The sequence below is a fragment of the Alosa alosa genome, chromosome 16, assembly GCF_017589495.1.
Source record: "Alosa alosa isolate M-15738 ecotype Scorff River chromosome 16, AALO_Geno_1.1, whole genome shotgun sequence".
In the NCBI taxonomy this organism is placed as follows: Eukaryota; Metazoa; Chordata; class Actinopteri; order Clupeiformes; family Clupeidae; genus Alosa; species Alosa alosa.
In genome coordinates, this window is record NC_063204.1 from 17,886,172 (window position 1) to 17,958,260 (window position 72,089).

Sequence of the window (72,089 nt, forward strand, 5' to 3'; positions counted from 1 at the left end):
AAATGATAATGTTAAAAAACAGCAGAGAATTGTATGAAAGCAACTGATACATGTCCAAAAGTATTTGCAATTTGTTCAGAGGAAGGAGAAATTTCTACTATGATGTGCACAAATGACTAAATGTTGTGGAGGTTGAACTAGTTATGAGAATTTTCATTCTGATCTGAAAAAAGCACCAAAGCGACTGAGAAAAACTGTAAGTTTCGATTTCTGGAGCTCACAAGCCAACGGAGAGTTGCTAGACTAGCGCTAGGGGCGCGTCTAGATTTCTAGGCTACAGTTCTACAGCATTGTGACAGAATTTGATAACTAGTTCACCAATTTTGTATGTAATGACTCAAGCAATGAAATGAAGACTATCAGTTTTATTGGGAACGACTATTCAGCATCTATCTAAGTATAGTTCATTTTGACTGACATGACAAAGCAACTGAAACATGTCCAAAAGCATTGCTACTATGATGTGCACAAATAACTAAATGTTGTGGAGGTTGAACTAATGGTTATGAGAATTTTCATTCTGATCTGAGAAAAGCACCAAAGTGACTAAGAAAAACTGTTATTGTTTGAAAATAAACAGAAGTGACGTTACCCAACATCGCTTAGAGCACCTTTAATTCATAAGGTAGGGAGTTCCAGAGTGTAGGGGCATAGTGACTAAAAGCACCATGAGCGGAACTAGTATTTATTCTTGGGATTGAGAGGAGACCTTTGCTTGAGGACCGTAGGTATCTGGCTGGAATATATGCAGTGATCATATCAGAGATATAAGATGGGGCCATTCAATGATTTAAAAACAATAAAAAGTATTTTAAAATCAATTCTTTGTTTTACTGGGAGTGTAGTGATTTTAATATTGGAGATATGTCAAGTCAAGTCAAGTCAAATAATTTTTTATTTCTATAGCGCATTTCCCGGTGGCTGAGCCGCACCAAAGTGCTTCACAATAAAGTGCTAAAATAAAGCACAATAAACAAAGGAATGACCTAAGGCAAAAAGAAAAAAGAAAAGGGCTACAAGACAATGACTGTAGGACAGGGGTGGGCAACTAATTTCCCCAAGGGGCCACATGACAAACTGGGACTGTTGAGGAGGGCCGGACCCAAAATACCGAACTCAAGTCTGAACTCAATTCTGTTCAATTCTATTCTGTTCTTGTATAACATTAAGTAAATCATATGGTTTTGATTGCTACTCGTAAGAACAGATGGAAAATGTAAGGGAGACGAAGGAAAAACGGCAATATTTAATATATGTCCAGTATTTAATAGGCCTGTGCCACCATTTCATCAACAATATTTCATCATTAAATCATTACCACCATTAAATTAACAGAATTAGGCTATGAAAATGTGGAGCAGACAATAGTAGGCTGTCATTAGTTAATCAACATGCACAAAGAAAACTATTTTCATCATACTAGTCGCTAACATAAGCTTTGCAAATAAACTCGGACATATTTTGGTTACCATGACGGGGTTATCCGATTGTAAACTGTCAGTAACATTTTGAAATGAACACTTCGTATCGCCAACAAGCAGCAGTAGGAGTACGACATTCTAACAACCGTTGCGGTGGTGAGCGACGCAGACACAGGAGACACAAAACTTTGAAAGGTTTACGCCAACATAAAGGCAACTGTTCTGTTACGCAGAAGCATAAATTCTATTCACCAGCACATCAGCGAGGGTGTTTACGTCGTATGCATCCACGCACAAATGTATGGGCGTACAAATAGCAGTCGCTTTCAAAACTAGATGTACCGCAGAGCGGTACAAAATATGACCGCCGCCCAGTCCAGCACATTTTTCCCACAAAAATAAATCACGCTGAAAGGCCTATATGATTCTAACTGTCTCACTAAATTGCATTATCCACACTCAATTCTCACTGGTTTCTGCTAGACAACAAGTACCAAAACATGATTAGTTCATAGATTTCACATGTAAAATTAATTTTATACAACCCCACCCCCATCTTGCCTGTTCATAATTCTGAGAAATTCTTGAATTGTGTGCATGTGTGCGCGTACACGCTTTATGTTTATGTGTGTGGGTGTGTGTGTGTGTGTGCGTGCTTGTGTGTTTGCCTGCGTATGTGTGTTTGTGCATGTGCATGCATGCGTACATATGTCTACTGTGTGAGTATGTGTCATACGTATGATTACTGTGAATGTATGTGTGTGTGTGTGTGTGTATCTGTTTATGCACATGTGTGCACATGGAATGGGTTAACATGACCCCTGGAGGCAAACATATGGAAAAAATTGGTCATCCTAGGCCCTACGGATCTCAAGATATTCACAGAGAACTGTGTCTGCCCTACCCTCCTTTCGGGGGGTCCAGTACAGCGGGGGGGGGGCTACAGATCAAAACGAAAACTGATGGTTCCATGCTATCCATGTGGGGTTACATGCCCACCAAGTTTCGTGTACCCTGGTCTTTCAGTGTCCCGGGAATCCTTGTTGGTGTACGGTCACTAAATGTACACATAAATTATTTTATTGTAAGGCCCCCCATGAACGAAAGTTCACAAAACTTGGCATGCATTTGGAGGGTATCATAATGATCCTACACTTTCAATTTCGTGCAGTTTTGACCATGTCAGCCAGAGATATTGTGGTGAAAACACCTAATGTTTTGCTTTTTAATTTTTAACTAGGTGGCGCTATACATGAAATAAGTGGTAATGGGATGGGTTGACATGCCCCCTTAAGACCAACATACAAAAAAAAAAAAGGTGGACCTCCTAGGCCCTACGGTTCTCAAGATATTCACAGAAAACTGTCTCCGCCACCTACAGGCCAGTTGGTGTATAGTAACATAAATTAATTTATTGTGTGGCCCCCATGAACGGAATTCAATTTAAACTTGCGTGCATTCAGAGGGTGTCATAATGATCCTACACTTCCAATTTTGTGCAGTTTTGACTATGTTAGGTCACAGATACCTGCGATTACAACACCTCATTTTTACTTTTTTGTGTTTAACTAGGTGGCGCTATACATGAAATGAGTGGTTATGGAATGGGATGACATGGCCCCTTGAGATCAACATACAAAAAAAAATGGTCCTCCTAAACCTTACGGTTCTCGAGATATCCACAGAACACTGTGTCTGCCCTACTCTCCTTTCGGGGGGTGCAGTCCAGCGGGGGGCCTACAGATCAAAACGAAAAACGATGGTTCCATGCTATCCATATGGGGTTACATACTCACCAAGTTTCGTCTACCCCGGTCTTTCAGTGTCCCGGGAATCCTTGACGGAAATTTAGACATTCGAAAAAGAAAAAATAAATAAAATAAAATAAAATAAAATCTGACTAAACCTATATGACCGCCGCTTCGCCGTGCGGCGATCATAATAAAAGCAACGATATTGATTTGCGTGCATTATCTCTATGATAGGCTCTTGACTACTGTTTTTTCACGGACCTTACGCAGGCCGGTCAGGGAAAGCCCACAGGCCGGATGTGGCCCGCGGGCCGGATGTTGCCCATGTGTGCTGTAGGAGTTAAAATAATGTAAAAAACAGAACATTTAAAAGGTAACCAGGGAACACTATGCACTGGCACTTAAGAAAGGAGACACTATAAGGCAAGTGAAAAGAGGTGGGTCTTTATAAAAAATATAAAAATATTCGGAGACCGGACTGCACAGATGTGGAGGGGGAGGCAGTTCCAGAGTCTGGGGGCTGCTACTGCAAAGGCTCTGTCCCCATTGGTTTTTTGCCTGGACCTGGGCACTTCCAACAGCAGTTAGTCAGCTGACCGTAGTGCTCTGGAGGGGATGTGGGGTTGGAGAAGATCAGACAAGTACTGTATGTGGGGGCCAGACCATGGAGGGATTTGTAAACAGTCAGTAGAAGTTTAAAATGAATGCAGTAGCTGATGGGGAGCCAGTGGAGCGATGCGAGGACCGGGGTGATATGTTCATGCTTTTTTGTACAGGTGAGGAGTCGGGCGACTGAGTTCTGAATCAACTGCTGGCGGCGGAGCTGTGATTGATCAGTGCCAGTGTATAGAGTGTTGCAGTAGTCCAGTTGAGATGTTATTTCATTTTAAAACAGATGATGTCTACAGATGATGCCCCTTTTCACCCATAAAACAAGCAAATTGTGTCTATTTGCTCCTACCCACATTTCCTGACCCTGGACCAGTACAGGTCCTGGATGGAGGGAAGGTTATATGATCCTCTCTGCAGCCCTAATTGTCCGTTGCAGTCTGGCCCTGTCCCGTTTGGTGGCAGACCCAAGACAGTGATGGAGGTGCAGATGACAGACTGAATGCTGGCTGAGTAGAAAGTGGTCAGCAGCTCCTTATGACCATGCAGGATCATCCAGACCAAACGTGATGATTTTGCTACATACCATTCCTATTTATGTAACAGCATGCAAAACTTGAGCCTATATGGTTTAGTTCTTGTGCTATGGGCTTGTTAACTTTGCCAAAAAAAAAAAGAGGCCGAACCAAATCAACCACCCCCTCCCCCCGTAAAACTGGCTGTATCTCGATCATCAGTACTCATTCTGCTTGACTTATCGGCTGCCTTTGACACGGTTAATCACCGTATCCTTCTCTCTATACTCGCTGACATGGGAATCTCCGGAGCTGCTCTCTCCTGGTTTGAATCCTACCTCACAGGACGCTCGTTTAACGTATCATGGCTTGGTCAGATATCTGCACCTCACCATCTCACCACAGGGGTCCCCAGGGCTCAGTGCTGGGCCCCCCTCCTCTTTGCTATCTACACCACCTTGGGACAGATTATCCGTTCAAGACGGCTTCTCATACCACTGCTATGCAGACGACACACAGCTCTATCTGTCCTTTCCACCTGGCGACCCCCCGGTTTCAGCACGGATCTCAGATTGCCTTTCAGACATAGCTACATGGATGAAGGCACACCACCTCCAGCTGAACCTCTCAAAGACTGAACTGCTGGTCATCCCAGCTAAACCTACCATACACCACTACATCAACATCAAATTTGACTCCCTGTCTGTTTCACCGACCAGGACTGCAAGAAATCTAGGAGTTGTTCTCGACAACCAACTAAACTTCTCAGATCATGTTGCCTCAGTCGCCCGGTCATGCCGTTTCGCACTCTACAACATACGGAAAATCAGGACTTACTTGACTCAAGATGCTACCCAACTTCTGGTTCAGGCAATAGTCATCTCACGACTTCGACTACTGCAATGCCCTCCTGACAGGTCTCCCAGCCTGCGCAGTGAAACCACTTCAGATGATCCAGAACGCGGGCGGGCGCTGGTCTACAACCAACCCAAAAGGGCACATGTTACCCCGCTGCTCATCCAGCTACACTGGCTACCTATGGCGGCCCGCATCAAATTCAAGTCTCTAACGCTTGCCTACAAAGTAGTCTCCGGTTCTGCTCCCACCTACTTGAATGCCCTCATACAGACTTACACTACCTCCAGACCGCTCGCTCCTCTGATTTAACGGCGTCTAGCTCTACCACCGGGTACGCTCAAGCCAATCCAAACTTTTCTCATCTGTTGTTCCTCGTTGGTGGAACACACTGCCAGTTCCTACAAGGGCAGGGACATCCTTTTCCACTTTCAAAAAACTCCTGAAGACCCAGCTCTTTAGAGAACATCTACTCTCATAGCAACACTTACAACAAGTCTTACTGATCCTAGCACTCACCAGCCGTTAAACTGACAATGGTACTGTACAACTGGTAATGTAATGTAATCTTGAAAAGTATTGATTTTACATAAAAGCAAATTACAGTGTGTCTCCTGTGTAACATATGTACACCTGGTCATTTTTTCAGAATTTATGAGACCTAAGTGCATGGGCCCTGGTTGAATTGACGTGGAATGACCCTACAGTAGATTGCTTTCAGGAGCTTCTGGGAAATGCAAGGAGTTGCCTTAATTTATTCATAAACTTGTGAAACAGAGAAGTATCGTCATGTAATCCATTCATTTCAACTATGTAACTGTATTCTAATGTAAATACCAACTATTTAAATTGTAACTGTAACAGAATACAGTTACTCATTATTTGTATTCTGAATATGTAACGCCGGTACATGTATTCCGTTACTCCCCAACACTGCACACACACACACACACACACTGATATAAGCATGCAGCCACAAACATGTCATACTCACATGAAATATAGTGCTTACATTTTAGGTATCATTGCAACCAGCTAAGTGGATGTACTGTACCTATTCACACAGTCATGCACTAACACACAACTACTCAAACAAACACAAACAGACACACACACATGCAAACAGACACACATGAACACACATATAAAGTGAGACCTCATTCACCACCCACAAAACCCACAGCAAGGTGATTTCCTGTAGTGTAGGGGGTCTTTGTGAAAAAGAGGTGGGCTCTCTTTGAACCGAATGAGCAATAGAAAAATGAAAGCTTTCGCTACCCCACCAAGCCTTCAACTGTCACCTCTCTAATAGTATTTAGAACTATTTAGAATAATTTTCTTCTTTGCTGTTAAAGCTTTTAAGTCCACTTCCAAATAGGAAGGGTACAAAATTAAGACCAAATGATCCTTGTTTACACTAATTTGTCCCACTGATCAAAACGTCTGAAAAAAAGTCTTTATGTTTAGCCAAGACAAGACTTTTGTAACGGTGTGCATTGGTGCAGGTTGTAGAACATGATTGGAATGGAATGACATTCTCCCAATTGAAAACATCTCTGTAGGCCATGTCATAATAATTCCTACTTTATTTTAAGTGTGTCTTGTCATTGTGTTTTCTGGTCTTTGGCTATGTAAGCTCATTCAACCTAACTTTAAAAGTCATACACTGGGTAAACACTCACAGATGTTTTTAAAGGAGAAGTCAATATTTTGTTGACAATTTACATCATGAAGTAGATGAAACAAAAGGGGGTAATAACCCATTTCTCAGGCCATCACTTATCTCAATAGGTCATAGCAAAGTGGTTGATTTACTGGTTTGCAAAGGATGCCTCCACTGAAGTGATGACAAAAATGGTTGTCTGAAAGGACAACTGCATGCTGTGATTTTAAGTGACCTTGATTGTGCTATGCACTGAACTCAAAGCTACACTCTACCCAAATAGTTAAAGGTAAATTGGCTGCTGTACTGAAGAGACACGAGTAGATTATCTTAGAAATGTATAGGGAAATATATGTATTAATGGTATATAAACAAATACATGACCAGTAACTGAAACCACATACACGTTTCCAAGAAGATTAGCATTTACTTGATATATTCACATACACACATATATCTTATTTTTATTATATATATTTTATTTTTTATGTAGATATATAAACAGAGACATGTTAAAAATATAAAATGAACAAGGTACAAGCAGCCCACATCTTCACACACTACTGTGTCTGACAAAAAGTTATTGTAAGAGAAAAACTGGTGTCATGCAGGAACTCAATTGCTGCATCAGTTCAACTGTAGGAGATTTCCAGAAACCACAAAATTGACACAGAAATCCACAAACACCTGATTAATATGATAAGCACATAATACATTTAGCTTTTCAGAGTAATTTTGTATATGAAGAATGTCCATATATGTTGAAGGTCTGAAGGCAAGACAGAGAGACAGAGTATGTGTCCATTTGTGTGGTCAGTTGGGCTATTGGGCCTGCTGCTTCCGTGCCTGCTGACCCCCCTGCTTTTTCCCCTTTCCCTGTCTCCGTGTCTTCCTCTCATCCACTTTCCTCACGGTGTCCTTCACCCATTGCCTGTGAGGGTCAGCACAAATACGCTTGTTCCTCACTGTCACAAATCTGCATGGAGAAGAAAGACTGGTCAGACTTCTGCAAGGCAACGTTTAGGTTAACAAGATTGCAGTCATTACTACATATTGTCATACATAAATGTAAAACGATCTTCAGCTCAGAAAAATCTAGACCCGTTCTCTTCTATGAAGACATAAACGCATGAAAGAAAAAATAGCAAAAAAACACCAAGAAAGCAGACTCAATCTCCTTGTCAGGGCCCTCACACTATTTGATCTTTTTCATCTACATACAGTATGTAATTTCATTGTGGTTAAATAGCATATGCATTGTGTCTTCTGTTGCTCTGTTGCTCTGTTGCAATCAGTACCATGACTGTCAAAAACGTTTTGTCTGTCAACCTGTAAATGTTGTCTGTAATGAAAGATTATACTCACACCACTACATGTATGGGGCAGATACCTCCCTGTTGCTGAATGTGATACGTTTTCACTTTATTGGCTTTCAGTTTCTGCCTCGAGGACTGTTTGAGGCAACAGTCTGTGGTTGTGCTGCTCACTGTAAAATGAAAAACATTTAATTAAAAGCACTGTTAAAAAACAGATATTTCATTTACAACATATATATATTACAAACTAAACATAATATTATTACACTTTATATGCATTATATAAATACACTAGTATTTTTTATGTTTATATATTTCATAACTACATTTATATTATATCATGATTTATAATGCATTTTCTTTGTTGTATCCAGCCAGATGGAGCTTAATTCTTACCCGCTGGTAAGATGAGACATATTGTGATGAGGCAGCAAACGCAGAAAGCAGAGATGTTCATTTTGTCTGTCAGCCCCTCGTGTGAGCTTAGAGCACTGACTCACCTCTGAAAGACTGTGGTGGTTTTTGTATGCAACAGGACTTTCCATTAGCCCACAAGCATTCGCACCCCCTACCTCACAGAAAGACCGAGATGTGTAGGGGTGGGGTTGAGATGAGGGGTAACAATGTGGAATTTTTTCGACAAGCCGCTCTTGTCGTTCTGTGGTCATGTGGTCACCCTGGGTCCTTTCCTGCAATGACCATTTTATACAGCCCCATTCTTAGAGATTTCAGTAGTTCACATTCCGGAATTTGCATAAAGATATAAAAGCATAACAGAAGAGCATGTTTGACGAAGTCGCTGGCCAGGATCCTGAAGCGCTTTGCGGAATCGTGCCGGAGTCGACTGCACAGGCTCAGGCAGGATTCCACCATACACCCCTTTATTCTTCAACTATATGGAAGACAGGAGGTGTAAGGGGAGGTGGTGGGTTGCGAGTGGAGTAACGCCGATGCTGCAATTTCGGCAGCTAGACTGCGAACAAGTAATCTGATTGATTGAAGAAGGAGGCGTGGAAATTTTTGTTATGCTCATGTAGCAACTCATGTAGAGTTGCCTTTGAAACCCATGAGGGTTACAGAAAATGCGCATTTTGCAGATAAGAATCAAATTTATGCTATAAGGGGAAACTTTACACATGGTCTGAATTTCTAGAAAACACTGAGCTACTTAGCATTATGGTAGCCGATCTAGAGAATAAATATGAACCTGCAGCAAACACTTTAATAGTGGCAGTTTTGCATTCAAGAGCATAAGAAGAAATTTAGAGAATGAGAGCAAGCGTCTAAGCTGGAGTAGGTTAGGCAGTGACATGAAGATCAGCACAAGTGGAGAGCATGAAGAGCCATCTTGAAGCTAAAACTGATTAACGGATGTTAAGAAAGACCATGCTTGGCAGAGTCTATGGCTCAGCCAAAATGCTCTGCGGGGATCTTGCAGAAGTCACTGTGCAGGCAGGAGTCAGCAGGATCCATGTATGCAGTCCAAGGATGAGGGCAACTAAGGCACTTTAAAGATGAAGCAAGAGGGTTTTGTAACTGTGCGTACACACCGCTGCCGAGTTGAGCTGCAAAAGATACAGGAAGTCATTCATTTTCAATGGAAGCCGGCTTCTCTAAGCTGCAAGAAGCGGCAAATTCGTCGACGTCGCATTTTTGGCGTCTTGAGCGACCAGAGCGTCAAGCAGAAATTTGAAAGTTAGTCAACTTTATGCTAATGAGCTATGACGCGGTTCAGCGGCAAACTACCAGCAACGTAGAATGCTACCATGTCAGAGCGACCAAAGTGCCAAAAGCTTCCCCGTACTTTCTGACAAGCGTCCTTGACAGGAACAGCTTCTTTTTGGTGTCGGCGGTGGTGTGTACATACAGTAAAGAGCAGAACATGAAGAGCAGAAAGAGAAACTAAAGATTCAATAATGTCCATAGATTGACCTGGATGTAATCTGGAAAAAACATTGTTAGAATGATGCGGTGACCTCATGAGTGGTGGCACTAATCCAGGGAAAGAGGGGCGAGGGAGAACCAGGGACACGGTCCCTGGCAGGGGAAGAGACACTGGCACGAACGCGGTTCGCGCTGGCGGGAGATGATGGGGTAACGGTACCGATCCACTTGCACGACACTTCATTTTGTCGTGTCGCATTCGACTCTAGTCCTATGGGTGACGTCAAGCGACTTTAACGCGCCCGCAAAGCATTCCGGGAAGGCAGCGCTGCATTTGAAAATATGTTGCGTGCCAAAAAGCTGGGCGAAGCCAATGAACACCACTAACCACTCGGTGAGTTGCACAGTTTTGAAAACAAACGTTAAAGCAACACCAAAGAGTTTTTTGTACCTTAAAATAATGTTTCCAAAATCGTTTCAGTGGTTCATCAACTCGTAACAGGGTGAACGGCAATTATGCATTAAACTTCAAGCCCTCTATCGGCTATAACCGCACTATGTAAGTTTGCCAGGTCGGGTAGTGGATCTGTAGTTCAATAGAATGAGACATAAGAAACTACAAATTTGACTTGCATCTGATGTCACAATACATCGTACTTTTATAAGTCATGCAAAATATTCTACCTTGTCTGTGGACATCGTTATTTGCAAAGCCGGTGCTGGATAAACAAATAGCGTGCGTGCGACAGAGGGAAGGTTCTTTGGTGTTGCTTAAAGGGTTGTTTTAGGACATGTTTGAGCATGTCTGTTGACAGCCACTCTGAGTAGTCAAAGGCAATTCAAAACGAGTCAGAAAATTCGAGACAGGACCAATCGTCAAAATTTCGGCGTCCACCACTCTAGTTCATCCATAACAAACCAGAAAAGGGACTCAAATACCGGAATTTTCCTTTAAACATGATGCCTGGAATGCGTCAATAGAATGTGTGTCGGGTGGTGGGGGTACGCGAGCCGAGTCAGGATGTAAAAGAGTTTGGGAACCGCTGCCTGCTATAGAGTAAAAAAGAAGTATGGGCAGGCTCTTCTATTGGTAAAGAAGGCAATGAAAACATGAGGCTAATTAGAAAAAAAGACCCCCCCCAAAAAAAACCCATAACCGCATGTATTTAAAGACACAAAGCTGAAGGGCAACAAAGAAAGTCATTTCCTTGTTTACAAAGTGTAAACAACATTTTTTATATTTATTTTAACCTTTTAAAAGCAGCCCACTTTTGCTATGATGACAGACTGTTGGCATTCTCTCAACTACTTGAGTTAGCAATTGGAATGGCTTTCCAACAGTGCTGTAGGAGTTCCCATGCATGTTGAGCACTTGTTAGCTGCGTTTGTCACTCATGTTCATCCAAAAGCCTTCTTTCTCATGAAGCTGGTTATGGTTATGCCAATAGTATGCAAAGCTGCAGGTAACTGAAATGGCCATCATGAAAGAAACTGTTTAACACAAAACAAAGTATGTTTCGAGTCACGTGCTAGATTGCTAAAATAAGTATGTGTATATTTGCACCATATACAATTTCAATTATACCACATTTAAATACTGCAAAATACCAGCAATAACCACAGTTTGATTACATGTACATGTGTAGTTTAATATTTTTGAGGTGATACATTGTTTCCATCAAATTCAGCTGTGGTGAACCTAACTTAAGACTCTACCACACAAAAGATGTTTCACTGAAACTAAATGCCACATGGCAGTGGAGCACACATTAAGACCTAGCATTGCAGATGATTGAAGGATGCAGGATGTAACATGGTGTGACATTTAAAAGTTGAACCCAATATGTAAGCACTTTTTTGGGATTCGAGTGCTGATTTTAAAAGTTGAACTGGATTGATATTTCAAGCATAGCATAAGGGGATGAATACTACACCTCCCCCTACATGCACATATATAACACACAGAGAGAAAGAATGATCTATGGCACAGTTTGTTCTGTACAGTAGTGTGAATCCTTATTGAATTTAAGGAAGGCAATAATACTAAGGGTTGACCATGAAGTTTCAGTGGGCCCGTTGGCAATGTTGGTCCATTGATCTGCATATAGGCTAATTCGGTTGCACATGTCCTCATTCAACAGTAGGCCTAATGTTGTAAAGTAACGTTATCTTTAATGTTAGCCTCAGTACGAACTTGGTGTCTTTTTCACACAACTGTTGTCTCTTTTGTAGTCATCCCTTTCATTTACCAAGTATAAGGTATGTGACCATGGTCAAGTCAGGTCAGGTGGTCTAGTCCAACTTGAAATATGATGTGTTACTCAACTATATTTTACCACCTGACCTGTCCAGGACCACCTGACCTGACTTAACCACCTGGCTGGAGTAGAAAATGACCAACTTTTAAGTGTCCATTAACCTAATGAGTTTGAATAGCATGTGTTTGTGAGTTAACATCACAAAAATGGGCGAGGCATTGTGCTAGGACAAATTCTTAATTTAGACTTAATAAAATATTTGTTCCCCGATTGGAACCCCAATCTTTTATCAGACGCACAGCTGACAACAGCACTCCAGCTGACGCTCAACAACATTAAATAATATGGACACTTGCGCATACAAATATGGGTTAGAGGTTAGGATTATGTTCATGACAGTGTCATGTCACTGTCACTGTCATGTTGATACTGTCAAGTAAAGTTTTACCATGTAGTCTTACAACATACAGTACTTTTGTCGTTGTCCTTATCTGCAAAGGGCTCTCTAGTACCCTTGCCAATGTTTTTGGTCCAGGTGCCAGTGTGTCCCTGATCTTACCACTATGGGCAACAAATGAGGGCGTGTGTGTGAGAGAGTGCCAGTTTTCTCTAGTCAACTGATGACAGGAAATGAAAGTGATATACAAATGATTCTCTGTAGAAACCCGACTTTAATCAAACGCATTACAATAATTATGTGGCTTTCACAAAGCATAAACATAAAATGTATAAAAATATTATATACAATACATTTTTAAAATGCATAGAGGAAAAAAAATCCAAATACCAAAAAAAGGTGTAGGCCTATGTGCAAAGAACAAGTTTGGGATTTCAGGTTTGGAACAGGTTTGAGCCTCAATTCTTCAGTAAGAATATTCCAGCTGCTAAGATCTGCTCCCAAAACCCCCCAAGGTTAGCCTGACGAGCCAGACTCACATTAAAATGTAGGGTCTGGGCACTCACCATTCGCAGTGCTCAGTCCGAGGGGCGGGATAATCAGTTCTTTCAAATTCCCTCTGCACGCAATAGGACAGCGGCAGCGCTATGAGTCCCATGCGTTTCCCACCAGCGGAGCTAGTTGGCTAGTTGACTAGTACTTAATAAAAGCTTAACTTGTGTCACACTGTTCGCCAACAGCAACATCCATCTTATTTGTTTAGCCTTTTTCCCTTGAGTAGCAGGGAATTCAAGCCAACCCGTTGCAACTCTGCCATCAATCATTATGTTAAGCCCACCTAACGACTCTATACACGATTTCATTGGCCTGATTGAGTTTCGATTTCTGGAGCTCACAAGCCAACGGAGAGTTGCTAGACTAGCCCTGGCAGCAAATCTAATTTGCTGCCGCTAGGGGCGCGTCTAGATTTCTAGGCTACCCCAAGGTGCATATTTTAGGAAACCCCAGTAATTAATTTACTTGAAGAAGAGTAACACATCTGAACAGTATACAAAGCTTTTTCCAAGGACACAAAACAAACTACGGGATCTAAACTTGTTTGCAGGCAAAATCGTATAATTGTCGCAAATGATAAATGATATGTTATTTTAAGCAGTACTTTCACAAAGCGCTGTTACATAGTGTACATCTGAATTATGTTGTATAGTCATGAGCAGTGAGTCTCTTCTCCTGCACATAGCTATGGCATTGCTGTGGCATTCCTTGTTGGCTCTGTGCCATTGGTGGACAGAACCTCTGTAGTCACTGTTGAAGCCTGTGTTGTAGCCTGTTGTTTCTTCAAGTCAATGTACCTCAGTGCTTTTTTCACCCAGGGCTTCTTAGGGCTGGAACACACTCTGATACCTTTCACTGTGGTGAACCTGAAGCATTGAAGACACACCAATGGATTAAAAGTGTTATCCTTTGAGCTCTTATAAGATATAGCCTATATTTTCATGTAGATAGGCTATAGTACATTATATACAGTATACAGTAAATGGTTAGCTCTGTATGAGTTCAATTATGTATGATTAAAACTATGTTTGAAACTTACACAACAGCCTCAACTGGGCAGACTACACCTCCCTGCCTGTGGTAGCCTACAATATTGGACTGGCGCAGAACTGTATTGGTGGTCTTCTGACAGCATGGTGTGGGTATGCCTGCTGGTAACAAGCAAACATTGTCATTTATAATGTATATTATATTATAAGAAAATGAAGAAAGTGAAGGCACACTATTTCACAAGACACAAATTATATTGCATCAATTGAGGCCTAAGAAAAACACCCAAAATGCTATTCACTACAACAACATATATACGGCGTAATAGATCGGAGCCTCTCACCTTTCCCCAATGTGGCAAAGAGCAGCCCGGTGGCAAGGCAGAGACAAATCATTCTCAAACAGCTTTCCATCCTTGTCAGGCTAAAGATGTACCTCCTAATATGATCAACTTTAATATGCAGCAGTAGTTTTATAAGCATTCAGCATGACAGGAAAAATGCATCACAGAATTAGTCTTCCGACCTCAAAGTCCCTTGTAGAGTCACCCACCAAGCCCCTCTCTCAAACCTTCCACTCCCCTCTTCCTGTGGCAGGCCACACAACAGTGAGAGTTGGCGGTAGGTCTGTGTATGACGTGCTACTGTGTGTGACATTGACAGGAGTTTAGAAGAGGCTTACAGTATGTTCACATGCAGTCTGTCAAATGGAAGATGGTACAGAAATAAAGCCCCATAAAATATACTGTTAAAATATATGTTCTTGAGCACAACAGTTTTTTTTTAATTGATATTAGACCATTACATAAGAAATTTGAAATATTAACAAAAGTGCTCCTGAAGCACAGAAACCTGTTAACAAAATAACATTACAAAAACAACACTATTGCGCATGCTATGTATGTCAGCACACCTTTATCTTGTCTCTTATCTCCTGCCATGTATTGTTTGAGCAACGTGATGTGTGCAAGAAGCAAACAAGGCTTCCGCTTCTGTGGTCACAGGCTACAGAGGGCGAGCTCAACATGTGGTCAGCGTGCCATGAGCGGAAGATACGCACCTTTTCCAAGAACACACTGCACTTAGCAGTATTGTGTGTATGGTATCATGAGTCAAGAGTCTATGTATAGCCCGTCCCTGTGTATTAACAGATAAAATTTAGTAAAATCAATGTAGAATTCTTGGTTAATAAGCAGGAAATTATGGTATCAGGCATATGGGATGGCCCTTGTGATGAAGAGCATTAAGTGAGACATATGGTAGACTTGAGATAGAAGCAGCACAACTGTCAATCACAGCAGGAACCGTGGAACAGGAGCGGGAAGCAACCCAATTGGTACAGACACACAACCAGGAAGGAAGGGGGAAACCTGGACTAGGGAGCCTAGGCACAGGATCAGAGCGTAGCATAGATAGATTCACTTGTAAATGACTGGTGCTAACTGACATTGCCACAGTGCCATGCTGACTTCCAAAGAAACTTGAATCTTGAATGTTTTTGGGCCCCTTCATGTTGCCAAGCTTTGCTCTTTTTTCTGAATGTGCAGAAGGATAGACAGTGATGGCCTTGACTGGAGCAGGTTTATATACTGTACAGTGTATGGGCTGCTCTAGGTGACAGAAAAAACATGTGGCTGTATTTGTTCATTAAAAATTTCATACAGCTACTCTGATGTGCTAGATAAAATGACAAAAGCGTTACAGTCTGAACTTGATGGTAGCTGCCAGCTGGATTGCCCCTACAAACTGAAAAATTGACGAATTTCTAAATTCACATCAGTGTTCATGCGTTTGCGCTCAAACTGGATCGGAAGTGACCTCAATGTGCTTATATGCCACACACTTCCTTCCTTTCCAGCCAGCTCAAACATTTCCGATTGACCATCATCTGCATTGTTTTAGTGCTGTTTAATGCTGAAGGATTTATGCGTGTGTCGAAGAAAGAGTTGTACCGTGGGCATAAACAAGATGCGTCGGAGTGAACACAATAGGAGTAGAATATAACAGAAGATGCCGTTGCTGACATTCCACCAAAAATAAATGTACTGGCTGAAATGGCCCTCTGTGGCATACAGTCCATTCATGTTTTGTTCAGGTTATGTGCAGTGCAAGGACGTGATACTGTATGTCCACTAGATGGCAATCAACGTATTACTCAAACACATGCTCACAAAGACATGCTCACATGTGTCACAATCTCAAATGGCCCATGAGGACTCTTCAAAGACACTCCCTAACAACATGTCTGTGTTTAGAATATTTCCTTGCAACATTCCATTCTCACTGTATGACTCTTTCCAATTGACCGTTTATTTCTCTTTCCTAAGACCTAAGCTACTCATTTACGATAACATCCATCACTAAAAGAGAAGCTATGTCATCATGTGTGGACATACCAGAAGAGCCAACATTGCTTACAGGATATGCAACAACACCATCACAAGTAAGTCACTGACCTCTGATAGACATGACACTTGTTCAACTATGTTGACATTTTGATACAAACTTAAAGTTGCAAATTAAAGAGAGGGGTGTAAACATACAAACACATGCTTTTGTGTTATGTTTTGTCTTGTACACTTTCTAATTCTGGTGTTTTTTGTTATTTTTAAAACAAAATACTTTTCCAGTATTCTTGTCAATAATAATATGGTCTTATTGGCATTGTTTTTTTTTTAATGTTGTTGTTTTTAGACATTAATTCTTGTTCTGTTTATTTCTTTTATATCTGTAAAGCACTTTGTATCATTGTTTAGAAAACCAGTCTAAATAAAGATTATTATTATTATTATATTAAACACAACTTGACTTGCATTGAATTTCTTTATTCCTATCTTTACTTCCCCCCCCTCTCTCTCTCTCTCATACACACACATACCCATCCACCCACATATGTAGAAGTGAAAGATCTGTATCTTGCTGTGTTGTGGTTACCCAGATGTAGCGGTATATGGGATGCATTGTGCATTGCCTGTTTTCTTCTGCACTTCTGCGCCACACTGCCAGCCTACATGCCTCACAATGCTCTCATAATAAGACAGTAGACATTATGACAGTAAAAGTAAAGTAAAGGCAATAGACAATGGATGTAAAGACGGTAAAAAGGGACAGGCTATTGCAAATGTATCTCTTCAAAATAAAAAAAGTATTTATTTTTGATCAAGCTTGGCCTAAGAGCAACTGCATGACACGTGGCTTGAGACGTGTGGCTTAGAATTGAAGAGAGATTATATGTTTAACTACCTGTACTACTTTGTATTGCAGAACCCAAACAATTGTTATACTTATGGCTTAATCACATTTGGTATATGTTGTGATCATGATATGTTGTTTATCAGTAGGGAGGATTTCTTTTGCCACCACATTGTTATTACCTGAATCATTTTAGTGCACCTGTTTATATGGACCTGGCTGGGTGTCACATGTAGAATGAGCACATTAGAATGGAGAAGATTTATGTGTCTGTCGAAGTTGAATAGAGAGTTGCACTGTTGGGTATAAACAAGATGTTTAATGTTGTAGTGAACACGAAAGGAACAGAATATAACAGAAGATGCCGTTACTAACGCTCCACCAAAAATAAATGTGTTGGCTGAAATGGCCCTCTGTGGCATTTAATCCATTCAAGTTATGTTCAGATGTGCAAGGACGTGATATGTCCACTAGATGGCAACAGCTTATCACTCACACCCGAGCCGTATAGAGAGTTCAGACAACTCAAATCATGGGCACCATGTTCAAGACCAACTTCAGACGACTCTATGGTGTAACCCTATGGGGTGAATATGCTATGTTGAAATAAATCGGCTTATAAAAACATGCTTATACATGTTATCAATGTTTGTCAATATGTAAAAGACCCCGAAATATTGGAGTGTATATTTACTTTCTATATCTTAAATGGGACTGTAAAATGCCATGTCGCCTAATAAGAATTGGAGAAGTGTTTACCTTTCAGGCCAAATACAGACGGGCATTCAGTAACTTAGGCCTACTGTACTTGTACTACAAACACACAATTTCTGTACTTCCAAAAACACCATGACTAGCAACTAAACCCTGCACAGGACTTGTGACACATGGCATGAGATAAGTGGCTTACAATTGAAGACACTTACAATTTACAATTGAACTACCTGCTTTGCATTGTAGAACCCAAACAAGTTTTATTATTATGGCTCATCACGTTTGACAATTTGTTCTGACTGTATTGTTGAAATGTTTTGGGCCTTAGTAATGCTTTTTAGTTGCTCAAAGTGAATGTGAAAATGTAATTACCTATTTTATCAAATCAGTAGAGAGGATTTCTTTTGCAACCATGTCAGTGATCAATGATAAAAAAAAAAAAATTCAGCATCAGTGATAATACATTCCAGCATTTTCTGTTCAATGCATGCCAAATTGCTGTTATCACTGAATGGCAACCCATTAATAAAACAAAAGAAATCTGTCTGGGAATGTATTGATGTTTGAAGTCTGTTTATCAGAATCATGCGACTACCAAGAATGCAGACCCTAACACATTCTCTATCATCCTACCTCCATCTCCGCCTTCCACGTCACTTCTATGGTCAAGGGTAGGTGTTTTCCAGAAGCTTTCATTATGCCTCTTACAATTGAAGACACATTGTAGAACCCAAACAAGTTTTATGGCATATCACCATTGACATCTGTTGTGACTGTGTTGAAATGGTGTTGAAATGTTTTGGGCCTTAGTAATGGTGTTTAGTTCCTTAAAGTGAATGTGAAACTGTAATGATCTTTTTTTACAGAAGGGAGGATTTCTTTTTTAACCACATTGCTATCAGCGATAATAAATGTCAGCATTTTCTGTTGAATGCATGCCACATTCCTGTTATCACTTAATGGTAACCCATTAATAAAACAAAAGGAATCTGTCTGGGAATGTATTGACGTTTGAAGGACATTTATCAGAATTATGCAACTACCAAGAATGCAGACCCTAACATGTCATCATCCTACCACCATCTCCGCCATCACAAGCTTTCAACAGACACCAATTTGGGAAATTAGCTTATTCACTGTCTCCCAGAGTTAGATAAGATGATACATACCAAAGATCTTAGAGCGGCGTGTAGCACTCTATAATCTTTGATACATACCCTTCTCATCTTGTCAGTCTGAAGGACCCACTGTTAGCATAACTTAGCTCATTGAGGCGGGCAGAACCAATTAGCCTATAGCATCCAAAAGTGACAAAAGAACTCCATCATTTGCCCACATAAATGTTGTGACAGTTATAACATATAGGCTACAAATACCAATGTAAGATGAGACACAGCAATTTTCTGAACATACACAAACTTGGAACTATGGGTTCTCATTCAGGCGAAGCACTACTTGCAGTGTGATTTACACGCAGCACCTGAAAGCTCCAGTGTTACTTCTGAAAAATCCCAAGTATGTGCTTCGCCTGAATTAGAATGTAGCTCAAAGCATGTATATGCTTAGAAAATTGCTGTGTTTAATTTTACATTGAAATTTGTACACATTGTAATTATGCTAGTCACAACAGGTAAATAGGACAATGTCAGAGTTCTTTTGTCACTTTTGGAGAAGGGTTTGTTGGTTCTCAATTAGCTAAGCTAGGCTAATGGTTGGTTCATCAGTCTTACTTACTGCGCACACAGCGATGAGAGGGGTATGTATCTCGTCTAACTCTGGGGAGATGAGGAATTAGCTAATTTCCCAAAATGTTGGCATGTTCCTTTAAAGGAGAAATCTGGCGTTTTTTCACATAGATCTACTGACTACACTCTGGGGGCATGTCTGTGAGCTCCCATTTACATGCCCACAGAGTGTAGCGCTGTAGCTGCCTGGCTGCATTAGCTGCTGACTGTAGCAACTCAAGCTACACTGTATTCCCCAACAGTGTTCTAAACTCAATAAAATTGCAGAGCTGTACTCAAAGCTGCCATATTGTTCAGGCACCACAAAAGTTTTAAGTTCACTCAACTAGTTTACCAGTTATTGATTATTTTGACAAGATTAGCTCTTATAGTACAGTATACGAGTAGAACTGACCCCCAAACTCTTTTCTTTCAAGAGTGGATTGAAATTACGTCTGACGTAATTAAGACGTGCAACTTTATTGGTTAGGTTCATATCAACATGGCAAATAACCTAATAACCTACACAAACCAACATAAACCAATAAAAAAATCGGAAATCCCAATGAATGGTGAATGAATTAGTCTACGATCGATTGTGACATCGTAGGCCTAAGACTAATTTGCAAGGACTGCTGCACACCCCGGCTGTAGGCAGGCAAGCTGCAAGCAATCAGTGATCCATCAATCATCATCAGCCTTATAGCCTCTACACAAAGGTAAGAACGTGCCTTAATGTAGGTGTACTTTGTTTATTTATTTGTGTACCGTCTTCCAGCGGGCAGACCTCAGCTAAAGTGTAGGCTATGTAAGAGAGACATTTTGCGGGCAAGCTGCATGTTTTAGCGAGTTAACTAAAGTTTGTTGTCTGAGCTGTCACCCAGCCAGCCAGCCATCCAGCCCCACTTTAGTGGAAACTGGACAGACACACAGTATAGTTTAGCATTACCAAAGATCCTTTATTAACCGTTTCTGGTGTGGCCTACTTTGGCCGCGCAGGTTAGACACCAAAGCAACATTTCATAAGTTGGAAATCAAACACATGACACGCACAAACAGGCGGCGCACTTTTAAACATTTTATTAGTAGCCTACCTAGCTGCCATAAGCTATATGGTTCGCATTAGAGGGTGACACGGGAATCAATTTTCATTCCCGTCCCATCCCGAGCCCGCACAAATACTCCCGTCATATCCCGATCACGTGACAGACCCCCCAAAAATTCTGTCCCGCAAAATCCCGAGAGAAAGACTTCCGAATCTCGTCCCGCTCCCTATGATGTCTAAAGTTATCCGACTGTTAGGCTACCCAGTAGCGTGCGGTGACCATACATTTTGGTAGGGCAGAAAATTTGCAGAAAGCCTTGTCTAACTTTTCTTTAATAGCCGATCATTTTGTGCTACATTAAAATTACATATTTTACAGGACTTTGCTGTAGGCTAGATGCTTAAATCATTTCATAGTCAGAATTGTAGATCTCATCCCATCAGTTAAGTTTGCACCGTTCTCATCGCGTTAAACCAGCGAAGCATATGGGTAAACAAAACTATTTTTTTGTGTTCCGCCAGGGTTATGCGATAAATATATTGAGGAATGCGATCGTCGAGGTGCCATGCCCCAACATTGTATGACGCATTAAACTCAACGACAATCGCTTTCCCGGACAGCTCGTGCAATTGAATAGAGCTGTCCTTTGCTGACACTTACGCCTGTAACGGCTCCCACACACAGCTGCGTGCTGTGTGGGAGCCGTAACGGCCAATCAAGCCAATCGACTGACAGCACCAACCAATCAAATTACGGTTATACTTCAAGTCATTTGCATAGATACCGTCGGGAACACCCACTGGCATGCGTTGACGGAACGCAACTGTGTGTAGGAGCCGTAACTGTTTCTTTGCATCCATTTTGCATTAGACCGAGGGCCTAGTCGCTGAAGCTGATTGATTGTGAACAGGGCAGCTGCTTTGTCTTGCTCTGATAGGCTACCAATCAACAACAAACGTATTGTGGGTTGTAATTGGTTCTCTTTTCTAAAACGCCTCGCGTCTTTGGGCGCACTCTGCATTGCAGCGTCATTTTTTCTCTGGCTTCCCGCCAGCTCCCGCCATTATTTCCTGTCCTGATCACGTTACCAACAGTGAAATTTACTCCTGTACTGCGGGAAACCCGCGGGAATACCGTGACCCGCGGGAGTCCAGAAAAATTGTCACCCTCTAGTTCGCATTAGCTGCTAGATGTAATGCAAAGTAACACTGCAGGGTAATTCTTCAACTATGATCCTTTTCTTGTCCTTGGAAGAAATAAGAAAAACTAAAAAATATTTAGGCCTACTACTTTTTTGTTTTTGGTGGTGGAAATGACATTGCCCTAAATACACAGTTGATTTGCTTCATAGTAGGCCTACTAAAGAATCTAGTAGAAAAAAATCATAATTACATAACATATGGCAGGGACGCCTTTTTTTTGTTTTAAATCTTAATGCTTTTAAATCTTAAATTTGTCTATGTATGTCAATTTCCATCATAACACATATTTTAAGTTGAACATGTAAAAATAATACAACATGCATTTCTGGAAAATTAATAAATGTAATATTTTGGCTGATATGTGTAATATTTAATAAAATACATTTGGAACAGTAGATGTTTGCTTGAAAACACACGTTTTGTTGTGTTTTGGAAATGTGTGATTGGGCAGTCGTGGCCTACTGGTTAGGGCTTCGGACTTGTAACCGGAGGATTGCTGGTTTGAACCCCGACCAGTAGGAACGGCTGATGTGCCCTTGAGCACCTAACCCCTCATTGCTCCCCGAGCGTGGCTGTAGCAGGCAGCTCACTGCATCGGGATTAGTGTGTGCTTTACCTCACTGTGTGTTCACTGTGTACTGAGTGTGTTTCACTAATTCACGGATTGGGATAAATGAGACCAAATTTCCCTCACGGGATCAAAAGAGTATACTTATACTGGAAATGACAGTTAGACTTTTGGAATAAAATGTCAAAAATATATATTATTCAAGTGAAATCTTTACAGCTACAATTAGGGCAAGTTTCTAGAAAGAGTAGATAATTAAACCATGCAAAAAGATTTTTTTACTGAAAGATGTTACATTTTCTGAAAATTACCAGGTCAAAGAGTACCATAGTTGAAGAATAACCCTGCAGCAATAAGTCTTATATTAACGTCAATTCCAGTTTTGTTAACACGGATAGGAAGCCAAGTTGTAGCTCCGAACTTACTGACAATAGCCTAAGCATGATCAATGGCAACGTCTGACTCTGATAGGCCTGCCTATACAGATAGAGAAGAAGAGACTGTCTGACTTTTGTGCAAAAAAGTGAAATAATACTGTTCATATTTTTCCCCTCAGGACTAGATGGCTGTGTGACATGTTTTCAGTTCTGTGCAAGGAACCACCATCACACCATGGTAAGTGATAACTTACTTGTCCTCCATTTAGTGTCACAATGTAGCCAACGTGTAGCCTATATTATTATAAGTTATAGTGATATTTTGTAAGCATTTATTTACCAATGAGAATAGCCTAGCCTAATGTTATCCCTTTGCATCTCTCCACAGGGATACACAAAGGCTAGGGTTAAGTGATGCTTTTGTATCAAAGAAGGGATGACACCTTAGACTTATTTTATGTGGCATTTTCAAAATGTGTTGGCTATATGCAGGTCATGTATGCACAGGCTCATTACTTTGTGACGCCTTATTAGTTAAATCACAGTCAAAAACTGTTTCAAGGGTCAGACACACCACTCATGGCTCATTCAAATCTATTAATGTTTCATCTCACGATTTCATAGAAAGACAGAGCAGGAGGTTGCATTCAGGAGCTTGAATTTGTAAATGTCACCTGTACTAGTATTTTTTCATCAATAGTAATTAAAGTATTAACTAGTAATTTCATAGGGTTAATATTCTGCCTTCCCATTACCCCATCCCTCTTTTTTTTTCTAGCATACACCACTCATGCATTTGCTCATTCAAATCTATTAATGCACTGAACATTCATCTCACGATTTCATAGAAAGACAGAGCAGGAGGTTGCATATCAGGAGCGTGAAGGAGTGAATCTTGTATTTACATGTCACCTGTACTAGTATTTTTAATAGTAATTAAAGTATTAACTAGTAATTTAATATATGCATAGGATTAATATTCTGCTGATTTGTCTTCCCATTACCCCACAATCCCTCTTTTTTTCTAGGAAGATGTCAATGTCAGCAGCAGAAGGAAAATTACTCTGCAGGCCCTTTTTTTAAGACCTGGAATGTAAGTTTTGATTAAATTGTGTGTCCTCTTTCACTTTGTTTGTCTTCTTATATATCTCTATTTCTATTCAGCCCTCTCTGATACTACCTTGCAACCAAAAGACAACAACCACAACCATCTTCCTAGCCACCAGAATAGCAATTAAATCATACTACAGTAATTCACCAAGAATTTGTCATATTTGGGAATTTTACCTGAACTTTTCATTCACTAGTATTTCATATTATATTAAATACACATGTAGTGTTTTCCATTGACTACTATACTTATTAACTAATTACTGTCATGTTCTTCAGGCAGAAAAAATAGACCTGCCAGACTTCTCGGATGCAGCTGTAGCTATTCCCACTGTCTCGGGTGATACAGACTCCCTTGTGAAGTTTGGTCCTGCTATCCATTCTATAGTTCTTGATGAAGACATTGTTGTGTGTGATATAGCAGAGTTGACAGAGACGTTAATTTTGCTATTTGGTTTAATTTATGCACTTCATCTCGATTATCCAAAGCAATTATCCTACACATTTAATTTCATTCAAAAAATTATAATGGGTTTGGAAGACCTGAAGCGGTTACCTTCTAGACTGCTGCTTAGCCTTAAAAATAAATTGCTGATGATGGATGAGTAAGCAGTCTGTTCTCCAAATCTCATGGTTGGTACTGCCAGCATGTTAATACTCTAACAAGCAATGGAGCTTTTCGCTTTTATTTATGTTGGCCTATTATTTTGTTATTTGAGTATTATTACCTTTGTTGAAGTGGTAAAAGGTTTTTATTTCTTTGATATTCTATATTAACCACATTGCTGGGGATGTGTTCTGTTAGAATTCTAATGGAATTCTTAAATAAATGGAATCTGCATTGAAATTGTCTTTTGAGTAGTTTTTTATTTTAATCATACAAATAAAATATTTTTGATTTTGAGGTAAATAGTAAACCTAAACAGTCAAAAAATGTGTTTCAATAGAGTGAAGTCAACTTAAAAATATAAGAGACTGAAGTGACAATGTTTAGGTCTGAGAAACTGAATGAGTCATGGTGATCATCAGAAGGAAAATTACTGAAGCTGGGGTCATGATATGGACTCTCCCTGTGTGTGTTTGTTGCCTTTGAGTCTTATTTTGTTGAGGTCCTGTCAACATATTTCTTTTCATTATCACTGAAATAAAACTTACAGTAATCTGTAAAGAATTTGGATAGGAATTACTTATAAAATATGAGCAGCCAGAACATGTGTGAGTCCAAAGTTCATAAAATGAAAGACATTTAACCCTCGTTTAATGTTTACTAGTTTTGAGTTCCCAGTCAAAAATTACCGCTGCGTTATAACTTAATATTATTATTACTTAACTTATTATAACTTAATATAATTATAAATCAATAACACATATTATTATCTAATGTTGTAATAGATCTTTGTATCAACTTAATTCTCTTGAATATTACAAGTTTTGAACTTCCATTTGCTATTCATGGCCTGCAGGCCTCATCGACCTGAGCTCATACAAGTCAGAAGGGGGAAAATTCTATTGGGGAAATGTTCGAGGCTAGCATAGAAGCAAAGAGGGGGAGTGAGGATGTGTTTATGTGTGTGTGTGTGTGTGTGTGTGTGTGTGTGTGTGTGTGTGTGTGTGTGTGTGTGTGTGAATGCACACAAGCACACACATTGTCCATCTAATGAACAGGTATGTGCCTAGACTCAATTTTATAAACTGACCTCAGTCTCACCCATACATTTCTAATGACACCACAGGTGTACAAAAGTAAAATAAAACACCCAAAATGTTATGAAAATGATCAAAATGTATTGTGTGTGTTCAGATGCCCTGTGTTAACAAAGTAATGGAACCTCATGATAGTGAGATGGAATTAATGATATTTTTGAAAGAAAACATTTGTAAATTGGTCAAATCCCACACCTAACCACACTACTCACTGCATCTCTCCTCTGTGATAAGGGACCAATCACAATGTATTCTTTCCAAAAAATTGTTAAGCATGACAATACAGTACAGTGTATGTCACTTCAGCTAAGTGACATATCACTAGCAAAGCCTCAAAAACATGTACACAAATCATTGTTTTCCTTGGCAACAAATTAGCCATCCAACCCACTGGATGAAATCACTGAAAACAACCTTCATAACATAACTTTGCAACATAACTTTGACCCAAAACATTTGGGTCAGAGTGTAAGATGAATCAGAGGACAGGAATGCAGCCCTTGTCATGGCTTGGAGGGACTTTCCTGCAGTGGTTCCTCCTTATGACTGTGAGTAATGGCCTCTATATTGGGAGCCGAAGTGTTATAATTACACCTGACACAAAGACAGCTGTGCAGCTGTGGTCGCACAGAGCTGTGAGAGGATCAAATTGTTCCAAAACTGGATGCTTCTGCTGCACCAAACAGCATGAATGAAATTTTGCCACACCGGAAGTGTGCATCTTCCTGTTAGACGTAAAGGGAAAAAGGGAAGAATGCACTACAATAGACATCTTCATTCATGTCTATTGATAGGACAGTCCTGCTTGCATATCTGTTCAGAACTCCGTGGAATGGTTCATAGATCACTGAATGAATTTAATTAATTGCATTATTACATGCAATCTGAATGACAAGTGTGTAGTTCCTCCATGTAACACATTTCTGTTGCAATATACTGGTGAAAAGTTTGGGTTCACTAAGAAATTTCCATTCCACTCCATTTTAGACAGAATATCACCTTAGATCAATTGCATTGTTTTTCAAATTACATGATGTGCTTACATAATTGCAAAATGGTTCTCCAATGTTTTTTTCAGTTAGCCTTTTACAATGATATCAGATTAGTAAACAGAATATACCTTTGGAACATTGGATGAATGGTTGCTGATAATGGGCGATGTAGATATTGCATTAAATATCAGCCATTTCTTTCTACAACAAAGAACCCTTTTGAAATTTCTAAGTGACCCCAAACTTTTGATGGTATATTTTTATATACCTAAAAAAATTCACCTCATATGTATTTACTTAGTTTGTTGTGCCATCCCTGGGTCAAAAATCTAACAAAAATGCCTAAAAAAATATCAGTTATACAACTGCAGACCATTGCCCTATCACATTAAATTAATGAAAGTGAAACCACATTCCACATTCCACTTTTGCCTTGTATGAAAATTGGAAGTATCGGACCAGTATTTCAGTAGAAAATAACATGATGGAATGAGGAACAATTCCTAAACGTGATTCACAACAAAGAGGACATGCTTGTGTCTTGAATCATTGGCCATTGAATTGAAGAGACTAATTCCCTATTAACATAATTCTGTACAAGCTTGGGTAAGGGAAGGGAATAAACCAAAATGTTCAATATTGTTTATTTCTCAAGCTTCAAAGAAGCTTCTGTACATGTGGTGTGTATGGTATTAGTTGGCTAGATCACTGGGAAGGGGAGTCATGACCTTAGGCTCCTTAAAAGCCACAGTAATAAATCCAAATATCCATGCAACCTCATGTTTTTGAATGACGGGGTATATTCTACAGACATGAGGGCATGTTTAGTCTGGTGTGGGGAGGACTTTCCAGGGCAAAAGTTTTTTCCAGGGAAAATTTCCAAACATCAACTCCACTGAAACCCCTCCTCTGCCTACACACAAATTTACCGTTTTTACTCCACATGCCAACTTCATGCTCCTATGGGACACTGCTGCAAGCCTGATACTGTATGCTGACTCTCCTCTTCAGGATCAAACTCAAAGACTGAGGAAATTCTTTCATCTCCCACTGCTGAGAGAAGGTCACTTATCACTGAGCAGAGAGCCTCTAACACAGAAGATTACATCAGATCATTAGGTTGCTAGCCTAGGGGTCTAGGGGCAGTGGCTTGCCTGATAATAAGGTAATAAGTATATATCCATATGTCTTGTCGGCTCAGGATTCAAGGAGATACTCATCACTAAGTCTTTCCATTCGTGACGAGGCGTAGGCTGAGTCTTAGAGTTCCTCATTTCAGGCAGTGATAAGAAGGCAGTTTTTCCCAACCTAACCAAAGCACAGGAACTGAACTCAGACAGAGATCATCTGCAAGTCACTGGGTGAACATCAGAGCTAAACCACCATGCCATCAACGTCAATCATGTTGCATCTGCTGAGCCTCTTTTGGGTTGGAACACTACTGCTAAGCTGCATGCAAGGTAAGCTCTCTCGTTTATGTTATGCTATTATGACCATGTTGTGGTATTCATCTATATTATTTATTTATCTATACGTGATTGCATTCATATTATCTTGTATTATAATACAGCTTGTATTGCCACGGTGTATAAACATCAATGTGCTCTGTTTGATTCATTTTTAAAGTGCATGCTCAGGACATAAAGGAGGTGACCTGTTGTAAGAAAATAAGCCCAGCACTGATAAAGACTGATATCACCAAGTGTATCATCCACCTCAAGACCCCTGAATGCATTGCTGCAGTCCTGTAAGTGGAAGATATCAATGCCTTTATTCTATCCTATATCCATATATCTCAAAAACATGTTTTGAAATTGTTGTAATGGTTGTAACTTAAATGAAAACAAACTCTGATTCTGGTTATCTTTTGCCTCCCTTGTTTTATAGATTTTTCAGTGAAGGGAAAGTGTTCTGCAGTAGTATATATGCAAAGTGGGTCAAGATCAAAGTACAGGAACTGCAAAAGGTAGTAGTATATATCCATGTCATTTTGTCACCAGTTCTGATTTCTAATATCCACTCATAATCAGGTCTGTATGAAAGTATGAAATAACTGATTTGTTTTTGTTTTTCTGATCCCTCTGCAGAAAGGAAGACCCTGTTTGGTCTGGAGGAATAATGTCACTGCTGTGAACATGTAAATGAGGTTTTTGTTTACCTCTTTGTTTGTTTACTTGTAATCTCAGTATCACAGTGACAGATTGACCATTCTGTTTTAGTGTCCAGATTACTAGCCGTAGAGATTACTTGCACCTTGGAGGTCTGCACCTGCACTGAGTTTCAGGAGGCTGCTTTGATTTTTGAACAGCTCTTAAGGATTTATTTGAATTTATTTCCCCTCCTATATGTGTAAATGGATGAGCAGCTCTTAAACTATTATTAGTAGTCTTATTTTTTTGTTATTTATATAGTTTATATAAAGCTCACTTTGGCTACAGTGTTTTTTTTTTCAATGAAGTTGGTATTTATTATGTATTTATTGTGCAGTGATATTTAAAAAATTGTGTACACACATTAGACATATATATATTTTTCTTTAAGTCTGAGAAGCTATAAAGTAAAAAGCTGTACTAACTTGACATTTTACATATTGATATGTTATTTATGATCGTGTCATCCTTCTATATTTATATTTCCCTAATAAGATGACTGTTACTTGTTATATTTAACTGCCCAATGAAATAAATAAATGTTGAACTGCATGTTTTCAATACTGTGATTTGTGACAGGAAATAAAATAGCACTCCACTATACACTATTGGAATGTAAGTAAGTTAGGAGCAGTAGGACTCATATTTATGTAGCAGTGCAGGTGTGGAAATCAAACTCAGAGTCAGAAACACAGAGTCATAAAAAGTCAACACCCCAACTGTATTTTATATAGTTTTAGATAACTCTTTTACTTTGCATTTGTGACTGAACGAGTAAGACATGGATGTTGCAAGCAAAGTAGGATCAGGGAGTTGACACCTCCCTAACTGAATGACTGCAGCAAAGACTCCCCAGTCCCCAGGTGTTTTTTGCCAATAGGTCTTTGACTTTGCTAGTAACTTTGTGTTGATCCTGAATTGAACTGAATGCAGAACGAAATAGAAAGAAAAGAAAGAACTTGATATGGTGAACTTAGCTGGATCTTTGTTGTGCTGTGCCTAATCTTCCTTACAGCATGGGGATTTCCTCTGGCACAGCAAAAGAAACTCTCAATTAAGTCAAGATGTTGTACCCCTAAGCACAACTGATTGCTGTGTCATAACAGTTGGAGAGGTAGGAAGCTCTGTGGCTTTCAAACTAAATATTTGTGAAATAACACATTGGTGGTGTGACTCTGATGAAGACGTTAGTCACTAGCACCATTAAAGCTTGTTAAAATGATTTGTGAGCTCCGGTCTTTCCCTGGGTTCAGTTCATTGTAATTATACTGTAGGTGCAGTCTGCAGTTCTAAACTATGCACTTTTTGTCTGATTCAGCTAATTGGTCATCACAGATGGATTTGGACATTGCTGACTCAGAGACTATTATCACTAAGTAGATATATTTCCATACAGTACACACAATATTCTATTCCATACAATATCATTTCTTGCTTGGAAAGTATGTTGCCTAGTAATGTGGCGAGTAAGGAACATTACTGGCTTCAGAGCAACAGTAACCCCAGCTCAACTGACCGCTCTCTCCCATACCAGCTAAATGCCTTCGCCTGCTTTGAAGACTCCAGCTCCAAAAGGGGGCCGGACCCACACACAAGCACCACCTCTCCAGAGAGCGATCAGCCTCTTCTGACCTATCAGGTGAAGAGAGCACTTCACAACATCAACTGCAATAAAACAACGGGGCCTGATGGCGTTCCAGGATGAGTGCTGAAGGAATGCGCTGAACAGCTCGCTTCAGTATTCACATGCATTTTCAACCTGTCACTACAGCAAGCCACAGTCCTCACCTGTCTGAAAACCGCCACCAGTAACATTTACCCATAATCGCTATAGTAATATCTAAATCGTTAGAAACAATTTTACTGTCAGCCCACATATTATTGCGTTGACATCAAAACCAAAGTTGAAACACTGTCAAGTTGAATTTACTTTAAAAAAAAAACAGTGAAATAGGTTGACTTTTTTTTTTTAAAGTAAAATCAGACAATTTGTTTTTTTTACGTTGTGTCAACTCATGAAACGTAGTAGAAATTGCGTTACTTATTTTTATAAGTTGAAGTAACTTACTGTAAGGAAAGACTTTGGGATTCTTGGAGTGATACAGATAATTAGATATTTAAGTTGAGTCAACTGAATTTTACAAGTTTGCAAGATGAAATTACAAAAAAAGTTGAGATAGCACAAACCTTATTTGGCAGAACAAAAGGCAAGTTTTATTTTTAAAAACGTATCCATCACAAGCCTGAATGATTACCGGCCGGTGGCTCTCGTGCCGGTGATCATGAAATGCTTTGAGAGACTGGTACTGCCCTTCATTAAGGCCCACATCCCTCCTGACCTTGATCAACACAAATTTGCATACAGATCCATTAATGATGGCATCTCCATAGCACTGCTCACAGCCCTCACACACCTGGAAACCCCCAACAGTTATGTAAGGATGCTATTCATTGACTACAGCTCTGCATTCAACTCCATCAACCCAGACAAATTGATCAACAAACTGCAAACACTGGGTTTGGGAGACCTTCTCTGCCAGTGGATTAAACACTTCCTCCCCAATAGACGCCAGGGCGTCAGGATCACCCATCACACCTCCTCCAGCATTATTCTCAACACTGGCGTCCCCCATAGACCCCCTCAGGTGCTCAGAGGTGCTCACTTTTGTCATTTAAGAACAATTAAAAGTCAGAAAGTTCACTAGATGTACCCAAACAAAGTAGGAAAATGTTATCAATGTGCCACAATAAGAAAAAAGGGTTAACAACAGGATTTAGTACAAACATTTTCTCAAAAAGGCCCACAAATAGATTAGCATAATTGGGTGCAGTGCTACTCATTGCAGTGCCTTTAATTTGTAAGAAGTAATTTTTAAACATAAAGAAGTTCTTTCTTAGCACAAATTCAGTCAGACTTTTAATACAGTCAACACTGGGAGTCATGTTTGAATGAGTGTCCCTCAAAAAGGGAATTATTTCTTTATATATAGCTATATTGCGAGGTCTAATACTGTACTCTAGGCAGCGGATGTCAGAAAGATCATCCAACTGGACTGTGCAGCTTTCTCTTTTTTGTATTGATTCGTTAGTCTAAGTGCACTGGGTATTTTCTGTGCATGTTCTCACAGGCATCTGCAGTGGTGTTTTTAGGATATGACAAATGAGGTGTCGCCGTCGCCGTCTTAGTTTCTGCAAATTGTGGAGCCATTGCAATGACACACTTAATGGCGTGCCTCTGTCATATCATGCGTCATGCATTTACTTTCGAAATACATGAGGACCACCTGAGCATAGTTGTGAGAGTGAACCTTTTCTACAGTTTTCTGTGACGTCTTTGAAAATATGATGAATAAAGTGTATTGCTGGCACACAATCACACAATAAGTTGCATTCTAAAAAACAAAACAAAAAAAAACATATTTTTCCTAAGTATGATTAATGTGAATGTAACGCTTTGCTATGCACAACTTCCTCTTATGTTGCTTAAGAAGGAGTTACCAGGGTTGTGGGTTGACTCATCCACAGGCTACCATAGACGTAACCTCTTCAACTTTCCCACAATGTCTGACCTATGCACTAAATTACTGAATTGTGTTAATCCATAATGTGAAAACTATGTGTAGCATGGCGGACAATTGGTCAACGACTATGCCACCACAGGAGTTACAGGGATCCAGGGAATCTGACCTAATAGATCACACAGGTTCGTTATGCTTTGGAAAGACAGAGACATGTGTACACTGAAACATACAATAATTTATTAGAGACACAGGGACAGACTTTTAAGTAGACAATGAAACAAATAAGGTTTGGTTTCCAGATGGACAGGAACAGGCCGTCACCCAGGAACTGGCCACCTTCTGGGAATTTCTGAGCCAGGAATTAACTAGCAGGGACACAGTCACAAGTCACAAGACCACAAGTGCATCTCACACACGGGAGGGGTGATTAACTGTATTCAACTGACACACAGTGAAACACTACAACTAAACACCAAAAAGGTGATTCGACTTCCTTACAATAGCTCTTGATCTTCCAATCCATCCAATCAGTAGGCAAGGCAGAGCAGCAGGATCCACACAATTACAAAAAATAGGCACCGGTTAAATTGGCTCTGCCACCTCTTTCTCTATAAAAATATTTATATTTTATATTTATACTTTCTCTATAAAAATATGTACTATTTCCCATTTAAATTTTTCGTAAATCGCTTGTTAGCCTATGTTTGATGCATTTAAAGAGAGTAAATTCTGGCAGGACAGGAAGTCACATCAGTTATTTTTCTTCTGTCACAGTAGCCTGAGCTGAATGACAGCACATGACAAAAGAGCTGTTTCACAATTACAAAGAGGTGTGGGAGTTTGTTCACACAACAGAGGTGAATGTGTTCATCATGTGAAAAATGACACATGGAATAGTATAGTATGGAGGATTTATAGGGTAATCTGTTTGTAGAAATGGAATATGGTATTCATAATTATATTTTTCATGTTCTTGGTTTAGGGAGAGGTATTCAGTTGGTTGCCACCTATAGCATCACCACTAGATAGCACTACAGTGATGTCTCACACAGATTTGTATCTCTATGCCTCACACTTGTGTTAACATACAGTATGGGAACTACCTTACCCTTACTGACTGTGAGAGAGGAAAATTTCTGTCTTACCAGAATTTACCACCAATCCATGTGATTCAACCATGGTCACACCACTAAGTGACACAGAGCAGAGCCATTTGTCAGTAATCAGATGAGATAGTGATAATAACTGGCTCATTTTTCAATAAACCATAAATCAACAGGGTGATATAGGGCTCTATTTTAGCGATCTGAAAAGCATGCAGTGTCACAAGATAAGCAGCCCTTAGCAACAAGTCCCAAACAACTCAAACCAACAAAAGCAACAATGTCTCTGATATCGAGAATCATACTTGTGCAATAATATAACTAGATGTACCGCAGAGTGGTACAAAATATGACCGCCGCCCAGTCCAGCACATTTTTTCCACAAAAATAAATCACGCTGAAAGGCCTACAGTATATGATTCTAACTGTCTCACTAAATTGCATTATCCACACTCAATTATCACTGGTATCTGCTAGACAACAAGTACCAAAACATAATTAGTTCATAGATTTTGCATGTAAAATTAATTTTATACAACCCCACCTCCATCTTGCCTGTTCATAATTCTGAGAAATTCTTGAATTGTGTGTATGTGTGCATGTACATATTTATGTTGTGTGTGTGTGTGTGTGTGTGTGTGTGTGTGTGTGTGTGTGTGTGTGTGTGTGTGTGTGTGTGTGTGTGTGTGTGCTTGTGTGTGTGCCTGCGTGATGTGCCTGTGCATGCATGCGCACATATGTCTACTGTGTGAGTATGTGTCATAATGATGATTACTGTGAATGCATGTGTGTGCGTGTGTATCTGTTTGTGCACATGTGTGCACATGAAATGGGTTAACATGACCCCTGGAGGCAAACATATGGAAAAAATGGTCATCCTAGGCCCTACAGTTCTCAAGATATTCACAGAGAACTGTGTCTGCCCTACAGTCCAGCGGGGGGGCTACAGATCAAAACGAAAAACGACGGTTCCATGCTATCCATGTGGGGTTACATGCCCACCAAGTTTTGTGTACCCGGGCTTTCAGTGTCCCGGGAATCCTTGTTGGTGTACGTCACTAAATGTACACATAAATTATTTTATTGTAAGGCCCCCCATGAACGAAAGTACACAAAACTTGGCATGCATTCGGAGGGTGTCATAATGATCCTACACTTTTAATTTTGTGCAGTTTTGACCATGTCAGCCAGAGATATTGTGATGAAAACACCTAATTTTTTGCTTTTTAATTTTTAACTAGGTGGCGCTATACATGAAATAAGTGGTAATGGGATGGGTTGACATGCCCCCTGAAGACCAACATACATAAAAAAGGTGGACCTCCTAGGCCCTACGGTTCTCGAGATATTCACAGAAAACTGTCTCCGGCCACCTACAGGCCAGTTGGTGTACATGAAATGGTGTACATGAAATGAGTGGTTATGGAATGGGTTGACATGGCCCCTTGAGATCAACATACAAAAAAATCTCTTGATCTGCACGGCGGTCTTAATAATGACTATGTAATCTTGCTTGTCATGTCCAAATGTCCATATATGCTCTCAAAAGATGTAGACCTGTCTTGAACTATTAATAGTTTCCACTCGTAAACTGTGGGGGTGTGATGATGACCGCTTCCTCATTTTAAACAATATAAGAGACAGCAGGCTGACAACATTGAAGCAAATACACACACAAAAAGTGGTGATTCAACCAGTCAATGTCACTACCTCACTGTCTCTACTACTTCTGTTGGACTGTCCATCATGATACCCACTCTGTCTCAACACCAGAAATTCAACATGCTGCTCCTGGCAACATTATTACTGAACTGCACACTGGGAGGTGAGTAGACAGAACTTTCAATAATTACTTGTCAGAGGAATTATATGTTGTTTAACACAAACTGTGTTGACCTGTTGCTAAAAAGGGGAGATTGGTTCTTTCCTGATGGATTTTATATGTTTTATTCTGCAGTGTGGGCCCAGGATTCAAAGACAGAGACATGCTGTACAAGAGTAAGTCCAAGCCGTATTGAGACAGAAATCACTGACTGTATTGATCACCCTAAGACTGAACGATGCTGTGATGCTATTATGTAAGTACAAAAAAGCTATTTCTCTCTATTTTCAGTTTACTCTATTTACTTTATGTGGCCCTCTGATTCACTATCAGCAGTTTAACCCTTCAATACAAATCTATTTTCTTATCTCTTCATAGATTTACTTCCCAAGGAAAACAGTACTGCACTCCCAGACTTGCTCGATGGGTTCGGCAGAAAATGCAAGAATTAGAACAGGTAAGGACATTTCTATGAACATGTTTTGGCTTTGAAATACACTCAGAGTATTCTGAATCTGAAATACAGGAATAGTCAACAATACCAAAACCCTGAGTGTCTTTCTTTTTATCAAACCACAGGAGGGCAGGCCGTGTAGGAAAGCCAATGCATAATCGGGAGAATTCACAAGAAGAACAAATGGCCAATATATGCTTTGTATGGAGCTTTCCTGAAAGATCTTCCTGTTTGACATCTTTGTGCTACTGATTAACTTATTTTTCTAAAAATAATATTCTATTTATTTATTATTTGTGACAATAACATTTGGTAGGTTTATAATATTTCATCAATTTATTTGTGGAGGGATTTATTTGTTTGTACAATATTCCTAAATGTTCTATTAAATTATTATATAATACATTAACATTTGTCTGTATAATTCCTGTTCCCATGCATCTTTAATTTTGTTCATTTACTAATTCTAAGCATAGTTCTGTTGATTTTAGAGGAAATGTTTTCAAACAAACAAAAGTCATGTCTACAATTAGGTCAAGTTAGTCATTCTGTTTTCCATGTTTATGGGGCAGAAAAAAAGTTGAGCAAAGTGGGGGATTATGTCATTTGCATGTTACGTGCTTATTTTTAAAACACGGATGAAAGAAATATCATAATTCGTTCTAGAATAAATAACACAGGTTAGGCTATGTGTGATGTGTTATAGGGCCCCTATTTAGCTCAACCTGTGAACCACCTTTTCATATCTGTGCCCACAGGCCCAGTGGCTCATAATCTGTCAGGATGTGGGCCAATACAATGCAATACAATACAAACATAGGAGTAGACATCACTTTTTTTCAGTGTTTTCACGTTTGGTTCAAGAGATGTAATGTTAAACTGAGGCCGCGATGCGACAACAGGAGACCTGAGTGCGCCGCTAGCAGAGGAGCTAAATTGCTTCTTTGCTCACTTTGAAACATCACAACCGCAGCACTCATCTGCTCCAGCCCTGCCTCCACCCCATCTGGCTCCTGCACCAGTCCAGCCCTGCCTCCACCCCATCTGGCTCCTGCACCAGTCCAGCGCTGCCCCCATCCCCTCCTGGTTCCTGCACCACTCCACTCTTTGTGAGGGAGCACAATGTCAGACGGATGCTCCTGGCAGTGAACCCCAGGAAGGCTGCCGGCCCAGATGGAGTACCTGGTAAGGTGCTCAGAGCACGTGCCCACCAGCTCACCCACATCTCTACCAGAATCTTCAACCTCTCCCTGGCCCAAGCAGTCATCCCGCCCTGCCTAAAATCAGCCACAATCATCTTAGTGCCGAAGAGGTCACTCACCACCAGCCTAAATGATTATCGTCCTGTGGCCCTCACTCCGGTTATCATGAAGTGCTTCAAGAGGCTGGTTCTTCAGCACATCAAGGACTATCTCCCCCCAGACTTTGACCCCTATCATTTTGCATATTGCGCAAACAGATCCACAGAGGATGCCATCGCCGTAGCTCTCCACTCTGCGCTGAGCCGCTTAGAGCAGCAACAGAGCTACGTCTGGATGCTTTTTGTGGATTACAGCTCTGCTTTTAACACAATCATTCCGGACATTCTCATCACCAAACTGGTCACTCATAAGTATAAGTATATAAGTATATATACTCTTTTGATCCCGTGAGGGAAATTTGGTCTCTGCATTTATCCCAATCCGTGAATTAGAAACACACTCAGCACACAGTGAACACACAGTGAGGTGAAGCACACTAATCCCGACTTCCACAACTCCCTCATCAAATTTGCAGATGGCATATCAGACAACAACGGAATAGCCTACAGGAAAGCGGTCTAGACCCTGTCAACTTGGTGCAGGAACAACAACAACAACCTCAACCTCAACACCAAAAAAAGAAGAAGAAATAATTGACTACAGAAGGAACAAAACAAACCACAATGGACTGTATCAAAGGAAAGGAGGTGGAGAGGGTGGCACGCTTTAAGTTCCTGGGAGTGCACAGAACACCTCCCACACCATTAAAAAAGCCCAGCAGATGTTCTTCCTGAGGACCCTGAAACACAATTGAGTTGAGAGCACCCTGGCATACTGCTGCACTGTGTGGCATTCTAGCTCAGTGTTTACCAAACTTTTTTTCTGGGGACCCACTTTTTAAAAATGACAGACCATCGTGACCCATTTCACTTCAGATCTAACATGCAATATTGTTTTAGGGCAAAGGTTCTCAAACTTTTCTATGCCCCTCCCCAACCATTCTACAGTGCCATATCTAGATACTGGCCTACTACCAGAGTTCGCAAGAGGCGAGATATAACGCAGAATATATGCGGCTGCTGTCACAGCTGCTGTTTTTATTTACAAAATGTATGCATTAGGCTATGTAGGCTAAAGAAGAAAAATCTATTGTGCGTAGGCTAATACTTGAAGTAGTCACGTAAGTGTGCATACTTGAAGCTGACCTACAGTATTTGTATGTGTGGTTCAAATAAACACATTTATCTGTTTTCAACGTTATGTAGCAGAATTACTTGGCTATGGAACCCAAATCTGGTTTGCGTTGGAGAGAGCATGCAGGCTTTATGGTACCAGCCAGTTCAGTAGACCAACTCAAGACTTCAAGGACTTCATATACAACGTTTTTAAACAACAAACAAAATACTAACATAACAGTGAAGTGGTTCGTTTGACATCTTTGTGGACAGCACTATGCCACTCCATCATGACACTGGCATTTAATACTAGGAGGGGAGCAGTAGAACAAAAAGTTCGGACTTCCATATGACCTTTTATGTTGTTCAGATATACGGCCCAACCGTTTAACATCCGCAGAACCTCGGGATTGGTGATGCACTCCTCAGTTTACCACAGCTGTAAAATTCTCGCTCAGTTTTGTAGAATCACACAACCTCAGTTTTTCTTTATCCTGCTTTGAACACAGTTGTGTTGCATTTTGAGCACCATCAGCGTGGAAAGTTGGAAATGACTGCCGAAAAGATACATTTTAATGCGCATCCAAAACTGGGGATATTCTCGCATGTTGTACGCTGTTCCTGTATTTCTAAAGAGAGATGTTGTAGGCTAGGTTGCAGACAAATGAATAACACCGTCAATTCCGATGTAAACATTACATTACATTACATTACATTACATTTGGCTGACGCTTTTTAACCAAAGCGACTAACAACATGGTAAACAGTACGTTTTTAGAACAATTCTCACAATTTTAGGACAGTTTAAAAAACAAAAAAACATTAGAGTACAGTAAGAATAAGTGCGTCGGTGAGTGCTGTTTTTAACAGTTACTTGTCAGTTTAAAACGGCTGGTGAGTGCTAGGATCAGTAAGACTTGTTGTAAGTGTTGCTATGAGAGTAGGTGTTCTCTAAAGAGCTGGGTCTTCAGGAGTTTTTTGAAAGTGGAAAAGGATGTCCCTGCCCTTGTAGGAACTGGCAGTGTGTTCCACCAACGAGGAACAACAGATGAGAAAAGTTTGGATTGGCTTGAGCGTACCGGTGGTAGAGCTAGGCGTCGTTCGTCAGAGGAGCGCAGCGGTCTGGAGGTAGTGTAAGTCTGTATGAGGGCATTCAAGTAGGTGGGAGCAGAACCGGAGACTACTTTGTAGGCAAGCGTTAGAGACTTGAATTTGATGCGTTGAAGTTGATGCTTGAATTTGATGCGAACATAACATATAACTCAAGTCCTTATATTGTAGCCTATTTGTGGAGGTTTCTTTATTTGGAAAGTTGAATCCGCATTTTACTCTGGAGTTAAACGTTTGCTTGTTTGTAGGCCTTATACTAAGGCTGTGTTATTGATGTTGTGACAGGCTATGTTGTAAGAATAGAACCAGAGACTTTTGCGCAAAAGCCAAAAGATATGCGCCTTTACTGTAGCCTAGGCCTAGAGTTCGTGAGGTGGAAAACGAGAGGAAATAATAGCGTTTAAAATATCCATTTAAATTGTAGCGTATAATATGCACTGTTGTGCATTTTAAATCCGAAATAATAAGGAATGTGAGGAGGTTGCTATTAACTTGAACTATCTAGCCTATGACGCAAATTGAATAGCCATGTCCGGTATACGGATGTCTGCTTTAGTTGACAGCATGGTAACTAGATTTTAATCGGTGAAGTTGAAGAGTGGTGTCTGTTAATGTGCAAAAAGGCGGATTCATGTCTGTTGCATTTTGCAACTGCGAGGTCATGGCAGGCGCCCCACATGAATGTTTCATTTTGTGAGTGAGATGTCCATGCTGTCCCCTCTACGACGCGTTCGCCCCCCAGTTGCAGAGCTATTCTAAATGCAAAATTGCACAGAGGGCCGTGACTGTGGTAGCTAACAAACTAGATCCTAATAGAAAACTGTTCGCTTTCCTGGCTAAATGCTATAAGTTAGGCCTATTACACAACATAAATTGTGCTGGCGACCCAAATAAAATTTCCTGCGACCCAGTCTTTGGGAACCAATGCACTAAAAAACTACAGCCTTCTGGGAATTTCTGAGGCAGGACTGAACTAGCAGGGAGACACAAGACCACAAGTGCATCTCACACAGGGGAGGGGTGATTAAAACTAAACTGATGCAAAGTGAAACACTACAACACCAAAAAGGTGATTCAACCTCCTTACAATAACTCTTGGCTTAGTCCATCCAATCAGTAGACAAGGCGGAGCAAGCAACAGGAAGCCACACAATCACAAAAAATAGGCACTGGTTAAATTGGCTCCCCCACCTCTTTCTCTATAAAAATATTTATATTTTATATTTATACTTTCTCTATAAAAAATATCTATTATTTCCCATTTAAGTTTTTCGTAAATCGCTTGTTAGCCTGTTTGATGCATTTAAAGAGAGTAAATTCTGGGAAGACAGAAGGTCACATCAGCTATTTTTCTCCTCTATTTCAGTCAATAAATGTAATCAGTAAGCTAGTTCTTGTACTGTGAAACAAATGTGAGGCATCACAGTATCCTGAGCTGAATGACAGCACATGACAAAAGAGCTGTTTCACAATTACAAAGAGGTGTGGGAGTTCACACACACACTACACACAACAGAGGTGATTGTGTTCATCATGTGTAAAATGACACATAGTATATGTGAAAAGTATAGTATGGAGGATTAAAGGGTAATCTGTTAGTAGAAACAATTCATAATTATATTTTTCATGTTCTTCATTTAGGGAGAGGTATTCAGTTGGTTATCATGTTATCACCTCTAGAACTACCTTACCCTTATTGACTGTGAGGGAGGAAAATTCCTATCTTCCCAGGTGATAGTGATAACAGGCTCATTCTTCAATAAACCATAGAATCAGATTAGATTCCTTTTATTGTCATTGTAAGAGAATACAATGAAATTCCAATGCACCAAGTGAGTACGGATCTCAAGCAATAAATAAATATATATAAATAAAACGATACAACTATATAAGTAACATGCACATTCCACTTTGACACACATACCAACACTCACACTATCATATGATTGTAAATCAACAGGGTGATATAGGGATCTATTTTAGCAATCTGAAAAGCCTGCACTGTCACAAGAAGTAAGCAGCCCATAGCAGCAACTCCCAAACAACTCAAACCAAAAAAGCACCAATGTCTCTGATATTGAGAATCATACTTGTGCAATGATATAATAGTAATCTTGCTTGTCATGTCCAAATGTCCATATATGCTCTCAAGACATTGACCAGTCTTGAACTATTAATAGTTTCACTCGTAAACTGTGGGGGTGTGATGATGACCGCTTCCTCATTTTAAACAATATAAGAGACAGCATGCCGACAACATTCAAGCAAATAGACACAGGGGTGATTGAACCAGTCAATGTCACTACCTCACTGTCTCTATTACTACTTCTGTTGGACTATCCATCATGATACCCACTCTGTCTCAGCACCAGATATTCAGCATGCTGCTCCTGGCAACATTATTACTGAACTGCACACTGGGAGGTGAGTGGACAGAACTCTCAATAATTACTTGTCAGAGGGATGATATGTTGTTAAATACAAACTGTGTTGACCTGTTGCTAAAAAGGGGGAATTGGTTCTTTCCTGATGGATTTTATATGTTTTAATCTGCAGTGTGGGCCCAGGATTCAAAGACAGAGACATGCTGTGAAAAAAAGCCAAGTCCAAGCCGTATTAAGACAGAAATCACTGACTGTATTGATCACCCTAAGACTGATGGATGCTATGATGCTATTATGTAAGTACAAAAAAGCTATTTCTCTCTATTTTCAGTTTACTCTATTTACTTTATGTGGCCCTCTGATTCACTATCAGCAGTTTAACCCTTCAATACAAATCTATTTTCTTATCTCTTCATAGATTTACTTCCCAAGGAAATCAGTACTGCACTCCCAGACGTGCTCGATGGGTTCGGCAGAAAATGCGAGAATTAGATCAGGTAAGGACATTTCTATGAACATGCTTTGGCTTTGAAAGACACTCAGAGTATTCTGAATCTGAAATACAGGAATAGTCAACAATACCAGCCCTGAGTGTCTTCCTTTTTATCAAACCACAGGAGGGCCGGCCGTGTAGGAAAGCCAATGCATAATCTGGAGAATTCACAAAGACAAAATGGCCAATATATGCTTTCTATGGAGCTTTCCTGAAGGAACTTCCTGTTTGACATCTTTGTTCTACTGATTAATTTTGACTGGGGTTGCATTGTCTGTTTATTTATCAAGAGATTAATCTTTTTTTTTTAATATTCTATTTATTTATTATTTGTGACAATAACATTTTGTAGGTTTATAATATTTAATCTATGATTTTATTTGTGGAGAGATTTATTTATGTTTGTACAATATTCCTAAATGTTCTATTAAATTATTATACAATACATTAGCTTACATTATTATACAATACATTAACATAACAACTGTCTGTATAATAGTTCCTGTTCCCATGCATCTTATGCTAATATTGTTCATTTAGTAATTCTAAGCATAGTTCTGTTGATTTTAGATAAATGTTTTTCCAGAGATGTAATGTAAAAAGCATAATTTGGTTATAGTGTGAAAGTAGCATGGTTGCCATGGTGATTCTTGAGGTGTTTATAATGTTGTTTATATGGTGTCATAACCCTTTTGGTTTTTAACTAGCCGGGTACTGTGGAAGCGCTAAATGGGTTATATTGACACCAATGGGCATACATAAACGAGGCAACTTTTTGAGCAATGTTGCAGGGAAACCGACGGTTAAAATTCTGAAGAAGGGCTGCTTACATCTTGTGACAGCACATCTTCTGCTGTGCTTTATATGCACCTTTCTCTTTAGACCAGGTTTTTATTGGTCAGTGGCGTAATGATTTTTAGAGGGTGTAAGATAATGATTTTTGGATGATGCTCCAGACCACACCTGATGTCGTTAATTGCCACACCCCTGGATGCAAGGTTTAATATAAGTAGAGTGCATTTATTCATCACTTTATTGAGTGTAAGAATAAGCCTTGCATCTCGCTCTCCGCCAAGAAAGAGCCCAAGAAGTTCAACTTCCAATTTGAAGGCAACCAGGTTATTCACTTTTTCAAGTTAAAACAACAAGTGGTTTAACAAAAAACAGTGTGTGTGTGTGTTCAGGGCAGACAGGTAATTAAAACAGGTTAGCTGCCACACACAAACACATGAACATGTTTTCCACACTTCGTACAAAACACACAGACACAAAGAACACTGTGGGAGTCTGGGTTGTGAACAAATCTAAGAAATGAAAAGTATTCTTGGTTTACTTAATCAGAGTCACAGCGGGGGAAAATGAGAGTGGGCAAACCTAGAGTGCAGGCTTGGTGGGCAGTGCACTTAAGGCACATTTGATCCACACTTCTTTTGGAGTTGCCAAATGACTCCATGCAGATGGCACAGAAGCCTATGGGGCAGTTGTGGCCTACTGGTTAGGGCTTTGGGCTTGTAACCGGAGGGTTGCCGGTCCGATCCCCGACCAGTAGGAATAGCTGAAGTACCCTTGAGCAAGGCACCCCTCACTGCTCCCTGAGTGCTGCTGTAGCAAGGCAGCTCACTGCTCTGGGTTAGTGTGTGCTTCACCTCACTGTACAGTATGTTCACTAATTCACAGAAGGGATAAATGCAGATACCAAATTCCTTGTATACGAAAGTGTACTTGGCCAAGAAACCTAATTTACATTTTTATCCTCCTTAACTGAAGTATCAGAATTCTCTGAATTCTCCTTCAACATTTTCTTGGAGGGCTTTCTCACATTTTTATTTTGCTTGCCTTTATTATTTATGTTCTCTTTCTTTTCGGTGTATCAGTAAGAATTTCAGAATTCCTCTTCTTCCTAATCCTGCCAGTTGCTTTGGGAAATTGCCTTATGGCTGAAGGACTGAACGCCAAGGTGCTTGGCATCTCATCACCTGGGGCATAGGACAAGGATACATCATGCATGGCTGAGGAGCCAGAAGTGTAGGTTGGCAGAGAGAAGGCAGAGGCCAGAGGCCTGAGAGGGGGAGTCGGATGGTAGTTGTGTTGGAGGAGAGGAAGCATTTCCCATTTCCGGAACAGACCACACACTGTGATCCAAATATTCCAGATTCCAAACAAACAGCCTGTAGAGCACATCACATTATTTTTGTCATGGAGAGGCAGGCCATAGTTGTCTAATCATCTGGTGAAAGTGGAACATATCACCATTACTATGTTAATAAATTATTATTATATTTTGTTACAGGTGTTATTCTTTGGCAACAGTTTAACACATTTGTGCAAATATAATTGGTTTATTGATCTTTTATTTTCCTAAAATACATATAGGCGTTATACTGTTTAATATAAGAGTTAGCCTTTTCATTTTGATAATTTGTCCAGCAGGTGTCAACAAAGAGTCTTCTAATATGAAAAATGGGAGGGTACAGTATACCTAGTACACTGATGTAATAAGCTCATGCCCTATGTGACAGAGGTCTCAGCTTGACTGTCCATCATGGTATCCTCTGTCTCTCGGCACCAAAAATTCAGCATGCTGCTCCTGGCAACATTACTACTCAACTGTTTACTGGGAGGTGAGTAGAAAGGACTCTCTATACTGTAATCACTTGTCAGAGGGATTATATAGATTGTTCATAAACTATGAAAACTTGTTGCAAAACAAAGGGAAAGGTTCTTTCCTGATGGCCAATAACATGCTGTAAGAGCGTATCGTATTCCGAGAGATATCACCAACTGTGTTCTGACTGACCCTACTGATGGATGCCTTGCTGCTGTCATGTAAGTATAAAAAGCTATTTGTCCTTTCAGTGAAATATTCTCATACTATCTGTTGTATGTGGCCATCTGTGTAACAGTAGTTTAACACTTCCATATAATTATCTCTTCATAGATTTATTTCCCCCAGGGAAAATGATCTGTACTCCCAGTGAGGGACGATATCTTCAGGAGACGCAAAAATTAGCCAAGGTAATTAGCCCTCCTCTACAGGAAAATAGGCAACAAATACCAATAAACTGAGAATCTTACTTTTATCAAACCACAGGAAGGCAGGCCCTGTTGGAGCGCAGCGTAATGGAGAGAATGAAAGACCAAACCTTCATACGAATGTTTTGTAAAGGACTATAGTACTGATGTTCCAGATGTTCCATTTATTTATTATTCAAGACATATTTAAAGGGAAGCGCCCATGTAGTGTGTATATTTAATATTACAGTGTACACCTAGTTGAACAGTATTTATTAACTCATTTTCATCCTTATTTTTACAGTAGGACAGTCTTACAGTATTCTTATGTCCTGTTCCACCTTTTATTATATGCATCTGTTCATTCAAATAAAACATATTTATTTTTATATATTGGGAACATATTTTCCAAAATCTAAATCATTTTTGCATTAAAAAAGTCAGTCTGCCTTTTTTCATTGTCATTTTATACAGAATGTATCCTTTAATAAAGTCTTACTTTGCAAAAGAGTAAAGGATATTTTCAGTTTTTCTATTTACATTTTTTTCTCAGTTGCTTTGGTGCATTTTGGCACAGCCCACCTTACTGTGATCACAGAATTCCTAGTTTACCCACCTCTTATTTTACCACACACACCACTGAAGTATCTTTTCCCCTTCATGAAAATGGTTCCCTTCCACATTGTAGCAGACACATAAAATAATGAAACAGACAGAATTGGTATTTAGTTACTACTGAAATGTATTGACAAACTAGATGCTCATGGTATCAGGAAGCATTATAACAAGGATCAGCATTGCTTTCATTTTTATTCTTCTCATCTGTCCAGAAGGCATTTGTCACATGACAGTAGTCAACCTCAGCCTTCTTGTGCAGTTTTTATGGTAACCAATTTAAATAGAAACTGAATTATTTTTTACTGAGATTTTCAAAAATGGCGCTTGTGTTGCTTTGGCCGAGATGGCATGTTATTGTTCCTGTTCGTAGGGAAAAGACCATACCCCGAGGTAAAGGCTCAAATAGTTCGGTCAGAGGAACTCTTTAATCCTCAGTTCCATGCTGTCCAAATGCGCAAAAAAGGGGGTTCTAGGAACTGCATGTTCTAAGAACTGCAAAAAGTCCCTAAAGTGGAAAAGGGCCTATTACTGTAACATGTAAAACCTACACATTGGTTATTGGTCATATGAAGGTATTGACTTGGAATAGAATGACTAAGCTATATCTCATCAGTGTTATTCAGTGGAATCAGTGATCACTGTGGTGACAATGACACTACATACTGTAACGTCGGCGCACAAGACATTGCATAGCGTTCTCCCACGCAGGGCATGCTGGGATGCGGGAGTGAACATTTGGGGGTTTATGTCTGTGTTTCTCCTTGGTTTTGAGTGTAATGTTGGCATCTTTGTTGTGACATGTTTCCCTTTTAGTTCTCTCTCGTATGTGAGATCCTTTTTGTGTGGGGGGCTGCGTCCTCCCCTGTATGTGTAGTGTGTGTGTGTAGGGGAGACCGGGTATGGTTGTAACATGGGGAGAGTTGTAACATCACCAATTCCACCAATCAGGGATAAGATATGAGCCATGTGACAGTTTCTGACTCCTCAGACTTCCTTTACGATCACACATGGACATTTTCAAGTTGTTAGTGCCATTTATCCCGGAGTAAGGAGAAAAATTCAACATCTGAGGTAAGAAAGTAACTTTTTTTTTTTAGATTTATTTTTTTCTAGTGCTTTTACCATTGTAGATACAGTTGTATGAGTTACATCAGGTCAAACTATAATTTCTCTAGTAAAGAATGGTGTAGCTCTCTCTTGCTAATGTCAAAGCACCATGCTAATACAGCTAGCTAAACAATGGATGACAGTGGTGGGGTAGGTTGTAACACATTTTTTGAATATGTTACAACCTGTGGAATGGGGCTAGCAGACCCATTTAATGTCTGTTTAATTTCATCTTTGTGTGTGTGACTGTTCAGCCCTCTCTCTCTTTCCATTAGAGACACAAATACATACACACACAAAAGTATAAACGTTGTGGTTTTTATATTTAGTTTAAAACGTTAATATGATCTCCATTCTCTATGTGAAGAACGGATTGTATGGTATACAATATGTTGGTGAATCTATTTTCACACCCTGTGTACCCTGTTTATGCAATAAATCAGTTTATCAAATGGAATTCCATTGTTATTCTGCATTTTTTTTACCTGTTACAATCTACCCCAATAGGTGTTACAATCTACCCCAGTAGTGGGGTAGGTTGTAACAAAGGTACACACTGTATTTGTCATAATCTCACAAATTCTGTAATATAGTTGAAGAGATTTAAATGGTTGCCACTTGTAGTAGACAAATGTGGGTATTTTGCCAAAAAGTTCCAGAACTGTAGCTTTAAAAGAAATGGTAGTTTTAGGTGCTGAAAAAAAATGTGTTACAACCATACCCGGTCTCCCCTACTTGACGTGCCCCGTGTGTATTGTGTTCTGTGTCTGCTCTTGTTCTCAGCTAATAAACCTTTTGATTGGACAACTGTGTGTGTCGCTATCAAATCGTTACAATACTTTGACAGCTCAATATGCCGGTCTATTAGCTGCTCCAATTTCCTGACCCCATGCTATGAGTGCCAATGAAATTGAAGTGATCCTCCACCCACAAAATATAATTGAAACTTTCTAATGAGGAGACACAGCACTCAAAAAATGCTCCATAGAAATGCCTGAGGTTAGTTTGTAACACCAATATGGCAGTTGTCTACACATATCCCGCCACGGCAAAAAAGTCAACATGTGAATAGATTGTGCCAATCATGTGTTGTGTTGTGAATACATCATGCCAATCATGTGTTGTGATCTTGCCGCTGGAGCACGGTCAGGAAGCCTTGCGCACAGGCATTTCTGCCGAAATAGATGCCGGTAAGTGCCCAAAAAGCATTACAATATGGAGGGACTTGCCTAAAAGGACTTTGGTTCTAACCTCAGTTAAACTAAAGTAGGCCTATCTTTAGCCTTGCAGCTTCCTGTTACCAAGTAACAAGAGACGAATGTTGCTTGAAAGTCAACTCACAAGAAATAGGCCTCTTAGGAGAGGGATGACTATGCTCCCTAAACTTTGAAAGTGAAATTAAAGTAATGACATTTTTTTGCTGGCAATGTTCCTGCTGACCATTTTGGTTGTGGCCATGTTGAAACACTTCCTTCCTTTGAGTCTTACTCACACCATTACACCACCAGTAACAACCGACTTTAACTTGAACCGTTGATACAAGGCATGATGGATTGAAATGGAGATGGAGAAAGCTCTCAGAATTATGTTTACACTGATAGCGTGATTCTAAATGAAGGGGTAAAAATAATGTAAGATTTAGTGCTATCTAGTGGTTATGCTACAAATTGCAAAGAACTGCATACCTCTCCTAGCCTAGAAATCTAGACGCACCCTAGCGGCGGCAAATTAATTTGCTCAGCCTGTACGTCTAGTATCAAACCATAGGGATTTCTATTGGCTGACGCCGTGGACTTCATCCAATCACAGCCTCTCTTTTTTGTTAGAGAGTCTTAAGGCGGGCTTAACAGGATAACGACAGTCCTGTGACGGTGAACAACAAGGAAGGTGGCTATGGCTAACGAAGAGCGGTTGTTTGAATCGGCGTTGGTGTCAACTTTGGAGTTGGACTTGTGCTTTTCTTTGAAAGTTGAGCAACACAATGCACTTAAGTAATTCCTTTCGAAGAAGGATGTATTTGCCGTTTTGCCGACCGGATACGGATATGGTCGTAGCGCTGGCCTATTGCATGCCTAGGCAGTTTAAAAGACAATTCTCTGCCCGCCCCTTGGATTAAGCGAGGTAAATGGTTCGATTCCAGACAATACATTTCAATGATATAGGATGGCCCGCCAGGCTATACCTCTCCCTCAACCAAGCACGAATAGACTTATGTGCTGAAAAACATTATAAATACTGTATTCCATTTCTGCTAATGGATCAACTTCAATCCTCCATATTAGGCTATACGTTTCTATGAGTCATTTCACACACGATAAAGCACATTCACCTCTAGTATGTGTGAAGAAACCCCCACAGTAGGCCTACAGGGATAACCTTACATTTATTGACTATGAGAGAGGAGACTGAAGAAAAATATCGTAACGCCTCCAATTATCACCACTTTCGTTCGAAAATGATAAAACAACAATGTTTTTCAATACTTCAAATAACATTTGATAAATGAACCTTACATTTTACAGTAGGCTAGCCATAGGTGTGTGGATTTGAACAAAATCTGTTTTGGTTCTTGGGAGCATTTACTGCCTGAAATATCCAATTTTGTTTACCACGATCGGAAGTTAGTGCTGGCCTGGTGGGTCGCCTATTTACGCCGTTTCAACAGCACATGAACAGTTAGACCGAGAATTCTCGTCATGAAATTAAAATTCCACTGAAGCTCCAAGTGGATGTGTACATTCAGCCTACAACACTGTTTACAGCTCTTTGAGTCACGGTAAAATGTAATTTTTGGTACATAGCTAATTTAGATACACCTATGGTGTGGGTGCTTGCGTTTCTTTAGGAATCCGGCGTCTTGGTTTGTATAAAAATGCATATTAAGTGACACATACACGCAAGACGGCGGAAATACGGGACCGACGGTAATAGGCCTGTAGCTGGTAGATAGTTCCTATAGCTGTTCCGATAGTCTTCCCCAAATTGACTTCATATTCATGTTTTACCAGAATTTACCACATATTCATGTTTTACCACTATCACACCATAGTGACACAGAGCAGAGCAATTTCCTAGTAATCAGACGAGGAGATAGTGATAACTGCTGGCTCAGTCTTCAACAAACCATAAAATCATCAGATGATTGTAAATCAACAGGGAGACATAGGGCTCTATTTTAGCGATTTGAAACACCTGGTCAAAAACGTAAGGTCCAGTCCACATTCGCTAATTTAACATGTGATTTTGTGTTCAGAGGCCAGGTGCATTGTTCAAAATGGTTGTTCTTATGTTTCTTAATCAGTCATGGGTGTGTTTTGGACCTAACGTCCTTTAAACCAATGAGAGTGGCATCTGTCATTTCCTTTAACAGCAAGCAGCGCGCCACATCAATTTTATTGATTTTATTTTGACAGTCAGCACATTTGAAGGAATCTGCTTGCATGTAAGACCGCATATGCAACAAAGGGATTCCACTAAGCCTTGCTTTACCAAAACCTGTGTGTGACTAGCAGAGTTTAGCCTACATGCATCTGCACTCGCCTATTATTTGAACTCAATTTCAAAGTAATTGAAACTAACTTCACCATGGTCTCATAGGCAACAACAGAACAGTTCTACACAGTTATTTACTATCACTATTGACTGATAATCGAAAAACATAGCCTAAGGATCCTAAGGATGGGGGTAATCCCACCTTTAACCTTTTTCAAATCTTATCTAAAAAGCTGGGTTGTGGCTAATGGTGAGATGTGGCAGAAAACAGAAAATGGCCGAAGATGGTCCTGTTGTCTGCAACATTCCCATCATGAACGGTAAAGGTTTTGAGTACATTTGTAGCAGGGCTCGAAATTGACACACGCACACAGAGATTTTTCATAGAAATTGATTCCTTTTAATTCATTTCAACATATTATTGATTGCAATAGTCCATATTTCATTTCAATTTCACAATACAAATAGACTAAATGATTTAGTCTGAGTGCCATTCTCAATTTCACAACGTAACTCATTTGAACCAGACCACCATCTCAGATAGGCACACAATAATGCATGTCGTCTTTAACTTATACACAGGGAAAATGCATTAATTGGCAGAAATGAATAAAGCCATTGCAGCCAAACTATAATCTAGTATTATAGGCCAATGTACACATAGTGATATTAACACCTGGGTGTTGAACCGTGGAAATAAATAGACAAACAATTTTGGAATTTGCACTGAGATGTTATCAGGTAGCCATTGAATATTCCCCTATCAGAGATTGCTAACAGGTGTTTCAAAATATCTAGGAACTTTCCGGAGCTCTGAATGGCAGAGGATAGCTACAGATCAATTCACACAATCATTGAAGTAGGCTGTTTTATGGGCCATAATTTATGGCTTTGTCAATAAACATAGGAGAGGGGAAGCGTAAGTTCAACAGCAAACAGGACTTTTTCAGCACGTATCAAACCATGTAGGCTAGCGCTGTAGCCCAATTAACGCCTCATTGCTCATATAGTCTAGTGGTGTGGTGGTGAAGTGCAGTCATGCTGCGTTCAAGAGCGTAGGGTAGGTCTACCAGAGAATTTCTAATGAGGAGATGAGACACAGCACTCAAAAAATCCTCCATAGAAATACATGGGGTTAGTTTGTAACGCCAATATGGCCGTTGTCTACACATCCCACCCCTCCCTCGGCAAAATGTTGACATGTGAATACATTGAGCCATTCATGTGGTGTGATGTGAATACATTGAGCCAATTAAGTGGTGTGTTGTGCAGACATCGTGCCAATCATGTGTTGTGAACTCACCGCTGGTGTTGTGAAGCCTTGCGCACGCGCATTTCTGCTGAATAGGATGCCCGATGAATGCCCAAAAAGATTTTTTTTGCTTTGTTGTTTTCATGGGAGCCAGTCCTCACTCTAAGGGAGCTCGGCTCCCTCTGGCTCCCACGTAATTCGAGCACTGATTTGTGGTGACAATTTAAAGTTGCTACAATTTATAGAGCCAGTTTCCCATACACAGATTAAGCCTAAACCTAGACTAAATGCCTATTTTCAATTATCTTCATTGCAATAGACTACGTTCATTCCATCTTGTCTTTTAATTGTACTTTAATAAACTGCTGCTTTTAATTGTAATTTGCAAATACATTGAAATTAACAGTGACATTGACACAAATGGATGAATGTTGAATGGTGTTGCCTGTTTGACTTGAGTGTTTATTATAGTGATGGGCGAATGAAGCCTTGTGAAGCTTTTGAAGCTTCTTCCTGATTGTATCGCAAAATGATCCGAAGCATCAAAGCATCCAAGACAACACAGTGACATCTGGTGGTCAGCAGAAATGACAGCGGCTATGAATTCGACACACCCGAACGAAGCTTACAACATGAACATGAGGGACAGAATGGACACATGCATATAGCATGAGATCACTGAAAATTAAATAAATTAATTAGAACTAGGGTATAATGAATATAGCCTAGTGTGTTCAGCGTTTGAATTTACGTGTGTTCAGTTGGTTTTAACAAACTGCAGCAAGAAATGCAGCCATCTGCTATGTGGCAATATCAATTTACTTTAAATAAATAAAGTGTACTGTAGGCCTTATCCAATAAACTGCCATAGCCTACTCATAACCAAGAGGCATTATTTGGGTAGTGTGTTTTAGAACTAAACAGGCCGTTGTTAGAAAAAAATAATTCATGAACATTCTTTCTTGCTGTAGGTCTACAATAGAGTAGAGGTAATGATGAGGACAATATATCTGGCGACATGGATTCAATCCCTGTGAATCACTTTACGATGAATTTTTATTAGGCATTTTTGGAATTTTTGTTATGCAATAACAAAAAATATTTGAAATTTGACTTCAAACCTTTGAAAAGTTCTTTAGCAACAATGATTGCTGAGTAACTAAGACACGTAACAAAGGTTTTGTTAAATTAGAGCAGCTACAGAGAAAACAGCAGTGTTGCTCCTGTTGGGTATCAGGGCAGCAGCAAACTTTCGAATCCAGCAAAACCTTTCGGTGACGTTTGAAGCTTCGGACGTCACCAGTCACGTGCTTATACCAATTTGATAAAAGCTCCAACACACTGTGTTTAAACAATTTGCTTCACGGGAGTGATACAAGCTACGGTGCCTCAGTGTCGAATGTCCCATCACTAGTTTATTATTATTGTCACAGATAACCTGAGCTCCAGCTACTCTATTCCAGCTGAAGGGTCCCTATATACACCCAAGCCGGAGAAGATGTTCAGCCTGATGAACAAGAAAGTCCGCAAATATCAGAGACCTAAAATCTGCTAACTTGTGATCAAAGTTCACTTTTTATGTCAATATCATAGACTATAAACTGCTAATTCATGCTCTCAGTTAACCTTTTTCAAACCTTTTCTAACAGGCTGGTTTGTGGCATATGGCCAGATGTGGCGGAAAATGACCCAACAAGATAGTCCTGTCACTTGCAAAATGACCATCATAAACTGTAAGTGAAAGTTTTTAGTTATTTTGAATATATCAACAGACAACTTCCAGTTCTTACAATTTATAATGCCAGTTTCTCATACAAGGATTAAACCTAAACATAGACTAAACATATATTTTCAATGGAGATCTTCATAGGCCTATGTTCAATCCATCTTGACATTGACATTAACTGTGACACTGACAAAAATGGATGAATTTTAACTTTCATGTTGACTTTAGTGTGTTATTGTTATTGTCACAGCTGACCCGAGCTCCAGCTACCCTGTCCCAGTTGAAGGGTCCCTTGAGAGTCAAGCTGGAGATGATCTTCAAACTACTGATTCATGCCCAGTTGACTTTGTATGGGAATAGAGTAGATGTAAAACTGCTCATTCATGCCCAGTTAACTTTTTTCAAACCTTCTCTAACAGGCTGGATTGTGGCTAATGCCCAGATGTGGTAGAAAATGGCTCAAGATGGCCCTGTCGTCTACACAATTCCCTTCATGAACTGTAAGTTAAACTTCCTTTGAAGATACAATTTACAGTTGTCAGAATTCATTGGGTCAGTTTTAAGTACAGGAAGTAAGCTTAGTTCTAGTCAAAATACTTATTTTCACTGGAGATCTTTTCTTTTTTTGGAGATCGTTGTATAGGACTTTATTCAATCCATTTTGTTTTTGATTATTCAGCACTATAGACAACTAATTGTGACATTGGACAAATGGGTGAATGTTGAATGATACAACTTGACTTGAGTGTGTCATTTTTATTGTCCCAGCTGAAGGGTTCCTCATCACTCAGGCTGGAGAGGAGCTTCAGGCTAATAAACTAGATTTTCATCCTGATGAACCACCAAGTAATACCGCTAATATCACAGACCTATCCTCTCCTCCTCTTTTGGTGCTTCCCTACTTTCTAGCTGCAGTGCAGCTGCAGTGCAATAAGTAGATGCCACATATTGGGTCTTGACATATTCCAGCAATCCCTAGAAATTGAATATTCATGTTGTTTTATCCAATATTAGTTGGAACCATGAAAATGCTTTGTTCATAATAAATAAGGAAATTGTCAGGCTACACTGATAAATTCCTAATGAACATTCTTGGCTGCCAGTAATATTTGGTGTGAAGCCCTGGGCTCTATTTTTCATAAATTACATTTAGGCTCTAATTGTAAGGAGGAGTGTGGGAGTGTTTGTGTGTTTGTGAATGTGAAACATTTGTGAAAAGTGACCATGAGCAAGAACTGTTTGAACCTGTGATGTAATTTTAGCAGATTGAAGCATGAACAGCAATTAGCAAACAACGAACCACCAAAAAGAGGAGACACAAGGTACCTGAGAGCTAACCCATTTGCCCATCACACTCCACACCTGTGTTTATGTTTATCCCACACGTGATGAAATCACTGCACTCGATTACAACGTCACTACGGCTCTGTGTTTATGTTTGTCCACACGTGATTACCCAATGCAATCATTTAGGTTTACTGGGCCACCTATTACATACTGACAATAGATACAGCTTGACAAAGTCTGACCATGCACCACAAAGCAGTAGAGTGAATCAAAAGGTATCTCCAGATAACCTGTTCCCCATGAGAAAATGTTCAGAATCTGAAGTCTAAATCATGATGCCATGTTTTTTATATGATACATAATTTCATAGGGCCTCCTAGTTTCCATACATCATGTCAGAAATCAAGGTTCTCGCCCTTGACAGGTGATTGACATGCTGACAAGTCAATCAGGGCCCTGGTCACCTTGTCACCTGCCATTTTGTTGATTTTGTAGTCATTGTGATGTAATCATGTTTTGTGCACAAAGGAGATGTTGTAATGGCCCTGTCCCCTACAGTACATACAGTGTTCCGAACTGTACAGACATATCACATGAGTTTTTAGCAGACAGTGCAAAAAGTTTCTACCACAAAGTGCTGTGTAGGCCTTTCTAACTGTCCAGACTACGGTGTTCATTTTAGGACATCCTCAGACTCAGGTGTCAGACTCAGAAAAACATCGGTCATCTTCAGACAAAACAGCCTCAGCGTCAGAAAAACCTCTGTCATCTTCAGACAAAACTGCATCAGCGTCAGAAAAACTTCTGTCATCTTCAGACAAAACTGCCTCAGCGTCAGAAAAACCAGACTCAGGTGTCAGACTCAGAAAAACATCGGTCATCTTCAGACAAAACTGCCTCAGCTTCAGAAAAACTTCTGTCATCTTCAGACAAAACTGCCTCAGCGTAAGAAAAACCTCTGTCATCCTCAGATAAAACTGCTTCAAACCAAATTGCCTCAGAAAAAGTGGAGTCAGGTCTCAGAAAAAACGCTATCAGAAAAAAGTGGAGTCAGGTCTCAGAAAATCAGGTCTCAGAAAAAACGCTGTCAGAAAAAGTGGAGTCAGGTCTCAGAAAAAACGCTGTCAGAAAAAGTGGAGTCAGGTCTCAGAAAAAACGCTGTCAGAAAAAACAGAGTCAGACGAAAAAGTCTCAAATGAAAAGTTATTGTGGGGACAGAAGAAGACGACGGATACAGAACGGTGAGTTTAATATTATGCTTAATACGTTATTCTGTCACTGGCAGGGTAGGAATTTCACGGCGGCCACGACGGCCGTGGTAGCCCCTTGCTTTGGCCGTGAAGCCCCTTTGAAAATTATAGGTTTACAGGCCACGGTGGCCTTGGTGCCCCCTTCTTTCAATATTCTGCTTTGTGTCCTACTAATAGCGATTTTTATTTAGCCTGCGGCCTGTCAAAATAATCTTAGCATTCACAGCGCAAATTAATTTAGTCTTTTATTACGCAGTGGAGAAAGTGACATCGCAAGAAAGTGCGTCCAAATTCACCCATTCTTCTCAGTTGAACTACTCGCGAAGTAGCCTATTCATCACACAGACATCACAAGTGATGTCACATGAAAGAGCTTTTTCTCAGCTTTTAAACGATGTTAGCCGATAATTGCTGTGTTGAACGGTTCATGAGAAAAGTAAATAATAGCTATAATTCAATTTAATCATACATTCTACTGAAGGTTTTGCGTCCATGATCTCCCTACCCATTCATCTCGGTGGAATACTTTACGAACCCTTCTTTTAACACATGACAAACCACATATCAGAATAAACAGCAGACCTTACCGAACATAAAAGTGTAAAGCAGTCCCCTGTACAGTTAGCCGTTCCAGAGTAATCCAGTTTTGAATTTGCAGTAAATTTCGACATGCATTGATGTCTCCAAATTGGGCTTTAAGTTTTACAATGTGTTTAAATTGTTCCACATGATTTCATAACGGGCCAAATACAAAATACATGTTACAAATATTGCGTAGATATTGGTAAATCAGAAGACAGCTGACTAAGAGTTTGTGAAAGTAGCCTGATCACAAAATGCTAAGCATGCATCTATTTGAGTTTCTTAAAGATGAGCTGTGCTTAAATTTAAATAGTTCAATACATGATTTCATAGCAGGCCAAATATAAAATAAATGTTATATATAGCCTAGATATCTGTTTTTATTAGATGATCAGATGATTTACAGTTATATGTAATATGTCATGTTTCATGTTTTTGTAATGTTTCATACAATGATGCAGGTCTACTGCAGTGAATAGGCTAAATACAACTTTGATCATTTTTATAGCCTACTACTGTATAGTTAACTTTGGCCTTGGTGCCCATGTGGCCTTTGTGCCCCCCACCAAATATGCCCAACTGAAGGCCAAGTGGCCTTGCCCCCAGAATGGTGAAATTCCAAGCCTGGTCACTGGCATGTTATATTTGGTGCTTGGTTAGATGTAGAAATTATAAGTAAAGATAGAAAGTGATCCAATGGTATACACATTGTAGGAAATCCATGGATGTAATAGCTAACCTCACTTTGCTAGTAACATTAGCAGCTGCTGTAAGGCACATACCGGAGTAAGCTACGTACTACATACAGCAAAATAATTTGTTTTTCGTAGGATTACGGTACATTCAAAGAGCTAGGGAAAAGTGGGTTAAACATTTTTCCACCACGAAAAGTCCAGAACGACACCTGGACCATTATTTCTTACTTTTGCTAACCGTTTCCCAGTTGTACACTACCCCCAGTAAGAAACCAGCATCATTATCATCACATCATTATTCCCAAACCCCCATAAAGACAAATGTGCTATGTCATGATGTAATACCATATAATACCATTATGATAATACATGAAATAGCAGGTACCAACAACAAGGCACATTTCTCTAAATAAGTTAAGATAACATCTCATATCAAATGAATTCAACAACGCTGCAGTTATTGTCCCCTGGGGATTACATTTCAAGTACCTTTCTATCTTTATGTCTGTCTATTATTGTTGTGCAATGACAATGACAACTGCTAACGTTTTATAATGGTATTATATGGTATTACATCATGGCATAGCACATTTGTCTTTATTTAATACTTAATACTTTTCTGAGACCTGATTTTCTGAGACCTGACTCCACTTTTTCTGACAGCGTTTTTTCTGAGACCTGACTCCTTAGAGATGTTTTTCTGAGGCAGTTTAGTTTGAAGCAGTTTTATCTGAGGATGACAGCTAGGTTTTTCTTATGCTGAGGCAGTTTTGTCTGAAGATGACAGAAGTTTTTCTGAAACTGAGGCAGTTTTGTCTGAAGATGACCGATGTTTTTCTGACGCTGATGCAGTTTTGTCTGAAGATGACAGAGGTTTTTCTGAGTCTGACACCTGAGTCTGGTTTTTCTGACGCTGAGGCAGTTTTGTCTGAAGATGACAGAGGTTTTTCTGACGCTGATGCAGTTTTGTCTGAAGATGACAGAGGTTTTTCTGACGCTGAGGCAGTTTTGTCTGAAGATGACCGATGTTTTTCTGAGTCTGACACCTGAGTCTGAGGATGTCCTAAAATGAACACCGTACCAGACATATCACATGAGTTTTTAGCAGACAGTGCAAAAAGTTTCTACCACAAAGTGCTGTATAGGCCTTTCTAACTGTCCAGACATGATGAATGATGTGTGATGAATAGGCCTTTTTCAATGGAAATTTACCACAATACCCTCAGCGATTATCGAGAGGTAATCAAGAGATAAATGATCATTTAGGGCTAATAACACTAATCAATGAAAGCGATAAAAGTGATAAAAATGCCACAAAGGTTTTTTTTATGCCACATTAGTTTTTATAATTAAATATGACTTCCTGCCATGGCCAACCAATTGTACAGTAATTGATTAGCTCAAGCAAAGCGATAACCTCATGTCATACTCAATGGAATGGATGTGTCAGTTGGTGGAAATATTCCAGAAGTGGACGAGAACCCACTTCTGCTTTCTGTGGTTGTTAAATACGGCGGTGAGAGTGTCCTCCACTTCACATTCTCCTTCGTCAGGCCACAGAGCAATAACAATGCAGTCTCCAAGGACTTTCATCAGCAGCCTGGCCATCCTGGCTATCATTGCTTCAGTTGTCTGGCAAAGAGCAGGTAAAATTGACTATCTATTTCTTGTGTTTTTTAACAGAAGATGTATCATACATTGTTACTACTACTTTGTTATTATGACCGCCGCGCAGCGAAGCGGCGGTCATATAGGTTTAGTCAGATTTTTTATTTTTTTTTTTCGCATGCCCAAATTTCCGTCAATGATTCCGGGGACACTGAAAGACCGGGGTACACGAAACGTGGTGGGCATGTAACCCCACATGGATAGCATGGAACCATCATTTTTCGTTTTGATCTGTAGCCCCCCCGCTGGACTGGACCCCCCGAAAGGAGGGTAGGGCAGACACAGTTTTCTGTGAATATCTCGAAAACCGTAGGGTTTAGGAGGACCATTTTTTTTTTTTTTGTATGTTGATCTCAAGGGGCCATGTCAACCCATTCCATAACCACTCATTTCATGTATAGCGCCACCTAGTTAAACACAAAAAGTAAAAATGAGGTGTTGTAATTGAAGGTATCTGTGACCTAACATAGTCAAAACTGCACGAAATTGGAAGTGTAGGATCATTATGACACCCTCTGTATGCACGCCAAGTTTTGTGGAATTCCGTTCATGGGGGGCCACACAATAAATTAATTTATGTTACTATACACCAACTGGCCTGTAGGTGGCCGGAGACAGTTTTCTGTGAATATCTCGAGAACCGTGGGGCCTAGGAGGTCCACCTTTTTATGTATGTTGGTCTTAAGGGGCATGTCAACCCATCCCATTACCACTTATTTCATGTATAGCGCCACCTAGTTAAAAATTAAAAGCAAAAATTAGGTGTTTTCATCACAATATCTCTGGCTGACAAGGTCAAAACTGCACGAAATTAAAAGTGTAGGATCATTATGACACCCTCCGAATGCATGCCAAGTTTTGTGTACTTTCGTTCATGGGGGCCTTACAATAAAATAATTTATGTGTACATTTAGTGGCGACACCAACAAGGATTCCGGACACTGAAAGACCGGGGTACACAAAACTTGGTGGGCATGTACCCCCACATGGATAGCATGGAACCGTCATTCTTCGTTTTGATCTGTAGCCCCCGCTGGACTGGACCCCCCGAAAGGAGGGTAGGGCAGACACAGTTCTCTGTGAATATCTTGAGAACTGTAGGGCCTAGGATGACCAATTTTTTCCGTATGTTTGCCTCCAGGGTCATGTTAACCCATTCCATGTGCACACATGTGCATAAACAGATACACACGCACACACATACATTTACAGTAATCATACGTATGACACATACTCACACAGTAGACATATGTACGCATGCATGCACATGCACAAACACACATACACAGGCAAACACACAAGCACGCACATACACACACACACACACACCCACACACATAAACATAAATTTGTACACGCACACATGCACACAATTCAAGAATTTTTCCCGTCATCTACTCCCTGAATTTTTGGTCATTGATACCCGGGACACCGAACCACCGGGGTACATGAAATTTGGTGGGTATGTAGCCCCACTAGACTTTTACGGAAAAATTTCATTTCGTCCCCGGGGACCACCCCCCCCCCCGAACCGCAAAAAACACTTTTTCCTAAATAACTACCTGAACCGTGGCACTGAGGATGAAGAATCTTTTATGGTATGTTGGTCTCAAGGGCCCACATCAACCTGGCTCATAATCACTCATTTGTGATTTGCACCCCCACCCCCCGTAAAAAATGAAAATGCAATATTATTCTGCTTTTATCGCCCCTATCTTCAGTTAAGATGTTCAGAACTGCACCAAATTTTATGTGTATGATTGACCTGGCATTCTCTGGGGGTTTGCCAAGTTTCGTAGAATTTCATCCATGGGGGGGTCTAAAAAAATTAGGTTATGTGTACATTTAGTGACTGTAAACTCATTGGCCTGTAAATGGCGGTGCACACATATACACATGCACACACACAGGCACCCACATACTATCGGTATTAGAACGGCCGATACATAATTACAAATTCAGTAGGATTAAAAGAAAGCCAAAATAAATATTCATCATCATCATCATGGCTGCATTTTCAGTATTGGCGATAAGTAGTCGTTTGTCCACTAGATGGCACATCGTTGCAGTGAGACGTAATTTTGTTGGAAGTTAAAAGTGGGTTGGAAAAAACAATGGACGCTTCCTACAAGGACTGTAATTTACCGCAGCGAACATCTAATAAGGATAGGACGATGTTCACATGAAGTGTAATTCCCATTTCTTCTTGAAGCTGAAATAAATCTGAGGATGTTTATCGGACATGCTTGGTTTTTACTGCAGGTACGTTAATCTTGTAATATCAATAAGGACCTAGGTAATGTTACCGTTAGCTTTGGTTGAGTGATGGAGGCATTTGATTGATTGCATTTGTAGAAAACTATAAATGCGGTTATACCAAGCAAATTGATAGCAGCACTGTTTGTATCTTTCGACTGTCATTTATTGCACGTGCTACAAAATCATTCTGTGCAATGGAAGATTTACCAACGTTACACCGGTCTGATACAGTTTTGCCTATACATGCGTGAGACTGAGACGCCTGTTTATTTTGTTTTAAGTGCGTGCAGGGTGTGAGAGGGGAATCGATGTGCTTTGATTACAGCTTGGTAGTTGTAGTCTGTGAAATTAAAAAGCACGTGTGTGTGAAGTATCCAAACAATGACACCTTCATTTCATTATGGCTGCTTTAGCAACACACCTTAAGCTACTGTGTAGTGGGTCCCATTTAGAAGTGGCTACTTCGTTCGCGCTTTCCTTGACTCATGGAGCTGCGTGAATGTTATTACTACTTTTCGCCACGATATGACAGTTTAAGTCCGCTTGATACTGTAAGGCGTAAACCATTGGTTTCCAAAGGAGATTTTATTTATGTCGCCAGCATAGCCTATTGACAATTTATGTTGTAAATAGGCCTACCTTATAATCCTACCTGTAGCTTAGGGAAGCTAACAGCTTTCTATTAGGATCTAGTTTGTTAGTTACCGTTTTGTCATAACTCCCTGATGCATTTTGCATTTAGAATAGCCAGAGCGTGTATATCTCAATCGAAAATTAAACAATATCGGGTGCCTATGGACTAGGCTGGGTGAACCCAGCCTGATCTGCCCGCTATTTATTTTTTGATTTCTTAAAAGATTGAGCTTGGTCTGATGAAAGCCAGACTAGCCATGGACCTCAGTTAAACAATGCAAGGGAACATGAATCAGCCTATATTGGCACTAACAATAACGGACAAAAGCTCTTCAACTTTGGCCCGTTAAAATGTGTATGAACAGTCTAGCGACGCATTTCATCAAGGCCCATTTGGACATGTCAGTTATTTGCACCACTGGTTAGATGTAAAACAGCATTTCGTTTCAGACTAGGCTACTGTTACTTAATTTGTGCATTAACAATAACGTTTCAGACTACTGTTACTTAATTTGTGCATTGACAATAAAGTATTACATGAACTAAAGATGACTAAAATCTTATGTAGAAGAAGAAACATTCGCAAAAAATCCATCCATCCAAAAATGACTTTTGTTTTTGATAGCTGTTGAAAAACGGCATGGAACTGACAGAGATGTTTTTGTTCATAAATACATAAAAATAAATAAATAAATAACATTATGCTGATACCTTTTGCTTTTCCCAAATACAATGTAGCCTACAGGTGTAAGTGACCTTTCATCAATCCAGTTGCAATGGATGAACTGTGATGAACTGCCCTACTTGTGATTGTTTAGAGATTTTAAAGGTTTTATAACAATGCTACATCTTCTTTGGCTATTCTACAATCTATTCACCTTTTCAGCACCAGTAGGCTACTTTCTGTGCAGCCGCTTTACACACTCAGGCATGCCAAACAAGCATACACAAAAGTTTCAAGAGTGGGGGATGGAGTAAAATATGGAGACAAATTGAAGTGTGATTTATTTTCGCGGAACGGATGTACAGGACTGAGCGGCGGTCATATTTTGTACCGCTATACGGTACATCTAGTTGTATATGTTGTAGTACAGTATTTCTTGACAATGTGGTGGTCAGTGCAGTGTGTGTTAATTCAAACAGCAACTGATGTATTCATTTCACATGCCCTCTAGATGCGCAACCAGAAAATGTTGTGTCCTGCTGCACGAGAGTGTCTAATGAAGAGGTGATGGACCCAATCATTGGATTCAAAGCACAGAGGCCAGACAAATCATGTGTCGCTGCAGTGATGTAAGAAAAATCTCCTTCTGTCAGCTATTTCACATAGATTTCTTTGCTAAGAAAGTGTTGATGCATGGACCTCTGGAGTTTCAGAAATGTCCAATAAATAAAATGAAACAGTAACCAGCAGTCATATCAACTTTGTGGTGTCCATCAGTGTTAAACTCAACCTCTTCTGTATCTCCATGCAGTGTTAAGACGGACAAAAATGAACAGTTTTGCTGCTCTCCTCACGCTAAATGGTTGAAACCCAAGATTATGGAGTTCTTGTAAGTAACCCCAATCATCTACTACATTTTTCACAAAATTAAATGATCAGTTCAGGATGTCTTAATGAGGGAATATAAGTTAATGACATTGAAGCCATCTAGTTTAGTTGCGGTGGAGGAGAATCTTTCTCATGTTGATCTCATCTTCTCTTGTCTGGAATAGGAGGAAGTTGGACCGCGAGACACAGACTTAGCCCTCACTACTGTCTCGTATCACAACGTCCAGTCAAAGGGCTTAAAGAACCAAGATGCAACTCACAAAAAGATCTGGTTTACGATCTTTTTAAAATGTTTTTTTTTTTATGTCTTTTTTTCAGATTCATACAGAGCTTTATGTTATTCAAGTGATTTATATCGCACAAATTGCTCATTTAAACAAACGAAGTCACGGGATTGCGATCACATCATGGATTTTAACCATGATAACTATGTTTCCTTGTTTTATAAGATGTTCATGTAGGCTGTTTTGTCTGACGCTGCTTTTTCTGACAGAGGTTTTTCGGAGACCTGATGCTTTTCGTCTGAGTTCCTTTTGCCTGATGCAGTTTTATCTGACACAGATTTTCCTAACCCTTTCATATCTGATTGTGTGAATTCTATAAACATGACAGAGGTTTTCCTGAGACCTGATGCCTTTTCATCTGATGTCTGACACCTGACTCTGATATCTGAGGATGCCCTAATATATACACCGTATATGTCAGATTATAATTCATAGGCATCCACATCCAGTGGATAGCCAAGAAAACGGTATCTCTAGTGCTGTTCTCTTTGAACTGAGAAGTCTTTATAATATGATACTTAGCCTACTTCTGGATGCATTGTAGCAGGATTAATGGTTGGAGTTCCTCATGGACCTTTCCGGTCTGTCAATCATAATAAAAAACGATCAAATTGTCCAATTTTCCTGAAGCTCCTCCCTATTGTCCCACAAACAAACGGTAGCTCGGGTGGTGTGTAGATATCAGTCTACAATAGGGGCATACAATAAATTAATCTATGTTACTTTACACCAACTGGCCTGTAGGTGGCCAGACACAGTTTTCTGTGAATGTCTCAAGAACCGTAGGGCCTAGGAGGACCACCTTTTTTTGTATGTTGGTCTTAAGGGGCCATGTCAACCCATCCCATAACCACTCTTTTCATGTATAGTGCCACCTAGTTAAAAATGAAAAAGCAAAAAATTAGGTATTGTAATCACAATATCTCTGGCTGACATGGTCAAAACTGCACGAAATTGAAAGTGTAGGATCATTATGACACCCTCTGAATGCATGCCAAGTTTCTTGGATTTTCGTTCATGGGGGGCCATACAATAAATTAATTTATGTGTACATTTAGGGACTGTACACCAAAAGAGTTTTCTGTGAATATCTTGAGAACCGTAGTGCCTAGGATGACCAAATTGTTTGCATATGTTTGCCTCCAGGGGCCATGTTAACCCATTCCAATGATGGTGATTCACTAGTCCCCTACAGTATTTTGAAGGAAGGAACCTGTTCTGTATGCATTATTGTAACAGATGGGCTATGTTATTGGTAAAGTGGTTGAATAGCACGCTACACATGCGCACACACATACATGCACACACACATACAGGCATACACACGACACGCACAAACATGCACATAAACACACATACACACGCACTCTCACACACATGCACTCACACATACAAACACACCTACATACACAAACACACACACACACACACAATCACACACACACAAAAACTAACTGACATGCAGGCACACACACTCAATAAACACACACAGAAGCACACATATTTAATTTAAATAATTTAATTTATTGTGCTTATAGAGCGCCAAAACATTACACATGTATCATGGCGCTTTACAGAATGTAGGCAATCAGAGAAAAAGGAAAGAAAGGAAGAAAAGAAAAGAAAGAGAGAGGCCCATGGGTAACAGGGGCGAGGAAAAACTCCCTAGAATCGGAGATACATATAGGAAGAAACCTCGAGCAGATCCACGACTCAAGGGCCTGACCCATCTGCCTAGGGTCAATACAGGACAGTAAGGTCTGTATACATGACAAATGCATATGATAGTCAGGTGTAGAGAATAAGATATGGTGTTAAAAAGCACTTGAGCTGAAAGTTACAAGAGGTGGGATGATTATGTATCTGGTTTGATAATTCATTAATCCTGATTTAGTGACAGAAAGTTCAAATAGTCCAGCGTTGGATTTGTCCAGGGGAAGGGAGTTGTCAAGGGGCATGTGGTGGGTCGGCAGACGGTCCAGGAATCCGGGCAGAATTGTCGTAGGCAGGTGATGGGTCACTAGGCTGTACGGGCCAGGAATCCAGATAGGGTGACAGTAATAGGGCAGTCGAGGATGGGACTTCAGGTGAGATGGGTGAGAGGAGGGCCAACACATGGATGGTTGACTGGTGATGATATACTTCACAAGTGAGGTATAGTAAGGGGAAAGAAAGAGAGATGTAGAGTGGGTTAGTATTACTGAAAATCAAAATGGTTAATGTCAATAAGTAATCAGTGGTACTATATATTGTTACAGTATATCATAGTGAGAATAGGCAAGAGAGGGAGAGTTGAGAGAGAGAGAAGGGGAGATGGGGGGGTTGTACGGCGTGACACATGAAAAGTCCATGACAGCACTATGCTATAGCAGCATAACTAAGGCATGGTGAGGGGTAGTCGGCACCAGCGCAGGTATGGTACATATACACAAAAACAACCACACACTCTGCACACACTCAATAACAAACAAAAAAAGGAACAAAGCAGGAAATGAACACAATTTTACAAACGTGACTTATTTTTGTGGAAAAAATGTCCTGGACTGGGCGGCGGTCATATTTTGTACCAATCTGCGGTACATCTAGTTCATTAACAGTTGTTACATACTTGCTTATCTTTAAACTTGTTGTGCAATTGGATTAAAGGAAAAGCCTTGATTTAATCCAGGTTAAAACTTAATCCTTGTTGGTGCAACCCACCCATGATGTTTCTGTAACGTGGGATATTTGATACATTCTCTGATGAGATGTGCCCACATCCTCTGCTCTCAGATAACAGAGTTGCCTGGGGGATTTGGGGGTTTCCAGATGAATGCCATCTATATTTTAATATGTTAAGTTATTTTTAGATATAAGGGGAAGAATACAGATTCTCACTTTACTTTTGCCTTTTCTTTATTTGATTAATTGTTTTATCTGGTGTATTTGACATTCTAACTTTTTAACTTGTTAAGTTTAAGTTTAAGTTTGTTATTTTGCTAAGCTTACTTTGTTCTTGTTCTTTTGTTACATTGTTACAGTATATTGACCTATCTAGTTCTACCTTACATTCAATGTTTAGTGATATTGGTCTCATTGGTCTGCCTTGTCTCTATTTATGATTTACTGGTAATAAATTGTTAATTCACCCACCATTTATATATTTCTTCTTGTATGCCACTACTATATACAGTAGTTGATAAACTACTTGGTAGTTATTCAAGGTCGATTTCTTAATTTCTGTCTGTCTAATGTTCAATGCACGTTTAAACTTTTGATGGCCAATGCAATTCTCATCCTGAGGACACCTTACACATTCAGAATCCAAGGAATGGAAACTCAGACACCTAGATGCTTGTTTTCTGTGTCATCTTCAAATGTCTTGACTCCGCATGCAGTTTGTTTCTCTGCAGTCCTGACATGTTTATTTTGGAGGGTTATATATGATGCTATACAGTGCAGTTGCAGATTCTCTCTCTCTTTTTCTCTGTGTGATGTGTATGTGTGTGTGTGTGTGTGTGTGTGTGTGTGTGTGTGTGTGTGTGTGTGTGTGTGTGTGTGTGTGTGAGAGAGAGAGGACGTGACCTTGGGTGAAATATGAATTGGCATGACATTTATTCAAAAAGGGTATGACAACTATTTTTTGGACACCATGGAACACCACCAAACCTCATTTCTGTGTGTTTTATTTTCTGTCCAAGCCACAATTTCTACAACCATTGAAATTCATAGATAAACACAACTTTGATTCGAAACATACATTTCAGTTATGTGAAATGGTAAAATTCTCCATACCACCCAAGGAGGCAACAGTGCAAACCTACTCACTTAACTTAAGTACTGTATATTATTATGGGCCTAGAAAAGGTCATACACTATGCCATCATTTGAAATAATAAATAGTATCATATTAATTTAAATAAGTCAATGTATTTACAACCAGATAAAAAATACCGAAAAATAGATCTATGGACACACAAATGTGCACTTCACAATTTTAACCAATCAGTTTTCCAGCCATGGCGGTCACAATCCAGACCCTTCTGTTGTTGACTGGTCAGTTCTGAATGCTGAACTCGGTGTTGGGGAAGTGAGGCGAGTCAGTATTGTGGAGGCTGTGGATGCCCTCGTCCTCCTCAGGTTAGTCCTGAAAACGCAAGCAAACATAAAATGGTTCATATCATTATCAATATCTAAGTTTTTTAAATATCTAGATATGGCTAATATTATCTTTCCGAATAATTTGGTATCTGTGGCTAATACAAGCTTTTGTTTTTTAATGATGAACTCAAAAGCTTCACTTACACAAATTCTTCAATTTTCCTCTTCACCCAGGGGGAGAAAAGATTGCAGCAAAAGTGCTCATTCTTAACTGTGGTCAGGCTGAAAAGATAAACAGAACAGTTCAGTGTCAGCACACTGGTTTACACCATAATCATTCAATAATATGCATAAAGTTGTAACCCAATTCCCCATATCTATGAGTTAAGTACAGTGGAATTGAACATGTTTTCTTACATTATTGCACGGACACAGGGTTTGTCTTCCTCCTGTATTTTGAAACCAATGATGTTGTCGTTCACCTCTGCATTAGACACTTGCTTACAGCAGGACACAGGCTTTTCTGCACCTGCAGAACACGGTGAAACATCAGTCTGTGCTGCAGTGACCACCACAGTACCAAACAGAACAGTGCAATATCACAAATAGCAACAATAATGTAAACAATAAGACAACAAACCACAAATGATCTACAGTACCTGCTTTTCCCCAATTGACTAATACAACAAGGACTATGATACTGGTAGACTGCATGTTCATTGATTCTCTGGTCTGATCTGGAAATAGCACTTCTCAGAGGAACGTTTGGCAGGAGTATTTAAAGTCCTCAGAAAGCAGAAGTGGGCTGCAACCTCCTTCCAAAAAATCCCCTGCGTTCCATTAACTAAAGGCGCCCACTACCCACCTCTTCTCTTTAACTTGGCATGAAGTGAGATCATTAGTGTGCTGCCTTGTAAATTGTGGCCAAACCAGTCAAATGGAGGGAGGAATTGCTCCACTCCTTGACATGATTCAGTCTTCCACTGAAGATCCTGAGCTGTGTTATGTTTACGGTCTGCTAGTGATGAAATACATTTCTTGGAGTAGTTAGCATCTCTGAGCACAATGTCAACACTTTTGACTCAAACCTCTTTTTGTCTTACAGTACATGTCTATTTGTTTAACATCCGGGAAGCCTTACGATTTTGTGAAAGAGGAAGGAACTGAAGATGTATAAAAATAAAGTCTCATCATGCTCTTGTTGTCTTGCTTCTGAAACAAAGTGTGGGGAATGGTGACACAGCATTTGTTACATGACATGACATGTGTTGAGATGGGGAGAATTCCATGTGTCTCTTTCCATTTATCCACGTGTCCTGAGAGGAAATGTCCCTCCATGAAATAGACTTCACTGTCCTACCTAAATAAAGGCACCCCCCGCCCCTCAAAAAACATGTTAATGTAAAGCACATGGCATTGCAACAAGTCTCTTTTTTACATTTTTCACGATTTTATTATTGTGGAATTATTATGGTAAATTCATTTCATTGTTAGAGGGTCAGTTTTTTGGCCCCCTTGACCTTGGGCCTGGTGAGCACTGACCTGTTTCCAAACACCCTTTCCCAATTATTTATTTTCCCATTTGTTTAGATACATTTCTTGTGTTTATTTTATTACAAGAAACAGGACAGCATTTCAAATTCACTTTTTGTTGTCTAATGGCCATATGGACGTTTTGGGATAGTTGCCTTTCTTCAGTGTACTGATTTCACCCGTTGCTCTTTACCATTCTTTATTTTTGGACAGCTTAACTGTGGACTCTGAATGACTGTGAATAATATTGTAAAACTGCATTGATGATGTCATTCCAACTACTGTACTAAGTATTGCTTCTTAAAATGACCATATATGCTCTCAAAGCATGTGTGGAGTCTTGAACTATTTATAGTTTCCATTATGTCAGATGGTAAACTGTTGTCTATAATCATCATGACTACTTCCTCATTTTACTCTAAGAAATAACAAACTGAAAACATCAAGTTTAAGTAGTTTATTGTCATGTACATAAAAGGAATTATAAGTAATGAAATTGTTGTGCTCAGGAGAATAAACTAAAAGTAGTAATTGAAAAGGTATTGTGTGTGTGTGTATGGGAGGGAGTGGTGTGTGTATGTGTGTGTGTGTGGGGAGGGTCATGTGGGGTGTGTGGGAGGGGGATGTTTAAATGGTATGTGGCGGGGGGGGTAATGGTGCGTGTGTGTGTGAGGGATTATGGCGTAATGGTGTGTGAGTGAGAAGGATGTACCTGTTAGGGGGTGGGGGTGGTTGGCAAGTGGCAAGAGAAAATAAATAAATAATTCATTCAATTCAATTATTAATGATAAAACAAATAAACCTTGACTGAACCTACTGATGGATGCCTTGCTGCTGTCATATAAGTATAAAAAGCTATTCATCCTTTCATTGAAATGTTCTCATCTTTGCGGATAGAGGGTCCTTCTTTATTCAGAAAGTCTTCATCTCAAACTTGGTATACTTACTCATTATAAGTGCTTGATGAACTGATAGGTATTCAAGGTCTTAAGGTCTAAGTAGGATAGTCTGCCGGGTCTAGTTTGAAATTCTCAAGAGGTATAGCAGAGCAATGTGGGTAATAGAGCCGTCCCACCCCTTCCCTGAGAGAGCAGGAACTCTGGCAGTAAGTTTCCCATTCATTTCTCCAATTAATGTCTGGACAATTGTAGCCTAATGTATAAGTGAAATTGTACTTAAATCTTGCGAGTGAAAATTTCTTATTTGTGAAAATTGTTCTACAGTTAGATGGTTGCTTATTTCAAGTATTTTCACCTAAATATATTCCTTTGACAGGTTATTTATCTTGCTTATATTTTGTTAAGACAATGGATCTTTGAGCTGTCACTGTGGCATACAGGGAAGCCAAATCTAATCAAGTGGCTGCAAACCTTTTATATTGTACCTCAAAAACTAAAATGGAGCTTAATAAACTTCTGCACAATATTCTAAAAATGTTCTTTTTTTAGTTGTTCTCAACCAAAAAAACAATCAAACAGGACTGTTGTGTGGAGGTTACAGCGCAACCAGGATAATGTTTGTTCCCTCAACATTTAGGGAACGTCAGGCTTCTGCACAACCCAGAGGGAACGTTTCCTAAACGTTTGCTTTTGGTTTGGTTCTAACTAATCTTCAGAGAATCATATGCTAACGTTCCCGAACGTTCTGTTTTATTAGGGATGCATGAGAACTTTGCTCATAGACTTTGCACTTTGCCCAGCATTTGCATTAGGGCCTTTGATCCTTATAAACAGCAGCTCTTTTGATAACTCTTTTAGAACATTAATCATTACCGAAATATAATGCATGATTACACAGCAAACTTTAGTTTTTTCTTCTTTTTATTTTGTGGTCAAGGACACATATTCTTCAGTCAATGGTAAATTGTACACCGTGTAAAATATGAAAATCATTACTGAGGTACAAATCTTATAGAGCATCTCATGGATGAAAGAATGTTTCTCCAGTACACACCATTTCAAATGTGAAATAAATTAAATTCTTAAAAGAGTGCAATACAACTTGTATTGACACACATTATTATGACCGCCGCGCAGCGAAGCGGCGGTCATATAGGTTTTGTCAGATTTTTTTTTTTTTTTTTTTTTTTTTTTTTTCGCATGCCCAAATTTCCGTCAATGATTCCCGGGACACTGAAAGACCGGGGTACACGAAACTTGGTGGGCATGTAACCCCATATGGATAGCATGGAACCATCGTTTTTCGTTTTGATCTGTAGCCCCCCCGCTGGACTGGACCCCCCGAAAGGAGGGTAGGGCAGACACAGTTTTCTGTGAATATCTCGAAAACCGTAAGGTTTAGGAGGACCACCTTTTTTTTGTATGTTGATCTCAAGGGGCCATGTCAACCCATTCCATAACCACTCATTTCATGTATAGCGCCACCTAGTTAAACACAAAAAAGTAAAAATGAGGTGTTGTAATTGAAGGTATCTGTGACCTAACATAGTCAAAACTGCACGAAATTGGAAGTGTAGGATCATTATGACACCCTCTGTATGCACGCCAAGTTTTGTGGAATTCCGTTCATGGGGGGCCACACAATAAATTAATTTATGTTACTATACACCAACTGGCCTGTAGGTGGCCGGAGACAGTTTTCTGTGAATATCTCGAGAACCGTAGGGCCTAGGAGGTCCACCTTTTTATGTATGTTGGTCTTAAGGGGCATGTCAACCCATCCCATTACCACTTATTTCATGTATAGCGCCACCTAGTTAAAAATTAAAAAAGCAAAAATTAGGTGTTTTCATCACAATATCTCT

The 72,089-nt window shown here is 39.8% G+C and overlaps 3 protein-coding genes across 4 annotated transcripts; 1 reads left to right on the forward strand and 2 right to left on the reverse strand.

Annotated features, from left to right (window-relative positions):
- Positions 1 to 7,397: 7,397 nt before the first annotated feature.
- On the reverse strand, positions 7,398 to 8,635 carry LOC125309982 (monocyte chemotactic protein 1B-like). The gene is made up of 3 exons (XM_048267121.1): positions 8,527 to 8,635; positions 8,180 to 8,300; positions 7,398 to 7,790 (listed from the first exon to the last, which is right to left on the reverse strand). The coding sequence occupies exons 1-3, from the start codon at positions 8,585 to 8,587 to the stop codon at positions 7,637 to 7,639; spliced, it is 336 nt and encodes a 111-aa protein (XP_048123078.1). The 5' UTR covers positions 8,588 to 8,635; the 3' UTR covers positions 7,398 to 7,636.
- A 5,096-nt stretch (positions 8,636 to 13,731) lies between these two features.
- Positions 13,732 to 14,637, reverse strand: LOC125310032 (monocyte chemotactic protein 1B-like). 2 transcript variants are annotated; one of them, XM_048267211.1, is made up of 3 exons: positions 14,558 to 14,637; positions 14,264 to 14,375; positions 13,732 to 14,090 (listed from the first exon to the last, which is right to left on the reverse strand). In XM_048267211.1, the coding sequence occupies exons 1-3, from the start codon at positions 14,625 to 14,627 to the stop codon at positions 13,910 to 13,912; spliced, it is 363 nt and encodes a 120-aa protein (XP_048123168.1). In that variant the 5' UTR covers positions 14,628 to 14,637; the 3' UTR covers positions 13,732 to 13,909. The 2 variants fall into 2 exon arrangements, with proteins under 2 accessions (XP_048123168.1, XP_048123169.1); XM_048267212.1 differs by having other exon boundaries at positions 14,264 to 14,372; positions 14,558 to 14,634.
- Positions 14,638 to 58,732: 44,095 nt separating this feature from the next.
- On the forward strand, positions 58,733 to 63,734 carry LOC125309938 (C-C motif chemokine 2-like). Its single transcript, XM_048267059.1, has 4 exons — positions 58,733 to 58,962; positions 63,052 to 63,169; positions 63,352 to 63,429; positions 63,593 to 63,734. The coding sequence occupies exons 1-4, from the start codon at positions 58,737 to 58,739 to the stop codon at positions 63,621 to 63,623; spliced, it is 453 nt and encodes a 150-aa protein (XP_048123016.1). The 5' UTR covers positions 58,733 to 58,736; the 3' UTR covers positions 63,624 to 63,734.
- Positions 63,735 to 72,089: the final 8,355 nt, after the last annotated feature.

Coding starts and splice junctions, on each gene's coding strand:
- LOC125309982 (XM_048267121.1), bottom strand. CDS start 8,587: ATGAACATCTCTGCTTTCTGCGTTTGCTGCCTCATCACAATATGTCTC. Junction 8,301..8,526: donor ATGTCTCATCTTACCAGCGG/GTAAGAATTAAG, acceptor TTCATTTTACAG/TGAGCAGCACAACCACAGAC. Junction 7,791..8,179: donor TGCCCCATACATGTAGTGGT/GTGAGTATAATC, acceptor TTCTCCATGCAG/ATTTGTGACAGTGAGGAACA.
- LOC125309938 (XM_048267059.1), top strand. CDS start 58,737: ATGTCATACTCAATGGAATGGATGTGTCAGTTGGTGGAAATATTCCAG. Junction 63,170..63,351: donor TCATGTGTCGCTGCAGTGAT/GTAAGAAAAATC, acceptor ATCTCCATGCAG/TGTTAAGACGGACAAAAATG. Junction 63,430..63,592: donor CCCAAGATTATGGAGTTCTT/GTAAGTAACCCC, acceptor TGTCTGGAATAG/GAGGAAGTTGGACCGCGAGA.
- LOC125310032 (XM_048267211.1), bottom strand. CDS start 14,627: ATGGAAAGCTGTTTGAGAATGATTTGTCTCTGCCTTGCCACCGGGCTG. Junction 14,376..14,557: donor CTTTGCCACATTGGGGAAAG/GTGAGAGGCTCC, acceptor GCTTGTTACCAG/CAGGCATACCCACACCATGC. Junction 14,091..14,263: donor TGCCCAGTTGAGGCTGTTGT/GTAAGTTTCAAA, acceptor TCAATGCTTCAG/GTTCACCACAGTGAAAGGTA.